This window comes from Salmo salar, chromosome ssa13 (assembly GCF_905237065.1).
Source record: "Salmo salar chromosome ssa13, Ssal_v3.1, whole genome shotgun sequence".
Taxonomy (NCBI): domain Eukaryota; kingdom Metazoa; phylum Chordata; class Actinopteri; order Salmoniformes; family Salmonidae; genus Salmo; species Salmo salar.
The window spans coordinates 84298638-84362658 of record NC_059454.1 but is presented as its reverse complement, the minus strand read 5'-3'; the positions used below and the strand labels follow the sequence as shown (position 1 = coordinate 84362658).

General features: G+C 41.8%; 2 protein-coding genes across 7 annotated transcripts; one reads left to right on the top strand and one right to left on the bottom strand.

Annotated features, from left to right (window-relative positions):
- Nucleotides 1–6515: 6515 nt before the first annotated feature.
- rnf214 (ring finger protein 214) lies at nt 6516–10605 on the top strand. Of its 2 annotated transcripts, XM_014137603.2 has the most exons (16): nt 6516–6635; nt 6748–6810; nt 6943–7108; nt 7199–7258; nt 7450–7590; nt 7712–7845; nt 7997–8065; nt 8200–8296; nt 8459–8547; nt 8655–8736; nt 8868–8963; nt 9069–9400; nt 9547–9664; nt 9764–9934; nt 10042–10143; nt 10414–10605. In XM_014137603.2, the coding sequence occupies exons 2-16, from the start codon at nt 6773–6775 to the stop codon at nt 10474–10476; spliced, it is 1758 nt and encodes a 585-aa protein (XP_013993078.1). In that variant the 5' UTR covers nt 6516–6635; nt 6748–6772; the 3' UTR covers nt 10477–10605. The 2 variants fall into 2 exon arrangements, with proteins under 2 accessions (XP_013993078.1, XP_013993077.1); XM_014137602.2 differs by having other exon boundaries at nt 6555–6810.
- A 12621-nt stretch (nt 10606–23226) lies between these two features.
- Nucleotides 23227–54279, bottom strand: LOC106567833 (platelet-activating factor acetylhydrolase IB subunit alpha2). Of its 5 annotated transcripts, none has more exons than XM_014137605.2 (6): nt 53722–54279; nt 53153–53234; nt 39153–39242; nt 37267–37398; nt 37015–37137; nt 23227–25740 (listed from the first exon to the last, which is right to left on the bottom strand). In XM_014137605.2, exons 2-6 carry the CDS (start codon nt 53231–53233, stop codon nt 25462–25464), a joined length of 705 nt encoding a protein of 234 aa, XP_013993080.1. In that variant the 5' UTR covers nt 53234; nt 53722–54279; the 3' UTR covers nt 23227–25461. The 5 variants fall into 5 exon arrangements, with proteins under 5 accessions (XP_013993080.1, XP_013993079.1, XP_013993081.1 ...); XM_014137604.2 differs by having other exon boundaries at nt 53731–54273; XM_014137606.2 differs by having other exon boundaries at nt 37282–37398; nt 53731–54265.
- Nucleotides 54280–64021: the final 9742 nt, after the last annotated feature.

Below are 64021 nucleotides of genomic sequence, written 5' to 3'. Positions count from 1 at the left end.
CTGACTGGTATGAAAACATACATTTATTTCCAATCACAAATGAAATGTATACCTCCAATCAAAAGATTTAAGTGTCAGGTCAATGATCTTCACATATTTTTGTTCACCATTGAATTTCACCCTGATCAGCATGACTAGGTCTGAAAGCAGTTAATGGTACGAGATAGGGCCAACATGGATGAAAAAGCATTACATTTGTATTTCAATCATGACACATTATATAAGGATGACTACAAACATTTTCACCAATACTCCTGCAATGCTAATTTCAAAGTACCGTAATTTCCGGACTATAAACCGCAACTTTTTTCCCACGCTTTGAACCTCGCGGCTTAAACAATGACGCGGCTAATATATGGATTTTTCCCGCTTTCAACATTTTTTTTTCCAAAAAAACACATTCTGTGACGTGATCAGTTTTTTGGCGGCATGAAGCTTTCATTAGACCAATGAAATTGCTGAACGGGTTAAGGTCAAAAAACTTTTTGGTTTACTGTTTAGATTAAATTGAGCTCTCTCAAACTTCCCATCATTCTGATTAAGGTAGTCATTTTGTCACCCTCATCATGGCAAAGACACGGAGAAATGCATATGATGCAGCTTTCAAGTTGAAGGTAATTGATCTGGCTGTTGGAAAAGGAAATAGAGCTGCTGCATGGGAGCTTGGTCTTAATGAGTCGATGATAAGACGTTAGAAACAGCAGCGTGAGGAATTGACTATGTGCAAAAAGACAACTAAAGCTTACTGCTAATGTTTTATTTTTGTTACAAACCGTGTTTCGTTAAAGCCTATTTATTTTTGTTACAAGCCGTATTTCGTTAAAGCCTATTTATTTTTGTTACAAGCCGTGTTTCGTTAAAGCCTGTGTAAAGTTAATTTGTTTCAATGTACCGGTGGGCACCTGCGGCCTATAGACATGTGCGGCTTATTTATGTTCAAAATAAAATAAAAAATTAATTCAGTGGGTGCGGCTTATATTCAGGTGCGCTCAATAGTCCGGAAATTACGGTATATTATGAAAATATTGGATCATGACCACAATTTGTCTGATATTACTTGAAGCAGGTCCCAAACTACAGCAAACACACTATTCAACTCATATTCACTGTCCCGAAATATTGACGGCCTAATTAGTCCAGTAAAATACACTCATAATTCCAGCTAGTCACTAAATTATGTTGTCATGTTCTAGGTGCAGTCTTAAAAGCCCGCCAAAATCAACTGGTGATAAAGCGAGTGGGAAACACAGTTAGCTAGACTAGCTAGTACAATATGTATCTATAAGCGTCACCCACAAGTCAAAAATGCAGTTATAATGTGGCTAAATAAACAACTCACCTTAATCAGACTAGTCCTCAATATATAGTATGCAGCTGAAATAAATTAGAACAAACTTGCATGAGGCTAAAAAAGCTTGGTGCTGAAATGAGACACTCGCCCATGGAATTACCATGTGGAGCAGGCTAACTGCACAGGTCAGGGGTGAGCTAGTTAGCTAGCATGCTAGCTAGCTATCTAGCAAAGACTTGCAAAAAGTGAAACGCAAGTAACTCTAACATTAGCTGCACACACACACAATCAAAACTGTTAGACTTTTTATGTTACACTGCAGTCTGACAACCATGTATCAAGTATATACATTAAAATAGCTAAATAATATCAGTGAAATAATTGTTTAAAACTCACCTTTGCGTGGAACAAACTAGGATTTTGTTGATCCAACAATGGTGTCAAGAAAAGAGGAAATTTGAACGCAGAAACTGAATTTATGGGTGGGGTTGTGATGGTGTTTACACTTACTGAGTAAAAGTCTACACTAATAGAGTAAAATGTTACACCATAGCAATTAACACCAGTTATCAGCACTGACGCTAGGGGTCATTTGGCACTGCTAGTTGCTAAAACAACTCTATGGGAGTCCATCACTTTTGACACAGTGAATTTAACCCTGGTGATTTTACTGTGTACAGTATGTAAACAATTTACATCTGATTTGTGGTCAAAATATCTACATTCCATGTCAATCATTGTCCACCTATATCCTAAGCGTATACTGTAGGCCTGTCTACCCACAGACAGCGTTTCCAAAGAATAAATTAAGACACATTTTCCCAGAAGAGTTAGAACCTGGGAATGTGAAGTAACATGAGACTGACCCATTTAACAAACCAGAAGTACTCAACTAGGATTCTTAAAGGCATGCTTCTGGATTCAGTATGTGTTTTCTTTTTAATTGAACAAATCACCTTGTTGTAGGCTTAGTAAGAATAGATTTGTGATAGAGATTATGATTTCTCTAGTCTAGTACATGAGATTAGCACTGGAATCAGGTGGCATAAGGAGTTCCTGGCTGTCTATCAATCCCTTCTATGATTGTTATGTTCAGGGTTAGCTGTGTTCACTATGGTTCATTCTTTCTAATCAGAAGTCCGAGAAAAGAAATTGTTGATAGTTTATGCTCTCTAGTGGCTTTGAGGGTTGCTGTCATATACTTAGATAGACATTGCATCACTGTACTGTATCTGTCTCATTATGTTGTCTGTGAGAGCATGGGCAGCACCATTGAGGCTTGCCTGGAAACCCGACGTTGAATTGCGTTGAATTCTACATTGGGCAGAAATTAGCCTTTGAATCAAGAAAGTTTCCTCTCATGAAACAAGCCAGAATGTTGAATATAATTATATTTTAACATACTGTCGTGGTTACGATTAGATGGTCTTGTCCTCTTCAGCCTTTAGATGACCGTTAGCTAGCTAGCTGAACTTAGTTAGCTACTGTACTGTAACGTTAGCTGGCTATAAACTGTACTGTTGTTGTAGCTCCACAGACCTTCTAATATGTGGAAAGAAGGTCCACGACACTCTTCTCTCTTCAGGATGTTTATTGTATTTAAGCAATAAGGCCCAAGGGGGTGTGGTATATCGCCAATATACCACGGCTAAGGGCTGTTCTTAAGCACGAAGCAACGCGGAGTGCCTGGATACAGCCCTTAGCAGTGGTATATTGACCATATATCACAAACCCCCAAGGTGCCTTATTGCTATTAATAACTGGTTACGAATGTAATTAGAGCAATAAAAATAAATGTTTTGTCAAATCCGTGGTATACAGTCTGATATACCATGGCTGTCAGCCAATCAGCATTCAGGGTTCGAACCACCTAGTTTATAAAACACTTCAGTTGTTGTTTATCTCTAATACAGATCACATGTAGGTGTCCATACCGGGGCCATACAAGAGAACTGACAAACCAACAGAAAAAAAATAACATAATTTACAACATAATGACAATTGGAACATACAGTTGTCAGTCATGTAGGGATTAAAGGAGGCGGGACATATTGCTTCTGTGGCAAAACATTATTTACCAGTTGTCTGTACAGATGGTCATTTTGGTGGTAGTGATGTGAGACTATATACACAGGAAAGTATAATTACATTCACTTTTCAAAGCGATGGTAGTGCGTTCAGATTTCTATCACCTGAAGCATGCACACAAGATTAAAAAAACCTGCATGAGACGCATGCATACATGCCGAGATTGTGCACGTATTTATATGGTTCTGCGCTTGCTTCAGGTGATCGAAATCTGAACACACTACCAGCGCTTTGAAAAGTTTTAGGGCAGACCCCAATTATTCGATTTGTTTGCTGTTGGTCGACCGAGATTGTTTTATTTGCAATGCCACTAGAGATTCAGGGTTCAAGTCCAGGCTCTGTCGCAGCCGGCGGCACACAATTGGCCCAGCGTCGTCCGGGTTAGGGGAGGGTTTGGCAGGCAGGGATGTGCTTGTCCCATCGCGCACTAGCGACTCCTGTGGCGTGCCGGGCGCAGTGCACGCTTACGCGGTCGCCAGGTGCACAGTGTTTCCTCTGACACATTGGTGCGGCTGGCTTCCGGGTTAAGTACACATTGTGTCAAGTAGCAGTGCGGCTTGGTTGGGTTGTTTTGGAGGACGCATGGCTCTCGACCTTCGATATGAGTAGGTGTGTCCAAACTTTTGACTGGTACTGTATATTTGCTCCCATCTCAGTGAACTAATCCATTGCGGAGGCCTAGACTAAAATGTGGTCGGAGGCTCCATATGAAGGGTGTGAAGCCTCCAGAGACGTGCAGAGGACAAATCTAGCTCTGTACCACATCGCCATGTGCCTCCCAAATTGTGTAACAATGCAGAGCAGGGTTGCCAGGTCAAACAATTTTTTTTGCCCCATGACCATTCAAAACCCGCCCAAAGGCCTGAAAACGAGCCCAATTTGTTTTTGTCACAGCAAGAGAGGGGTTGCCGTATCTATACAATAAAGCCTTTTTCCATAACGTTATCGAGCCAATTAAGAAGGAATCTCATAGTAACGACGTTAAAGCTAAATTCGAGTTTCCTTAAAATAATAGTTATTGCAAGCTATTACATGGCGCCCTTACTAAACTCGCCAGAGCATTCAATTGATGTCGATTTAACTTGTTTAACAACAAGGCTACAACAACAATAAACTGAAGTTATAGGCTATTTATTAAATTAGCTTGCCAGCTCCAGGTAGGCTACGCAAGTGGCACAAATTGATTTGATATGACTCCAGTGATATCGTTTCAACATATTTATTGTATCAAATGGTAGCCTACAATGGCATATACATTCTAAGGCTACTTGATCGCCAACATAGGCAAATGTATAATACTCCACATTTAGCCTAATGCCAGTGTCATTGAGGACTTAAAAAGAAAAATAACCACGCGAAGGAGTTCCATAATTTCCATTTCAAATTTCCACTCGAAAGCCCCAGAGACGCAAGAAATGAGCATGAATAAAGCACTTCGCTTGATACCGTTTTCTTTAAGCGGTCAACATTAGAATGCAGTTTAAACCACCATGAGCGGATTTATGTAATGCGCTCTAGTGGTGCGCCCAAAGTCGGTTTCCACTGCTTTGTCTACATTATTTATTGATGTGCATCAGTTCTAGAGTATTAATATGTTTAATATAAATGTTTTGGGAAATAGGTGTCTCCATAACGACAATCTAAATAGCCTACCTACAACTGGTAAAAAAGTAGTCAACGTGCGCGCTTGCCGCTCTCTTTTCTTCTCGCTCACGTGACTCAGCCAATAACTGTATAGCTCTCAACACACACACACACACACACACACACACACACACACACACACACACACACACACACACACACACACACACACACACACACACACACACACACACACACACCCCTTCCGGCCCTCCCCACCACTCACCCCCCCAATTTCAATTCAATTTAAGGGGCTTTATTGGCATGGGAAACATATGTTTACATTGCCAAAGCAAGTGAAATATATAATAAACAAAAGTGAAATAAACAATGAAACATTTACAGTAAACATTACACTTGCAAAAGTTCCAAAATAATAAATACATTTCAAATCTCATATTATGTCTATATACAGTGTTGTAATGATGTGCAAATAGTAGCATGAAAGGGAAAAAGTACAAAAGGGAAAATAAATATAAATATAGGTTGTATTTACAATGGTGTTTGTTCTTCACTGGTTGCCCTTTTCTTTTGGCAACAGGTCACAAATCTTTCTGCTGTGATTGCACACTGGTATTTCACACAATAGATATGCGAGTTTATCCAAATTGGATTTGTTTTGAAATTCTTTCTGGGTCTGTGTAATCTGAGGGAAATATGTGTCTCTAATATGGTCATAAATTTGGCAGGAGGTTAGGAAGCCCCCCCATAGTCACTTTACACATTACCCTGACTAACCTGTACCCCCTGTATATAGCCTCGTTATTGTTATGTACATTTATTGTGTTACCTTTTGATTGATTGGATTTTTTAAACTTTAGTTTATTTAATAAATATTTTATTAACTCTATTTCTTGAACTGTATTGTTGGTTAAGGGCTTGTAAGTAAGCATTTCATGATAAGGTCTACAGTACACCTGTTGTATTCAGCGCATGTAACAAATACAATTTTATCTGATTTGCCTTCGGTGACATTTCTCAGTCGTCAAAGATGTCCTTAATTTTGGGTCAGTCACAGTGGTCAGGTATTCTGCCACTACTCTCTGTTTAGGGCCAAATAGCTCTGTTTTTTTGTAAAATCTTTCCAATGTCTCAAGTAATTATCTTTTTGTTTTCTCATGATTTGGTTGGGTCAAATTGGGTTGCTGTCCTGGGGCTCTGTGGGGCCTTTTTTGTGTTTGTGAACAGAGCCCCAGGACCAGCTTGGTTAAGGGGCTCTTCTCCAGATTTATTTCTCTGTGGGTGATGGCTTTGTTAAGGAAGGTTTGGGAATTGCTTCCCTTAAGGTGGTTGTAGAATTTAAGGTCTCTTTTCTGGATTTTGATAATTAGCGGGTATCGGCCTAATTCTTCTCTGCATGCATTATTTTGTGTTTTACGTGAAATGTATATATATTTTTTAGAGAAATGCCTTGGCGGCCGCGGTGCAACTTAGAAATAGTCCAAAACCCCTCGACCAAAACATTTTAACCCGCGACATTGTTTTTTTAAAGTTGTCAAATGACAGGAAAATCGCGAACATGGCAACACTGTTGCGCTGCGTGAGCTTACCCGGAAGTGTATGTCAGCAAACGTGTAATGTTTATAATTTTCTAACGTGGTTTGTCGATGAGGTAACACACAACTCAACATCTTCATTTTCCGTTTTTGATTACTAATAATGCACCTTGTCATTTAAGCTACAGTTTCCCAACACGTTTACCGCTGTTTAATTTCAATTTCTAGTCATAGAAACTAGCTAACTAACGTTATGGACTGGGGATTGGCGCTCGAGGAGGACATGGCGCGGTAAGTCCGGTGACTTATCTTGGGAGCTTTTGTTTGTTATGTGGGGTGGGTGATTACACGCTGTTATATCAGCTGAGTACGCCTACCTAACGAATTATTTTACCCTAGCAACAACAATTCTGACCCCCCCAGCGAAACCTCCGCCACGGGAAACCCTGAGCAGCAATACAACCCCTGGTCCAACCAGTCCAACCCATGGTCAGATCCAGGCTGCACCTCGGGATCTATAGGGGAGCTGGAAAAGCTGGCCTCAGGGGATGGACACCATGGCACTCACTCGAAGAAGCAAGGCGTCCAGGTGGAAAGAGTTTGTATAGGACAGCAGTAATTTCCCAGACAATTGTGGGCATGTGACAGAAAGTCATTGTATGTGTTGTGTCTCTTGCAGACAGATGCCTGGACAGCAGACAAAGATGTTAACACAGATCAGGATTGGGAGTCACTGATGGTAATTTGTTCACTCTGGGGGCATGACTGGGGTATGGTGAATCAGTGTGGTAACTCACACACAACATATATATCTGTACATGTGCATGACACAAGTTAACAACCTCTTTCATTCTTATTCTGTGGTTACATTTTCCCCTCTCTTTCTCCAACATTTCCTCCTTCCCTTCCTATTTCTCTCTCTCTCTCTAGCGGTCAGTGGATGAGTACAGCACTCACCTGGCCCTGCAATATGAGGAGCTGATGAAGCAGCAGCAGGAGGAGGAGGCTGATCATGGCAACCTCGTAGACAGCCTGGTTCAGAAGAAAGATGAGGGAATCCACCAGCAGCAGGTCTGTGTTCAAATGCACATCTCTGTGCTGTAGGCTACGTATAGGCCTACTTGTGTCTTTTCATCAGCTTGAGATGTTGTACATCTTTGGACTAATTAACTGTGAGTGACAATATTTTCAGGTGCTGCTGGACAAAATTGAGTCTCTGCGTGTGAAGCTTCAGCTGAACTGCTGCAAGACCACCCGAAAGAACTTTGCAGTCAAGAAGCAAGACCTCAGCGTGGAGAAAATCAAAATGGAGGAGGAGAGGAACAGGTAGAGATATTGAGAAGAAGGTGAAAAAGGAGAAATTGGGGAAAACCCTTTGAGGTGTGGGACAGACGGTAGGCTAGGTGGTGGCCACCAACAGAACTGTGACAAGATGTCCTGTCGGTCAGCCATGTTCCTCTGTCTGTCCCTCTACCAGACTGTCTCAGGAGCTGAAGGAGACCACCAGGAAGCTGGCTTTGCTGATAGAGGAGCAGAACCAGGAAAAGTAAGACTACTGAGCCACACCTACACTTCATATAACCTAACCATAGACAACATATCATATACATTATGATGCTACACAACACATCTTGTCCACAATATAATGCTATACAACACACCTGCTGTGCTAATCTATAGGCTTATGTGGGAGCGGGAGCTAGCAGACCTGAACACTGAGATGGAGCGGCTACAGAAAGAGTCAGAGGAGGCCACCCAGACAGCTCTACGGGATGAGGTCAGTCTCTGTCCATATTTATCATCTCTACATCAGTCAACCATCACAACCCTATGACACTGAATGTTCATTCTGATTCACCTATCCACATGTCGCCATGGAGTTTGATTTGAAGACAATCGGGGATTAACCCTGATTTGTATTCTGATTTATGTTCAACAGATTGCAGCTCTGGAAATGCAGAGAGATGTGACCATGTCTGAGGTGGACGACTGGCTGAAAGAGGCTGACCAATACATAAACACACTTAGGTACTGTACTGAGCATGACCCTATGACTGAAGCTGGATGTAGCCTACATAGTGTAGCTTCTCCCATAAAGGCTGTGCTTCAGTGATTGGTGTTTCCTCTGTCTGCAGATTTGACCCCTCTCAGCAGCACAAAAGGCTGGAGTGGGAGAATAATGTGGCTGTTGTTCACAGCAGTTTGGCGGGACTGCAGGTGAGGGACAAGAGGGATGGTAGACCACTGCCTTTCACTGGATAAATGTAGGCTTTAAGAACATGCCTAGGGGGGACTTTATTATTCTCTCTCTCTCTCTCTCTCTCTCTCTCTCTCTCTCTCTCTCTCAGAATCAGTTCAAGGAGCACCTTCACCTGCTGCAAAAGGGCCAACTGATGGAAAGCCTCCCTGGAGTCACATTACCACACTTACCCCAAGTCCCCACGGTCTGTGTGTGATACATGTGTGTAGTTGATTCTGACGAAGACAGTCAATGTCAGTGATTTAATGTGGATACTGTATCTGTTGTTAATGGAACCATTCCTCTGCAGGTGGACTTGGTGATGAGTCCGATGATGTACGCTCCACCCCTCCCCCCTTTTCAAAATTTCCAAATGGGCCCTCCTAACGCCGTGGGGATGCCCTTCCAACCCCAGCAGCACCACCCAGCTGCCTTCATAGCCCCAGCCAGATTAACTCCCCCACCTGTCCCCTCCTCTACTCCCCCTGCCTCCGCTCTACCGCTCCACCCAGCCACCCCAACTGTTTCCCTGCCCACCACCGTGGCCTCCGCCCAGCCCCTGCCTTTCAGTAACCCCCCTGCTGCTGGCAAACTGGACAACCTGCTGAAGAGACTGGGGGACATATTTCCACAGTGCAACAGGTGAGCTCAAAGTCTGTAACTTACTCTGAATTTACTAGTCAGTAAAAGATCTTGCAGACTACAATCAATAAATATTGATTCTCGTCTCATTCTTTCCATTTACCTCCCTCTCTTTCTACTTTCCGTCCCTCCCTCTCTCTCTCCAGAACTCAACTCATGTCAGTGCTGCAGCAGATTAAGAATTCCCGTGGCACCATGGCTGGCATGTCTATGGATGAGGTCACACAGCAGGTGGCACAGAGACTGGCACAGAGTGAGAAACCGGTAAAACAATCACACAAACTCACACTGAGACACATACACACTAAGTGTGCACACACACCAACACAGTCTAAACCTTAATCTAACCTTTATCCTCCACAGGCTCCAGGGCCCACCAGGCCTCTTTCTGCTGCCAGGGGCGTTCCTGGTCTTCCAGGCCCAATCCAGCGCCCTCCAGGGCCAATCCAGAGGCCTCCTGGCCCCATCCAGAGACCCACAAATCCCCCTCAGAGACCTGCAGTAACTCAAGTCTTCCAGACAAGGCCTCCACAGGTACAAACCACTACCAACCCGCAGAGGGCACAATTGAGAATTTTAGGCTTGGGTGACTATGTACATAATTAATGTATTTCTGAGGTGCTGCTTCTCTCTCTCTCCAGCCTGTGACTCCCAGTAATCGTAAGCTGTGCTTGATGTGCCAGAACCACGTCGAAGCAGACAGCCAGCACCCCATGAGCTGCGCCCACACTGTTCATAAGGATGTAAGCCCTACACTGAATTAAAAACGTATAGATTACTGAGAACTGTATGGCTCAGTTGGTAGAGCAGAGCTTACAACGCCAGGACTGTGAGTTAAATTCTCAGGGCCACCCATACGTAAAATGTATGCACGCATGACTAAGTCGCTTTGGATAATAGCGTCTGCTAAATGGACACAGATGATAGATGATACTTTGCTATAACCCTAACTATGCTTAAACTAGTTAGGCACTGTTAGCTGATGTAAAGCTGATGATTTGCCTCTGTTTCAGTGCATCAGTGTATGGCTACAGTCCAGCAAGAACAACACCTGTCCCTTCTGCCCAGCCAAGTGAAAGGAGTAGCAAAAAAGACCGAAAGGAGAAGACATGAAGGGAAAGAGGAGCTGAACACTGATGGTGTTCTGTTCAGTGTCACAGAACGGAAGAAGGAGATGGTGGAATATGATTCACATCAACTATATACACAGAGCATACACGGTGACGTATTACTATTCACCTACAGTGCATTCAGAAAGTATTCAGATCCCTTGACTTTTTCAACATTTTGTTACGTTACAGCCTTATGCTAAAATAGATTAAATTAAACAATTTTCCTCATCAATTGACACCCACCATGATGACAAAGTGAAAACAGGTTATTTAAGTATTCAGACCCTTTGCTATGAGACTCGAAATTGAGCTCAGGTGCATCCTGTTTCCATTTATCATCCTTAAAATGTTTCTACAACTTGATTGGAGTCCACCTGTGGTAAATTCAATTGATAGGAAATGATTTGGAAAGGCACACAACTGCCTATACAAGGTCCCACAGTTGACAGTGCATGTCAGAGCAAAAACCAAGCCAGGAGGTTGAAGGAATTGTCCGTAGAGCTCCGAGACAGGATTGTGTTGAGGCACAGACCTGGGGAAGGGTACCAAACAATGTATGGAGCATTGAAGGTCCCCAAGAACACAGTGTCCTCCATCATTCTTAAATGGAAGAAGTTTGGAACCACCAAGACTTCCTAGAGCTGGCCACCTGGCTAAACTGAGCAATCAGGGGAGAGGTGACCAAGAACCCGATGGTCACTGTGAAAGAGCTCCAGATTTGGGAGAACCTTCCAGAAGGGCAACCATCTCTGCAGCACTCCACCAATCAGGCCTTTATGGTAGAGTGACCAGACGGAAGCCACTCCTCAGTAAAAGGCACATGACACCCCGCTTGGAGTTTGACAAAAGGCACCTAAAGGACTCTCAGACCATGAGAAACAAGATTCTCTGGTCTAATGGAACCAAGACTGAACTCTTTGGCCTGTATGCCAAGCCTCACCTCTGGAGGAAACCTGGCAACATCCCTACGGGGAAGCATGGCAGGGACTGGGAGACTAGTCAGGATCGAGGGAAAGATGAACGGTGCAAAGTACAGAGAGATCCTTGATGAAAACCTGCTCCTGAGCGCTCAGGACCTCAGACTGGGGCGAAGGTTCACCTTCCAACAGGACAACGACCCTAAGCACACAGCCAAGACAACACAGGAGTGACTACGGGACAGGTCTCTGAATGTCCTTGAGGGGCCCAGCCAGAGCCCAGACTTGAACGCAATCGAACATCTCTGGAGAGACCTGAAAATAGCTGTGCAGCAACACTCCCCATCTAACCTGACAGAGCTTGAAAGAATGGGAGAAACTCCCAAAACACAGGTGTGCCAAGCTTGTAGCTTCATACCAAGAAGACTCAAGGCTGTAATCGCTGCCGAAGGTGCTTCAACAAAGTACTGAGTAAAGGGTCTGAATACATATGTAAATGTGATATTTCAGTTTATTTAAAAAATGTTGTGCAACAAAAATCTATTTGCTTTTGCTTTGTCATTATGGGGTAGTGTGTAGATTGATGAGAAAACAATTGTATCAATTTTAGAATAAGGTTGTAATGTAACAAAATGTTGAAAAAGTCAAGGGAATAAACAGAAGTCTTTCATATTATGCATCCCTATATTGATACAGCTGACTAAATAATTTAATACCTTTTTAAAGGCTGACCAAAAGTACATCTGTTGTTAACAACGGCAATGATAATCTGGCACCATAACTTATTTTCTGTTTTCACATTACTGTTGTGTGTTAACCCATAGGGATATCATGTTTGTTATGTATGCCTTTTTATTTATTGTAAAATATACTTCTCATACCCTTTGACATAATTATAACAACTTTGACATGTTATTTTGTAAGTGTTGTTTCTAACTTCCATGCATTTGGTATGTTTATTTTTATTTGTCATGATCCTATGTTGACCATTTTATAATTTCTATGGCAAAAAAAATACACTAGAGTTATGTTAAGTGCCTTATTAAAAGTCACACTGAAGTATGACTCATTGAACTTAAAACTGGCCAATTTGAATGAGCAGAATGTTGAAATACTTACAGTTGAAGTTGGAAGTTTACATACATCTTAGCCAAATACATTTAAACTGTTTTTCACAATTCCTGACATTTACTCCTAGTAAAAACTCCCTGTCTTAGGTCAGTTAGGATCACCACTTTATTTTAAGAATGTGAAATGTCAGAATAATAGTAGAGAGAGTGATGTATTTATTTCATCACATTCCCAGTCGGTCAGAAGTTTACACTCAATTAGTATTTGGTAGCATTGCCTTTAAATTGTTTAACTTGGGTCAAACATTTCGGGTAGCCTTCCACAAGCTTCCTACAATGAGTTGGGTGAATTTTGGCCCATTCCTCCTGACGGAACTGGTGCAACTGAGTCAGGTTTGTAGGCCTCCTAGCTCGCACACACTTTTTCAGTTCTGCCCACAAATTTTCTATCGAACTGAGGTCAGGGCTTTGTGATGCCCACTCCAATACCTTGACTTTGTTGTACTTAAGCCATTTTGCCACAACTTTGGAAGTATGCTTGGGGACATTGTCCATTTGCGACCAAGCTTTAACTTCCTGACTGATGTCTTGAGATGTTGCTTCAATATATCCACATAATTTTTCTGCCTCATGATGCCATCTATTTTGTGAAATGCACCAGTCCTTCCTGCAGCAAAGCACCCCCACAACATGATGCTGCCACCCCCGTGCTTCACGGTTGGGATGGTGTTCTTCGTCTGCAAGCATCCCCCTTTTTCCTCCAAACATAACAATGGTCATTATGGCCAAACAGTTATATTTTTGTTTCATCAGACCAGAGGGCATTTCTCCAAAAAGTATGATCTTTGTCCCCATGTGCAGTTGCAAACCGTAGTCTGGCTTTTTCTATGGCGGTTTTGGAGCAGTGGCTTCTTCCTTGCTGAGCGGCCTTTCAGATTATGTCGATATAGGACTTGTTTTACTGTGGATATAAATACTTTAGTACCTGTTTCCTCCAGCATCTTCACATGGTCCTTTGCTGTTGTTATGGGAATGATTTGCACTTTTCGCACCAAAGTACGTTCATCTCTAGGAGACAGAACGCGTCATCTTCCTGAGCGGTATGACTGCTGCGTGGTCCCATGGTGTTTATACTTGTGTACTATTGTTTGTACAGATGAACGTGGTACCTTCAGGCATTTGGAAATTGCTCCCAAGGATGAACCAGACTTGTGGAGGTCTACAATTTATTTTCTGAGGTCTTGGCTGATTTCTTTTGATTTTCCCATGATGTCAAGCAAAGAGGTAGTGAGTTTGAAGGTAGGCCTTGAAATACATCCACAGGTACACCTCTAATTGACTCAAATGATGTCAATTAGCCTATCAGAAGCTTCTAAAGCCATGACATAATTTTATGGAATTTCCCAAGCTGTTTAAAGGCACATTCAATTTAGTGTATGTAAACTTCTGACCCACTGGAATTGTGATACAGTGAATTATAAGTGAAATCTGTCTGTAAACAATTGTTGGAAAAATTACTTGTGTCATGCACAAAGTAGATGTCCTAACTGACTTGCCAAAACTATAGTTTGTTAACAAGAAATTTGTGGAGTGGTTGAAAAATGAGTTTTAATGACTCCAACCTAAGTGTATGTAAACTTCCGACTTCAACTGTATGGAGAAGAGAGATGGCATTAACTATTTGGACTGTTGTATTAACCTGACAATAAACATGTTTAATTACCATCTGTGATAAAAGATGAAGGAAAACCATCACCGCAGTATTTTGGAGACCTTATCCATTTTACTGACAAGACGTCATCTCTGGAGTAGAGAGCAAGATGTTTGGAACTCAGCAAAAGAAGAAACATCCTCTCACTGTCAACTGTTTATTTTCAGCAAACTTAACATGTGTAAATATTTGTATGAACATAAGATTCAACAACTGAGACATAAACTGAACAAGTTCCACAGACATGTGACGAACAGAAATGGAATAATGTGTCCCTGAACAAAGGGGGGGGGGGTCAAAAGTAACAGTCAGTATCTGGTGTGGCCACCAGCTGCATGAAGTACTACATTGCATCTCTTCATGGACTGCATCTGATTTGCCAGTTCTTGCTGTGAGATGTTACCCCACTCTTCCACCAAGGCACCTGCAAGTTCCTGGACATTTTTTTCAACACCTGCTTGGTGGCATCAAGGAACTGGGTGCTGAAGGCATCGCCGTAGGGGGCCAGGGTCTGGGAAGCAGTCTGGGCATACTCATGCAGCTTGTCGAAGCTCTTGGACAGCTTCATCCTGGGGGTACAGAGAGGTGGAGGGTAAAATGAGGGAGAGACCAGAGCAATCCATTGCTATTATGGAAAGAAGGATGAGGGGTTGTAGGGAAGAGAACATGAAGACAGAATAATCTGATAGAAGTTAACTATGAGTGGAGATATTTTTGTCTCTTACTTGTACTCGGCATATTTGGTTCTATCCAAGTGGTCCAGGGATCTTCACATGAGTGACGTACACCATGGCAGCAGCCTTGATGTGCTCGATCTGGGAGGGGAATTGTTCTGCAGGGCTCTGGCCTGGGAGCCTGGTGGGGGAACAACCACATGAGACCTAGGCTAGCTATAGAGTTCAGGCCTCTACACAAAACAATGTACTATGTCATATAACATTAGAGCTAATACTGACCTACTGCCAACAAGAGAGTCAGTGCAAGAGCGACTAACTGTATGGTGAGGGACTGTGAGAGGAGATGAGATAGAAAGGGAGAGGGGGATGGGTCAGATAAAAATATTGAGAAGCAAGCAACTTAACATTCAATGTTTCACACAACCAAAAACATTTGAATCTAACACCAAACATTCATACTCAAACTTTAAGGTACAAAATGCCACTGTTCAACACAATAATAACCTTTAAATTACTTTTGATGAATATGATCCATATTTCAAATGGCAAACATTTATTTCTTACATTTCTTTCCAAGAACCTAGTTTCAATAATAATATCTGCTGTCTTTCAGCAACTTTACGCTTGGTCATTCAATTCCTCCATTTTCCAATGTTGGCTATATCCTATGCTTTCTTTATACGCCCCATACCTCCCTTCGAGAGTCTCAGTGAGGCTGGCTGTGTTACCTGGGGGTGGTGCTGCTCTTTAAGTGAGGCCGATGCACAGCACCAGGCAGCTTTTATAGGTCTCTGAGCAGGTGTGTGTGTGCTGTCTCAGACATGGACCTCCCCCCTTACAACTCAACTGGAGGAGCAAGTTCAAGGGCTAGAAACAAATAGATTTTTTTTTTTTTTTTTACAAAGTACAGTTAGATGAGCAAATAGACAAATATAAGTTTGGACACCTACTTATTCAAGTGTTTTACTATTTTCTACATTGTAGAATAATAGTGAAGACATAAACTATGGAATAACACATGGAATCATGTCGTAACCAAAAAATATATATTTTAGATTCTTCAAAGTAGCCACCTTTGCCTTGATGACAGCATTGCACACTCTTGGAATTCTCTCAACCAGCTTCACCTGGAATGCTTTTCCAACAGTCTTGAAGGAGTTCCCATATATGCTGAGCACTTGTTGGCTGCTTTTCCTTCATTCTGCGGTCCAACTCATCTCAATTGGGTTGAGGTCGGGTGGTTGTGGAAGCCATGTCATCTGATGCAGCACTCCATCTCTCTCCTTCTTGGTCAAATAGCTCTTACACAGCCTGGAGGTGTGTTGGATCGTTGTCCTGTTGAAAAACAAATTATAGTCCCACTAAGCGCAAACCAGATGGGATGGTGTACAGTCGTGGCCAAAAGTTTTGAGAATGACACAAATATTAATTTTCACAAAGTCTGCTGCCTCAGTTTGAATGATGGCAATTTGAATATACTCCAGAATGTTATGAAGAGTGATCAGATGAATTGCAATTAATTGCAAAGTCCCACTTTGCCATGCAAATGAACTGAATCCCCCAAAAACATTTCCACTGCATTTCAGCCATGCCACAAAAGGACCAGCTGACATCATTTCAGTGATTCTCTCGTTAACACAGGTGTGATGGTTGACGAGGACAAGGCTGGAGATCACTCTGTCATGCTGATTGAGTTCGAATAGACTGGAAGCTTCAAAAGGAGGGTGGTGCTTGGAATCATTGTTCTTCCTCTGTCAGCCATGGTTACCTGCAAGGAAACACGTGCCGTCATCATTGCTTTGCACAAAAAGGGCTTCACACGCAAGGATATTGCTGCCAGTAAGATTGCACCTAAATCAACCATTTATCGGATCATCAAGAACTTCAAGGAGAGCGGTTCAATTGTTGTGAAGAAGGCTTCAGGGCGCCCAAGAAAGTCCAGCAAGCACCAGGACCGTCTCCTAAAGTTGATTCAGCTGCGGGATCTGGGCACCACCAGTACAGAGCTAGCTCAAGAATGGCAGCAGGCAGCTGTGAGTGCATCTGCACGCACAGTGAGGCGAAGACTTTTGGAGGATGGCCTGGTGTCAAGAAGTGCAGCAAAGAAGCCACTTCTCTCCAGGAAAAACATCAGTGACAGACTGATATTCTGCAAAAGGTACAGGGATTGGACTGCTGAGGACTGGGGTAAAGTCATTTTCTCTGATGAATCCCCTTTCCAATTGTTTGGGGCATCTGGAAAAAAGCTTGTCCGGAGAAGACAAGGTGAGCGCTACCATCAGTCCTGTGTAATGCCAACAGTAAAGCATCCTGAGACCATTCATGTGTGGGGTTGCTTCTCAGCCAAGGGAGTGGGCTCACTCACAATTTTGCCTAAGAACACAGCCATGAATAAAGAATGGTACCAACACATCCTCCGAGAGCAACTCCTCCCAACCATCCAGGAACAGTTTGGTGACGAACAATGCCTTTTCCAGCATGATGGAGCACCTTGCCATAAGGCAAAAGTGATAACTAAGTGGCTCGGGGAACAAAACATCAATATTTTGGGTCCATGGCCAGGAAACTCCCCAGACCTTAATCCCATTGAGAACTTGTGGTCAATCCTCAAGAGGCGGGTGGACAAACAGAAACCCACAAATTCTGACAAACTCTAAGCATTGATTATGCAAGAATGGGCTGCCATCAGTCAGGATGTGGCCCAAAAGTTAATTGACAGCATGCCATGGCGGATTGCAGAGGTCTTGAAAAAGAAGGGTCAACACTGCAAATATTGACTCTTTGCATCAACTTCATGTAATTGCCAATAAAAGCCTTTGACACTTAAGAAATGCTTGTAATTATACTTCAGTATTCCATAGTAACATCTGACAAAAATATCTAAAGACACTGAGGCAGCAGACTTTTGGAAAATTAATATTTGTGTCATTCTCAAAACTTTTGGCCACGACCGTATAGCTGCAGAATGCTGTGGTAGCCATGATGGTTAAGTGTGCCTTGAATTCTAAATAAATCACTGACAGTGTCACCAGCAAAGCTTCACGGTGAGGACTACACATGCTGAGATCATCCGTTCACCTACTCCATGTCTCACAAAGACACAGCGGCTGGAACCAAAAATCTCATTTTGGACTCATCAGACCAAAGGACAGATTTCCACCGGTCTAATGTCCATTGCTCGTGTTTCTTGGCCAAAGCAAGTCTCTTCTTCTTATTGGTGTTCTTTTAGTTGTTGTTTCTTTGTAGAAATTCGACCATGAAGGCCTGATTCACGCAGTCTCCTCTGAACAGTTAACGTTGAGATGTGTCTGTTACTTGAACTCTGTGAAGCATTTATTTGGGCTGCAATTTCTGAGGCTGGTAAATCTAACGAACTCATCCTCTGCAGCAGAGGTAACTCTGGGTCTTCCTTTCCTGTGGCAGTCCTCATGAGAGCCAGTTTCATCATAGCGCTTGATGGTTTTTGCGACTGTACTTGAAGAAACTTTCAAACTTTCAAAATGTTCCATAATAACTGACCTTCATGTCTTAATAAGGATCGGACCCTTTTTTAAAATGTTCTCCTAAAATGACATACCCAAATCTAACTGCCTGTAGCTCAGGCCCTAAAGCAAGGATATGCATATTCTTGGTACCAAATGTGCCTAATTTGTTTATTAATAACTTTTCATGTTCAAAACTGTGCTCTCCTCAAACAATAGCATGGTATTCTTTCACTGTAATAACTACTGTAAATTGGACAGTGCAGTTAGATTAACAAGAATTTAAGCTTTCTGCCAATATCAGATATGTCTATGTCCCGGGAAATGTTATTGTTACTTACAACCTCATGCTAATCGCATCAGCCTACGTTAGCTCAACCGTCCCACAGGGGACCCCCTAATCCTGAAGAAGTTTTAAAGTAATGATGGACTGTCGTTTCTCTTTGCTTATTTGAGCTGTTCTTGCCATAATATGGACTTGGTCTTTTACCCAACATGGCTATCTTCTGTATACCATCACAACACAACTGATTGGCTCAAATGCATTAAGAAGGAAAGAAATTCCACACATTACATTTTAATAAGGCACACCTGTTATTTGAAATGCATTCCAGGTGACTACCTCATGAAGCTTGTTAAGAGAATGCCAAGAGTGTGCAAAGCTGTCATCAAGGCAAAGGGTAGCTACTTTGAAGAATCTGAAATATAAAAAATATTTTGATTTGTTCAATACTTTTTTGGTTACTACATGATTCCCTATGTGTTATTTCATAGTTTTGATGTCTTTACTATTATTTTACAATGTAGAAAATAGTAAAAATAAAGAAAAACCCTTGAATGAGTAGGTGTGTCCAAACTTTTGACTGGTACTGTACATACATGGGTTACTGGGTTTGCCTGATGTTATGTACTGGAGTTACTATCAATCCTCTGAATGTAAAAGTATTAACATTTTTCTGGAATGGCAGATGACACTTATCTATGTGTTGTTTCTGGCAAGCAAAATCTTAGTACATAAATTGTATACATTAATACTGATATACTTCACGTATGTAACTGGATATATTCAATATCACTAAACATGCCCCAGTGTTGGACGTCATGATAAACAATATTTGTTAGATCCATATACAGCAGGGGTATCAAAAATTTTTGCCCAGGGTGCCACATTCGTTCTTCAACGACGTCCGGAGGGCCGCACTGAATTTATAAAACATTTCCTTGCTGTCAAAATTTGCAAAAAAAGAGTTCTCTATCGTTTAAAAAAAAAATCTCGATGCTCCCTGACTATCTAGCTTTCATTACGTGATTATTAGCGAGCTGGACACAGTCAATGAACTGTATGCATGTAGGTCCATTATAATTTCTACACAGTTTCAATTTGGTTTTAGTCATTTTAAATTATATTGAGTTTGTTTCCCCCAACAACATCAAAAAAGATATATACAGTGCATTTGGAAAGTATTCAGGTCCCTTGACATTTCCCACATTTTGTTACACTACAGCCTTATTCTAAAACATTTTATTTTAATTCCCTCATTAATCTACACACAATGCCCCATAATGACAAAGCGAAAACAGGTTTTTAGACATTTTTGCTAATTCATAAAAAATAAAAAAATAGATGCCTTATTTACATAAGTATTCAGACCCTTTGCTTGGAGACTCAAAATTGAGCTCAGGTGCATCCTGTTTCCATTGATTATCATTGAAATGTTTCTACAACTTGATTGGAGTCCACCTGTGGTATATTCAATCGATAGGTGTGTGCCTTTCCAATTCATGTCCTGTCTATATAAGCTCCCACAGTTGACAGTGCATGTCAGAGCAAAAACCAAGCCATGAGGTCAGAGGAATTGTCCGTAGAGCTCCCAGACAGGATTGTGTGAAGGCACAGTACTGGGGAAGGGTACCAAAACATTTCTGCAGCATTGAATGTCCTCAAGAACACAGTGGCCTCCGTCATTCTTAAATGGAAGAAGTTTGGAACCACCAAGACTCTTCCTAGAACTGTCCGCCCAGCCAAACTGAGTAATCGGGGGAGAAGAGCCTTGGTCAGGGAGGTGACCAAAAACCCGATGGTCATTCTGACAGAGCTCCAGAGTTCCTCTGTGGAGATGGGAGAACCTTCCAGAAGGATAACCATCTCTGCAGCACTCCACCAGTCAGGCCTTTAAGGTAGTGGCCAGACGGAAGCTACTCCTCAGTAAAAGGCACATGAAAGCCCGCTTGGAGTTTGACAAAAGCCACCTAAAGGACTCTCAGACCAAGAGAAACAAGATTCTGTGGTCTGATGAAACGGTGAAGCATGGTGGTGGCAGCATCATGCTGTGGGGAAGTTTTTCAGCGGCAGGGACTGTGAGACTAGTCAGGATCAAGGGAAAGACGAACGGAGAAAAGTACAGAGAGATCCTTGATGAAAACCTGCTCCAGAGCGCTCAGGACCTCAGACTGGGGTGAAGGTTAATGAGAAGGGTGTGCTTGAAAGGATGCACATAACTCTGCAATATTGGGTTGTATTGGGGAGAGTCTCAGTCTTAATTCATTTTCCACACACAGTCGGTGCCTGTATTTAGTTTTCATGCTAGGGAGGGCCGAGAATCCACTCTCACATAGGTACGTGGTTGCAAAGGGCATCAGTGTCTTAACAGCGCGATTTGCCAAGGCAGGATACTCTGAGCGCAGCCCTATCCAGAAATCTGGCAGTGGCTTCTGATTAAATTACATTTTCACAGAACCGCTTGTTACAATTTCAATGAGGCTCTCTTGTTCAGATATCGGTAAGTGGACTGGAGGCAGGGCATGAAAGGGATAACGAATCCAGTTGTTAGTGTCGTCCGTTTCGGGAAAGTACCTGCGTAATTGCACACCCAGCTCACGCAGGTGCTTTGCTATATCACATTTGACATTATCTGTAAGTTTGAGTTCAATGATGGAAAGACTTGTGTGTTGTCCTCGTTATTGCAGACAGTGTCCTGCACATTGAATATAGTTGCAGAGTCCCTGTAATCCTAGATTCAGATCATTCAGGCAGTCACCCAGATAGGCCAGTCGTGTGAGAAACTCGTCATCATGCAAGCAGTCAGACAAGTGATAATTAAATGTAACCTTTATGTAAATAGCAAGTCAACTTTAAGCCCGTCTCTCAATTCAAAAAATGTGTCAATACTTTGCCTCTTGATAACCAGCACGCTGCCCAAGTTAAAGCGTTACATGGTCGCTGCCCATATCATTGCATAATGCAGAAAATACACAAGAGTTCAGGTGCTTTAACAAAGTTAACCATTTTCACTGCAGTGTCCAAAACGTCTTTCAAGCTGTCAGGCATTCCCTTGGCAGCAAGGGCCGTTCGCTGGATGTTGCAGTGTACCCAAGTGGCGTCGGGAGCAACTGCTTGCACGCGCATTACCACTCCACTATGTCTCCCTGTCATGGCTTTTGCGCCATCAGTAGATACCAACACATCTTGACCACCAAAGTCCATTTGATGTCACAAAGCTGTCCAGGACTTAAAAAATATCCTCTCCTGTTGTCCAGAAGAGGATGTCTTCCTTAATTGACCTCCCCATAAACGTAACGGACATCTGCCAGGCCCGCCACATCTGTTGACTCATCCAGCTGTAACGCATAGAATTCACTGGCTTGTATGCAAAGCAGTAATTGTTTCAAAACATCTCCTACCATGTCACTAATGCGTCGTGAAAGTGTTGTTTGATGAAGGCATTGTCTGTGTAATTCTTTTGGCCTTATCCCCCAGCATTGTCCCAGCCATATCCGCGGCAGCAGGAAGAATTAAGTCCTCCACAATAGTATGGGGCTTTCCTGTAATAGCCACTCGGTAGCTCACCATATAAGAAGCTTCTAGCCCCTTCTTATTAATGGTATCTGTTGCTTTTATACGTCTTACTACTCGAAAGTTGTCTTAATTCTCACTCCAAAAAACTCTGGTGGCTTATTTTTCAAATTGGCATGTTTCGTTTCTAAATGTCTGCACAAGAGTGAAGGATTCATAGAGTTGTGAGATAGTACTTTTGCACATATAACACACTGTGGCTGAGGAAAGGCACTACTCCCAATATAAGTGAACCCCAAATCAATGTAGTTCTCATCATATTTGCGCCTATTCGATGGTCCAACGCCCCTGTCTGTTGTTCGGGGCTTTCCCTGGTAAGGGGGCAGTAGCTCTTCGGCTGCATTAGATTCACAACTGTCAGTGTCCATGCTCGCTGGGCTAGCAACAAATGTAGAATTACTGATGCTAGCATTGGATGTGCTCGTGGAAGCAGAACAACTTGTGTCGTCGACAGGTGCAGGTGTAGTACTGGTCGTAGTAGTAGTACTGGTCGTAGTAGTACTACCAGTAGAGCTGATGTGTCTCTGTGGACGCGGCCTTACTTTTCCAAACCATTTATCAATTTTCTAGCAAACGGAATGAGCTGCAGCTACGTTTGGCTACATACGGACCGTTTGTGGAATTCCCGAGGGAGTAACAGTTAATGTGATTGGATGTTAATTATTTGATTAGGCTACCTGTATTTGACATTGTCACTAGACGGTTTAATTTCATTTTTGGCAGTGAAACGAGGCTACTCGGGCGAGAAAAAAAGAAAAAGCACCCAAAATGTATAGCCCTGTTGGAAAATCTAAATGAACTGTTTGAATGTGAATCACATTTTAATTTGGCGTACCCCAGTTTGGGAATAGCCGCTCTAGAGGTTAAATGGGACTCCCGCAAGTTAGTACTGCAGTGACTGAATCACAGATAGGTTATTTTATCATCAAGGTTTGTGATTAGCTAGCCTTTCTTCACACTTACACCTTAAAATCAAGTGAAATGAAGCAACACCACAAATTATGTACATTCATGGTCCTTTATTGGAACACTTAAGCATGTGAGAATAAGCCAAATATAGCGCAGTTTGCACCAAATACAGATACTCACTAACGTTAATTATCTTACAAACACTACCACATCCGCAATACAAGGCCATCTATCCAAGCTTCACATATATGTATTATATACAAATGGGTCACTTCTAAACAGTCATACAACCATAAGCGACACATACTGTACACACTTCTCACCCAAGCCAGTGTTGAAGGTTCTCACACACACACACACACACACACACACACACACACACACACACACACACACACACACACACGAAGAATACGTGTAGAGCTTAAAGGACAATTTAGCTTTTTACAACCAAATACATTTTTTTAAATATATATGGCATGTCCAGACACTTGGTGATTTCACTTGTTTTTGAGAAACTTACCCCAACCAGCGATTCACTTCCTTATCCTCGTTGTACAGTACGGGGGCTCCAAAAAAACGTGAACAAAGGCTCCAAAAACACCCAAATACATCCTTTAAGAAACAGAAAAGCTCTCAGTATAGTGATGCAGGTCTTTAGATGTTGTACACGTGAAACAGACAACTCGAGTGATATCTCTCCGCCCATTCTAGCAGCAGGCTACATGGAGAATGGAACAGCTGGATAGGGGCTTGACGGCTTGAGTTGCACAAAACGGAATATAAAGTTGCACATAAAGTTCAAAAGACCTGCATCACTATAGTGAGAGCGTTTCCGTTTATAAAAGGATGTATTTGGGTGTTTTTGGAGCATTTGTTCAGAGCTCCAGTACTGCACAACGAGGACGAGGAAATTATGGCTGGGGTAAGTTTCTCAAAATCAAGTGAAATCGCAAAAAATAAAAATAAATAAAAAGGGTTTGAACCCTTCTATAAATTTGCCATTTACATCAAAACAGAGATTTGGTTGTAAAAAAAAAAGCTACATTTCCTTAAAGACGGTAGCTAGTAACATGAGAGCAAGAGGACCTCAGAAACCACTTCAGTTCAACTGCACCAGGAAGAGACAAAACAGGGTTGTGACCTGTGGTTGGGTTTTAGTGTAGTAGTAGACTATTAAATCTATGTAATTCTATGTCAGTAGCTTTATCATGATGCTACTGTTTAAGACGTCCTGCGACAATGTCATACGTTAGGAGGCAGGTGGTAGTGCGGACAGGGATGGGTCGGAGTTCTGTATACTACACACAAAGAGACAAAATAGGGACAGAAATGAAGAGTAGGCGAGAGACAGAGTAAGCAGGTATTGGAGTCTGTAGGAGAGAGTGTAGTTTCCTATGTGTAAGAAAGGGAGAGAGAGCCGATTGTGTGTGTGTGTGTGTGTGTGTGTGTGTGTGTGTGTGTGTGTGTGTGTGTGTGTGTGTGGCAGAAGGCAGGTATGGGAGGATAGCTGGACTATCCTCCCACGACACAGATTGAGGGAGGGAGGAGAGAGGATTACAGTTGGTACTCGGATGGCGGTTTAGAGCTTTTAAAGAGCTGTTGGTTTAGACTGAGGCATATGGAGCCAACTCAAACGGATTTCTGAGAGGGAACGTATAGGAGTGTTTATTACTGTGCTGTTAAGCTGTGCCCAAGTAGGAAGCTAATTTACATTTCAATTGGCAAAGCTGACATTTTAGAGTCTACTACAGTGTCTGTGTGTGTGTCTCTCTTCTCTCAGAGTCTATGCATGTTTACCATTAGCCTCTCTATACAGCTTGTGCAGGTGTCCGATCTCTCTCTATCCTCTGTTGCTGCTACAGCGTGTACGATGTCTCTGGAAGTATTGTTGTCTCTCTCTCTTTCACTTCTCCACACCGTCAACTCTGTCTCCCTGCACACATGCACATGAACCCATGCACTCCCCCTCCTCTCCTGCAGTTCCAGTTCCACTCATATGAGTGCCCATTCTCTCTGCTTGGCCCAGCAAGTGACATCTTGATCTGACCCCATCTCAATAGACAGGAGCATGCCTCACCTCTGACTACCCCCCCTCCCCACGTTCCCTGTAGAGGTAGAAGTTGCCACAGATCTTGCCCCTAACAACAGACCTAGGACCAAATCAGATCTAGGATATATCTAGGACCAGATCAGATCTAGGAACAGATCAGATCTAGGACCAGATCCTGGATGAGTGGTTTTAGGCAAATTCCAGCTACTCCCCAGCAGAGTGAATGAGTGAGGCATGCCCCTGGCTGTGTGGGTGTGTGGCCCCTGGGTCGTGGCCCTCAGACCAGCGAGGCCCTCTTTTCCTCAGGCGTCTCCTCCAGTATCTGCAGCAGCAGGTCAATGAGGGGCTTGGCGATGGCCCGGTAGCCCGAGGCTGTCAGGTGCAGGAAGTCAAACATGTCCCGGGTGGAGATGGTTCCGTCAGAGTGCACGAAGCCTGCCCCCACATCAAGGAACTGGGTCTGGCCCAGCCGTGGCAGCCAGGAACGCAGGAAGCTGTTCACCGCCACGTTCTTCTCCCGCAGCGGGTTGGGCCACTCGCCCCGTGCCAACAGACCCTGAGACGGACAGACAGGAGGGGTTAGTTACTACTGGGAGCTAAGGACACATCTGTAAATGCATGCATCCTCATATACATGATCATATCAGACCTGGGTTCAAATACACGTGTATTTAAGTAACTGTTATGTAAAAAAACCAAAAAAATATTCTCTGTGTATTTGAGTATTTTTAAATACACAACCAAAAAAAAAGTACTTTTACTTGAAATTGTATTTGAATTCCATCATTCTGAAGTTGTATTAGGATATTGCATTTTTATTTAATATTTTTGAATTTGTAATGCACAAATTGAATCATTGAATTAATAAATTGAACTTTTTCATTATTTGAAACTGAATTGATTGAATATTGCATTCAATTTTAAAATTCAAAATAAATGTAATTCAATATTTAAATATTCTGTTTCAATATGGTATATATTGCATTCATTGTCTGTGTATCAAGTTAACAAACTATCATTTCAAGTTGATCAAAGTTTAATATATTCAACTTCTCAGATGCATTCAGATCAATGTTAATTTTGGCACTGTTTTTTATTTTTAGATTTAGTCTAGTCTTAGTCATTTTGGCAAAAATATCATTAAATCTTAGTCACATTTTTACCATTTGAATAAGGATTTAGTCTAGTTATTGTCGAAATTAGGAAAACTGTGGGCCATTTTAGTCAACTAAATACCCTTTCATTTTAGTCACATTATGTTTGTATTGCCTCAATAACCTACAGCAAACATTCATATTTTTTATTTATTTACATTTTATTTAACCTATATTTAACTAGACAAGTCAGTTAAAAAAACGTAAGGATCGGCGTCCCGTCGTCGGGACAGTTGTAAATCATTCAGCGAGTTATGTCAAGATTGCAGATTTTAGAGTAACAACAAATGTCGGTACATAGAAGTGTCTTACATTGGCTGAAAGCTTAAATTCTTGTTAATATAACTACACTGTCCAATATACAGTAGCTATTACTGCGAAACAATGCCATGCTATTGTTTGAGGAGAGCTCCTAACAACAAAATAGTTTTTTCACCGCGATAGGTTTGATAAATTCACCTCCGAAGGTGTAATGTGTACTTTCATTCTGGAATCTTGCTCTGATTTATCATCCAAAGGGTCCCAGAGATAACATGAAGTGACGTTTTGTTAGATAAAATCCTTCTTCATATTCTAAAAAGGTCCATATATCACGCACGATCGATTTTGTATTTCCACTCGTTCAATTTGCAAAGAAAGGAATCTGAAAATCTCACCCTAAACGTTGTTTCAACGAGTCAAATCACGTTCGTATCTATTCCTCAGAGATCCTAGAAGGTAACGAGACTTCCCTATTTCATTAGGGGTGTAGTATATCCTACAGAACACCATATTTGGTCAGAGAGCGACGCCTTCATGGCACGCCGATGACACGGGCGGCCATCACTTGAACGACTGTATCTTTGTCAAATAAGCACCAATTGGAGTCAAACAAAGCTAGCTAGATAGCCAATGAGCTGGGCTTTATGGGAGTATCATGTATATGTCCTAAAATGTAGCTTCTAGCCTTGTATGACAGCATGCCTTTTCATTTTGGACAAAAATTATAAGGATATTCAGAGTTATGAAGTTATGAAAACTGGTTGTTTTGCAAATGTTGAACTTCTATAATATGGCTACTAATACTTGGAAAGCTAAATCAAAGTCCAAGTATACAGATTTGACGATATTCTTGCAGAAAAATGGAATATGAATGCGAATGTCTCCTTCACGATTTGCCCAAATGTACTTGGGGACTTCACACTAAAAGGCTTGAGGATCAGTCATACTCCAAGTTATCCATCTGAAACTTTGCACATACACTGCTGCCATCTTGTGGACACTATCAGAATTAGTGTTGGCTATAACTATGACCTTTCGCTTGCATTTCAGAGATGGTGGTTGAAAAACACTTGTTGTTTTTTTCTTTGTATTTTCTTCTACCAGATCTATTGTGTAATATTCTCCTACATTCAATTCACATTTCCACAAACTTCAAATGTTTCCTTTAGAACGGTACGAAGAATATGCATATGCTTGCTTCAGAGCCTGAGCTACAGGCAGTTAGATTTGGGTATGTCATTTAGGCGGAAATTCAAAAAAAAAAAAAGATTTAAGAACAAATTCTTATTTACAGCCCACCCCGGCCAAACCCTAACCCGGACGACGCTGGGCCAATTGTGCGTAACTCAATGGGACTCCCAATCATGGCCAGTTCTGATACAGACTGGAATCGAACCAGGGTCTGTGGTGACGCATCTTGCATTGAGATGCAGTGCCTTAGACTGCTGTGCCACTCGGGAGCCCAAATGGAGGGAGACAGCATGATGCTCCTTCATTGTCTCTGTGAGTCAATTTGCAAGTCCCATATAATGTGATAACGATGAGTTGAAATCCACTTAGCCGATTGTTTTCTGGCACATATATATATTTTTTGCGTGTTTCATATGTAGCCACGGAGTGGTGGCGCATAGGCTTACACTTCAGCTCCACTATAAGTGTTGCTTTGTCAACAGTGTGTTAATATGACATTCTACCTGCAAAACAGAGCACAGTGGAAGAGCATCTTTACTCTATTTTTCCCTACTGAACCATATTCATCGATTATGCATATGTACAACAGCTTTGATCCAGTTCTTAAATTGTTGCTAGCGATTGTACTAAATGATCCTCTAATTACACGTTGCTTTTGTTTTGTTTACATTGACTATGTTTACAATGTAGCTAGCTGGAGTTTCTGCTAGCTAGTAGATTCTTTACTTCAACCAATTCTTGAGCTTGGACGTCGAACGTGACGCAACGCGGGCGCAACACGGGCAGTATCTTTCATTGATTTCAAAGGAAGCATTCCCTCAACGGCTGACGTCTGATGGTAACGCCGGATGAATGATGGCTGTAGCGTAGCAGGGCCGCTACTGTGCTTTGATTGACAAACAGCAAGCTTGACTAGTTTATAAAAAGGTGTTGAACTGACTGAATAAAGTTGATCTCATATATCCTTGCCATTCAGAAATCATTTAATGTAGTTATATATCCATGGTATCACATCGGGACAAGTAAACTAAAGACCTCGATTATATTTTAAGTATTTAGTCCATTAAGACTTGCATGACAGTCATGAGATAATAATGTGTCCCTGAACAAAAGGGGGGGGGTGTCAAAAGTAACAGTCAGTATCTGGTTTGGCCACCAGCTGCATTAAGTACTACAGTGCATCTCCTCATGGACTGCACCAGATTTGCCAGTTCTTATCTATGCTTATCGACAACAAACATTTTGTTGAACCTTTATTTAACTAGGCAAGTCAGTTAAGAACAAATTCTTATTTACAATGACAGCCTAACGGGGAACAGTGGGTTAACTGCCTTGTTCAGGGGCAGCACGACAGATTTTTACCTTGTCAGCTCGGGGATTCGATCTAGCAACCTTTCGGTTACACGCCCAGTGCTCTAACCACTAGGCTACCAGTGTCGAAACTTTTCATTGATACTGAAGGTTGGGGTAAAGTGACTATGCATAAATAATAAACAGCGAGTAGCAGCAGCGTAAAAAAAAAAGTGGGCGGGGGCAGGTCAATGCAAATAGTCCGGGTAGCCATTTGATTAGCTGTTCAGCAGTCTTATGGCTTGGGGTTAGAAGCTGGGGCTAGGTGGGACGCTAGCGTGCCACCTGTGGTGCACTCCATCAACAGCAGGTGCATTTCAAGAGCGGCAAATTTGAATCCAAATAAATGTCAAAATTCAAATTTTTCAAAAATACAACTATGTTACACCATTTGAAAGATAAACATCTCCTTAATCTAACCACGTTTTACGATTTCAAAAAGGTTTTACGGCGAAAGCATAAATTTAGAGTATGTTAGGACAGTACATTTACAAGAGTTGTGTGTAATGTTTTGTCAAGTCAAAGACAGGGTCACCAAAACCATAAAACCAGCTAAAATGATACACTAACCTTTTACAATCTCCATCAGATGACACTCCTAGGACATTATGTTAGACAATGCATGCATTTTTAGTTCTATCAAGTTCATATTTATATACAAAAACAGCGTTTTACTATGGCATTGATGTTGAGGAAATCGTTTCCCTCCAATAACCGGCATTCAAGTCAGCGTCAGAAATTAAATAATTAAAATTAGAAAACATTGGTAAAATATTATATTGTCATTTAAAGAATTATAGATTTACATCTTTTGAACGCAATCAACTTGCCAGATTTAAAAATAACCTTACTGGGAAATCACACTTTGCAATAATCTGAGCACTGTGCCCAGAAAAATACGCGTTGCGATACAGACTAGACGTCATGTTGGGGAGATCTAAAATCGAAAATACTATGTAAATAATCCATTACCTTTGATTCTCTTCATCAGATGTCACTTCCAGGTATCACAGGTCCATAACGAATGTAGTTTTGTTCAAAAAAGCTCATCATTTATGTCCAAAAATCTCCGTCTCGTTAGCACATGATGTAAGCCAGCCGGACTTCTCGTCATGAACGAGGGGAAAAAATATATTTCCGTTCGTTCAAACATGTCAAACGTTGTATAGCATAAATCATTAGGGCCTTTTTAACCAGAACATGAATAATATTCAAGGTGGACGAATGCATAGCCTTTTATAACGTATTGGAACGAGGGTACCCAACATGAAGTAGCGCGCCAGGTGTCTAATGGGACATCACCGTTCCATGGCTCTTGTTCGGTCAGATCTCCCTCCAGAAGACTCAAAACACTTTGTAAAGGCTGGTGACATCTAGTGGAAGCAATAGGAAGTGCCAAAATATTCCTAAACCCCTGTGTTTTTCAATGGGAGAGGTTTAAAGTCAATACAACACATCAGGTATCCACTTCCTGTCAGAAAATGTCTCAGGGTTTTGCCTGCCAAATGAGTTCTGTTATACTCACAGACACCATTCAAACAGTTTTGGAAACTTTAGAGTGTTTTCTATCCATATATAATAAGTATATGCATATTCTAGTTACTGGGTAGGATTAGTAACCAGATTAAATCGGGTACATTTTTTTTATCCAGACGTGCAAATGCTGCCCCCTAGACCCAACAGGTTAAGGAGCCTTTTCGACCTAAACTTGGAGCTCCGGTACTGCTTGCCGTGCGGTAGCAGAGAGAACAGTCTATAATTAGGATGGCCTTCCTCTGACACCACCTGGTATTGAAGTCCAGGAAGCTTGGCCCCAGTGATGTACAGGGCCATACGCACTACCCTCTGTAACGCCTTGCGGTCGAATGCCGAGCAGTTGCCATACCAGGCGATGATGCAACTAGTCAGGAAAGGAAAAGGGGGATACCTAGTCAGTTGTACAACTGAATTCAATCAACTGAAATGTGTCTTCCATTAACCCAACCCCTTTGAATCAGTTGCTCTCGATGGTGCAGCTGTATAACTTTTTGAGGATCTAAAGACCCATGCCAAATCTTTTTAGTCTCCTGAGGGGGAATAGGCATTGTCGTGCCCTCTTCACGACTGTCTTGGTGTGTTTGGACCATGATAGTTTGTTGGTGATGTGGATACCAAGGAACTTGAAGCTCTCAACCTGCTCCACTACACCCCCGTCGAGGAGAATATGGACGTGCTCGACCCTCCTTTTCCTGTAGTCCACGATCATCTCCTTTGTCTTGATGAGGGAGAGGTTGTTGTCCTGGCACCACACTGCTAGGTCTCTGACCTCCTTCCTATAGGCGGTCTCATCGTTGTCGGTGATCAGGCCTACCACCGTTGCAAACTTAATGATGGTGTTGGAGTCGTGTTTGGCCATGCAGTCGTGGGTGAACAGGGAGTACAGGAGGGGACTAAGCACGCACCCCTGAGGGCCCCTGTGTTGAGGATCAGTGTGGCAGATGTGTTGTTGCCTACCATTACCACCTGGGGGTAGCTCGTAAGGAAGTCCAGGATCCAGTTGCAGAGGGAGGTGTTTAGTCCCAGGGACCTTAGCTGAGTGATGAGCTTCGAGGACACTATGGTGAACGCTGAGCTCTAGTCAATGAACAGAATTCTCACGTAGGTGTTCCTTTTGTCCAGGTGGGAAAGGGCAGTGTGGAGTGCAATAGAGATTGCGTCATCTGTGGATATGTTGGGGCGGTATGCGAATTGGAGTGGGTCTAGCACCATTACTGATAAAATTGATGTAATTAATGCATTTAATCACCATTTTCTTTCTGTGGGCTATATTTTTGACTCAGTTTCTAAGCCAACTCACATTAAGTGTAGTTTGCATATTAATGGAGATAATTTGTTGATTGATACTGTAAAAGTTGATCTGGGGTATTCTTTCAGACAATTCTCTGTTAAGGAAGTCCTTGATGCCTTGCTAGTATTAGACATTAATACATCTAAAAGGGGCCGATCATTTGGAACCTGGTCTGCTTAAATGTGCAGCAACCTTCATTGCTGCCTCAGGAATAATTCCTGAAGACTAAAGTATGGTAATCTGCGTATGTGTTGCCACTCCATAAGGGTAGTGATAGTAGTCATCTTGACAATTACCGAACAATTTCTAGGCTTCCTTGTCTAGCGAAGATTATTGAGTCGTTGGTAAATGTGCAGCTTTGTGACTGAGAAATGTATTTTAAATGTAAACCAATCAGGGTTTAAACCATGGAATAGCACTATTACAGCCACCACATTAGTTGTGAATGACCTTGTCAATGCATTGAATGCTAAAATGAATTGTGCTGCTTTGTTTATAGATCTGTCTAAGGCCTATCATACATATTGATCATGGTATTGTTTTGAAGAAACTGTCAAAGTCTCATAAAAGTATCTCAGTTGGGTTACATCTTCACTCCTTGAATGGTTCTGTAATAGAACATGTCCCTGCATACAAATACCCTGGTATTTGGATGGACAATGATCTATAATTTAAGAAGCATACAAATGGTTAAATAAATACAGGGGTCAAAATCAAATAGCTAAATGATCCTTGGTATGACCATGTTAAAACAACTCCATATCTTAGCTTAGTAGAAACCCAGCCCCGGGCCCTTAGACTCCACGGCAGGGATGGGCAACTGGCAGCCCACACCCCTTTGAAGGGTCACAGATCAATTCCCCTCCATTTTTTAGATTGCTAAATTAGTTTAGCAGCCAAATATCTAACCTTGTTATCATGGTCAAATTACCAGCAGTTGATTGATTTTGTTTGTTAGTCTCAGTCATTCAGTGGGGGAAAAAAAAATATTTTTTACAAGTATTATAATTTTAATGGTAGGTTTATTTGAACAGTGAGAGACAGAATAACAACAAAAATATCCAGAAAAACGCATGTCAAAAATGTTATAAATTGATTTGCATTTTAAATGAGGGAAATAAGTATTTGACCCCCTCTCAATCAGAAAGAGTTATGGCTCCCAGGTGTCTTTTATACAGGTAATGAGCTGAGATTAGGAGCACACTCTTAAAGGGAGTGCTCCTAACCACAGCTTGTTACCTGTAAAAAAAAGACACCTGTCCACAGAAGCAGTCAATCAATCAGATTCCAAACTCTCCACCATGGCCAAGACCAAAGAAGTCTCCAAGGATGTCAGGGACAAGATTGTAGACCTACACAAGGCTGGAATGGGCTACAAGACCATCACCAAGCAGCTTGGTGAGAAGGTGACAACATTTGGTGCATTTGGGGCTCCATGCAAGATCTCACCTTGTGGGGTTGCAATGATCATGAGAACAGTGAGGAATCAGCCCATAACTACACGGGAGGATCTTGTCAATGATCTCAAGGTAGCTGGGACCATAGTCACAAAGAAAACAATTGGTAACACACTACACCGTGAAGGACTGAAATCCTGCAGCGACCGCAAGGTCCCCCTGCTCAAGAATACATATTCAATCCCGTCTGAAGTTTGCCAATGAACATCTGAATGATTCAAGGACAACTGGTGAAAGTGTTGTGGTCAGATGAGACCAAAATGGAGCTCTTTGGCATCAACTCAACTCGCCGTGTTTGGAGGAGGAGGAATGCTGCCTATGACCCCAAGAACACCATCTCCACCGTCAAACATGGAGGTGGAAACATTATGCTTTGGGGGTGTTTTTCTGCTTAGGGGACAGGACAACTTCACCGCATCAAAGGGACGATGGACGGGGCCATGTACCGTCAAATCTTGGATGAGAACATCCTTCCCTCAGCCAGGGCATTGAAAATGGGTCGTGGATGGATATTCTAGCATGACAATGACCCAAAACACACGGCCAAGGCAACAAAGGAGTGGCTCAAGAAGAAGCACATTAAGGTCCTGGAGTGGCCTAGCCAGTCTCCAGACCTTAATCCCATAGAAAATCTGTGGAGGGAGCTGAAGGTTCGAGTTGCCAAACGTCAGCCTCGAAACCTTAATGACTTGGAGAAGATCTGCAAAGAGGAATGGGACAAAATCCCTCCTGAGATGTGTGCAAACTTGGTGGCCAACTACAAGAAACGTCTGACCTCTGACCTCTGCCAACAATGGTTTTGCCACCAAGTACTAAGTCATGTTTTGCAGAGGGGTCAAATACTTATTTCCCTCACTAAAATGCAAATCATTTAATAACATTTTTGACATGCGTTTTCTGGATTTTTTTGTTGTTATTTTGTCTCTCACTGTTCAAATAAACCTACCATTAAGATTATAGACTGATCATTTCTTTGTAAGTGGGCAAACGTACAAAATCAGCAGGGGATCAAATACTTCTTTCCCCCACTGTATATCATATTAAAAACTGCAAATCCATCCACCCTATGGCAAAATGTGTAGAATTGAAATAAAATAACTGTAAAACATCTCATTTTCCTTTCCGCCCCATAGCAAAATAAGTAGAATGGCATTACATTAGTTATACAATTGCTAAATCATCCCTGCTCTAGGAGGTTAACATGTAATGACCCAGAGCATCTGTTCTGTTTAGAGATCCATTTCATAATATGAAAAAAAGTGTCCATCACACAACTAGTTTGATTTAAAATTGTATCTTTAATTTGTATATCAAGATCATTTGAGCTATTTACTTAACTTTTCTGTTTTAATAAAATATATAATAATAAAAAATAAAAAACATAATGGTGTGTCACGCCCTGACCTTAGAGAGCCGTTTTATTTCTCTATTTGGTTAGGTCAGGGTGTGATGTGGGTTGGGCATTCTATGTTGTTTATTTCTTTGTTTTTGGCCGAGTATGGTTCCTAATCAGAGGCAGCTGTCTAGCGTTGTCTCTGATTGGGAATCATACTTAGGCAGCCCTTTTCCCACCTGTGTTTGTGGGATCTTGTTTTTGTGTAGCTGCCTGTGAGCAGCCTCAGAACGTCACGTTTCGTTTTTCTTCTGTTTTGGTGAGTTTCATCTTCATTAAAAGATGTGGAATTCCATGCACGCTGCGCCTTGGTTTATTTATGATCGGGAGTTTGAAGATAGTGAACGTGACATGGTGCCAATTCATATCTTGCAGGAAAATACATTAATCTCAAGAGAAGACAGGTTTAATGTTCTCATGATCATATAGGTCTTTGCCTAGACAATATCCAAAATGACTAACAATACACTGAATTCATACATTTTCAGTAACTGTAAACACAATTTCTGTTTTTGAATGGAATCAAGGCATTAGAATGTACCAAAGGCCACCAAAACACAGATTGTTGGCAAAAAAATGTCTTCACTCACTATTTTTTCTACGGTGCATCCGGAAAGTATTCAGACCCCTTGACTTTTTCCACATTTTGTTAGGTTACAGTCTTATCCTAAAATGTATTAAATAAATGTTTTCCCTCATCAATCTACACACAATACCCCATAATGACGAAGTGAAAACAGGTTTGTAGAAACTTTTGAAAATGTATACAAAAATAAAAACAGATATACCTTATTTACATAAGAATTCAGACCCTTTGCTATGAGACTCAAAATTGAGCTCAGGTGCATCCAGTTTCCATTGATCATCATTGAGATGTTGCTACAACTTGATTGGAGTCCACCTGTGGTAAATTCAATTGATTGGACATGATTTGCAAAGGCACACACCTGTCTATATAAGGACCCACAGTTGACTATGCATGTCAGAGCAAAAACCAAGCCATGACGTTGAAGGAATTGTCCGTAGAGCTCAGAGACAGGGTTGAACTCTTTGGTCTGAATGCCAAGCATCATGTCTGGAGGAAACCTGGCACCATCCCTAAGGTGAAGCATGGTGGTGGCAGTAACATGCTGTGGGGATGTTTTTCAGTGGCAGGGACTGGGAGACTAGTCAGGATCGAGGGATAGATGAACGGAGCAAAGTACAGAGAGATCCTTGATGAAAACCTGCTCCTGAGCGCTCAGGACCTCAGACTGAGGCGAAGAATCACCTTCCAACAGGACAACGACCCTAAGCACACAGCCAAGACAACGCAGGAGTGGCTTCGAGACAAGTCTCTGAATGTTCTACAGTGGCCCAGCCACTTGAACCCGATCGAACATCTCTGGAGAGACCTGAAAATAGCTGTGCAGCGATGTTCCCCAACTAACTTGACAGAGCTTGAAAGGATCTGCAGAGAATGGGAGAAACTCCCCAAAAACAGGTGTGCCAAGCGTGTAGCGTCATACTCATGGCTGTAATCGCTGACAAAGGTGCTTCAAAGTACTGAGTTAAAGGGTCTGAATACTTATAAATGTACTATTTCAGTTTTTAAAATGTATTTATACATTTGTATCAGGTATTGTGTGTAGATTGATGAGGAAAAAAATACATGAATACATTTTAGAATAAGGCTGTAACGTAACAATGTGGAAAAAGCCAAGGGGTCTGAATACTTTCTGAATGCACTGTATTTGGCTGGCTACTCCATGTGCATGTGTAAAACACTGTATTCACTCAATTCAGTTTCAAATCATGAAATCAACGATTCAATTAAAAAAATATTACATCCCAATTCAATATCCTAACACAAATTCAAAATGATGGAATTCAAATACAATCTCTGTTGGCAATGAAATCACTCCATATTTTAAAATACTTTCAAAGTGTATTTCCAAATACATTAAAATATTCAACTACTTAATTTAAATAAAATTTATCTGAATACTTACTTTGTATGTACAGTATGTGAAAGTAATTGAGATATTTGAAATAGTATCGGAACCCAGGTCTGGCTCATATAGTACAGTATTGACACCGAGGCGATAAAGCAAACCAAATTTCCAAAGGGACAATTACACTTTCTGAATGCAAACCCTGTATGAGATTGCATAATGGTACACTCCACTGTACACAAATAACACAAACTTTCACTTACCAGAACAACAACCTTAGTCTTAGGAAGACGGGAGGTGAGCAGTTGTGCAATGGCAAGGATTCCCCCTGCAACTTGCTCTGCCGAATGCTCATGATTGTTGGTTCCTACCCACACCACCGTCACCTGGAGGGGAGCAACGAGGTATTGATTAGTTTAATCAGATGTCATAGTTCTGATCTGGATGAAAAGCACTCCAGGACCACAACTGTCCACCTGTGCTGTGCCCTTTCCTCTCTCAGAGCCTGTGCTGACCTGTTTGAGTCTCACCTTAGGCCCAATGTTATCCAGTTCTCCATTCTGCAGCCTCCACAGCACATTACAGGTGGTGTCTCCCCCGATGCCAAAGTTGAGCGCGTGCAGAGGAGAGAAGAGCTCCCGCCAGATCTGTAGAGTGATGTAGCAGGTTGAGATCCAGGACAAGGATTAGTGTAAAATACCAGTGTCATAGCAAAAGGTAAACAACTAACACATGCACATAGGTCCACACACACAGAGTACTATAACTGATATAATGCACAGCAACATGTATCACACACACACACACACACACACACACACACACACACACACACACACACACACACACACACACACACACACACACACACACACACACACACACACACACACACACACACACACACCAGGGTTTCCGTTGTGGTGCTGGACAGTTGACCTGCAGCATTCTAATTTAACAGACATTTAAGAAATTTACCGGACCCATATGCATTGGGTGCATAACCGGATTAGGGTATCCACCCACAGTGCTCAGAATGACAGAAATCACATTTAGTTCATGGTAATTAATCTTAACAGAACATAAAACTCAAGGATGCAATGGCGTCCGTCCTTCTTACCGAATGCACAATTTGAAGATGTCCATATTTACTTTTCCGAACAGCAAAATCACTAGCCTATGCCAATCTACTATGCCCAATAGTAGAAAAGTTGACCAATTCTATTGGTCAGCTTGTCGTTCTGTGCAAGAAATAAATAGCCTATTCCAAACACACACTGGGAAAGTTGTGGGATGATAGATCCCAAATTCATACAACCTGTAGGCCTAGGCAACAGTCAAAAAAATGTAAACGCAATGAGGATCATGCAACAGATCAGAATGTTTAGTTTCAAATGTTGGTAAACTATTATTTCTTCACATTATAAGCGCAGAAATGCGCACATGGCAGTAGGCTACAAGATCAAATCCCTGAGCTGACAAGGTACAAATCTGTCGTTCTGCCCCTGAACAAGGCAGTTAACTCACTGTTCCTAGGCCGTCATTGAAAATAAGAATTTGTTCTTAACCGACTTGCCTAGTTAAATAAAGGTAAAAAAAAAAAAAAAAGATGCAAGAACTAGCATGAGTTGCTAATATGACTAGGATTGTGCATTTGGCTACTGGACAATGAAAGAAATTGGATTTCAAATCAACTAGAAGATGAGAGAAATAGGCTACTGGTTTCAATGGCATATGGAAGTCTATAAATAACTGCCTGCACGTTTGGTTGGATTTTGGCTAAGCTACTTTGAAGCAAGGTAAGACATGCCTCATTATATGCAGTAAAACATTCAGGTTTCAAATAATTAGGTATGCATTTTCAAAATGGATACGCCTACTGACTCCAGCTCATTGCAAAGTGGTGTGTGACCTGCTGAGGCTTGCCTAGTTGCTTATGCACTTGAATGGCAAATGGGAAACTCGCTTTAATTACCAGTTGAGAAATAAAAATAGTAGCTCTTTTTAATCTTGGCCATCGTTTTTAACATGCGATTGCATTAAGAATTGTAGGTCAATGATTGGGCAGGCTTCACTCCAGTAGCAACCAACAGCTAGCTGTTTGATGAGCTGTAGCAGCAGCTCTCACGCTACATTGACTGGGATCAATCAATGAATAGGCTAAAATGTGTTATTTTGCAATGGAATATTTTTATTCTCGCGGACAATTGGCCAGCACCAAATTGTATTTATCGCCTTTTCATTTATATTTTTGGGGGGGCAAAAGCCAGCTGTTACCAGCTAATGGAAACCCTGACACACACACACACACACACACACACACACACACACACACACACACACACACACACACACACACACACAAAGTATGTTGTATACACAGGCATCTGTCCTCTCTCACCTCGTACTGCTGCATTAGCTGTACCATGGAGTCTCCAATAAACAGCACCTCTGGCTCTGCATCCTTACACTCCTGAACAAACCGCGTGTGCTGCAGAAACACAACACGTCATCCCCAGGCAGACACTCTACAGCCAAAAAGTTCTACAGCTGCCCCATCGAGAGCATCTTGACTGGCTGCACCACCACTTGGTAAACTCTGCTACCGTCTGGAAATTGGTACCGAAGCATCGGCATAACAAACTTATTATGGATACTCTTCCTGGGGTCCAGCAAAATTAAGGCAGTTTATACAATTTTAAAAACATTACAATACATTCAGATTTCGCAACACAGGGTGTGCCCTCAGGCCCATACTCTCCCCCTACCACATATCTCCAGTAGTAAATTAATGTGTATGTATAGTGCGTATGTTATCGTGTGTGTGTGGGTGTGTATGCATGTGTCTGTGCCAATGTTTGTGTTGCAGGCATGAGTTACTTGATGTGGAATAGAGTTCCATGTAGTCATGGCTCTATGTTGTACTGTGTGCCTCCCATAGTCTGTTCTGGACTTGGGAACTGTGAAGAGACCTCTTGTGGCATGACTTGTGGGGTATGCATGGGTGTCCGAGCTGTGTGCCAGTAGTTTAGACAGCTCGGTGCATTCAACATGTCAATACCTCTGGTAGACCCCCCAGTCACGTCACCTGGTGCTTGTTTACAAGCACACGTGTGCACAACTGCTGTGCAGCATGCTCCATGTGATGTTTATCAGCTAGATATCTTATAATATCTTATAACCATTATATATATATGCTTGATTTCAGAAGACGCTAACCAGTAAATTAGCAAACTAATATATAAATAAATAACTGTCTAAAATGTGCTAAATGCTCTGCGATTTAGATTTAGTTTGCTAATTTACTGGTTAGTGTCTTCTGAAATCAAGCGTTCCCTTGGTAACAGCAGAGAATCTCCTTCTGGATCAAGAGCCTTGCTGCCTAATATTTGTTTTATGCGTGCAACAAACTGTGAGAAGCATTTGAGTTACTTGTATAGTTTAGGTCAGACACTGTATGAAATGTTTGCAATGTGCTCGTTAGCATTTAGTTTGCATTCTCTATGGGATTTGACATATATTTGGATTACAGAGTATGAGTGGGCTTTGAAAACAGCAGCCCTTGTGTTCAGTGCCAGTATTACCGAATATTCCGGTATGGCACAAGGTCGGTATGAAGGTATGACAATCTGGATATCTCCCAAGCCTAAAAGGCGCTGCATGTGATACGGCCTCAGCAGAAGTTAGGGCATTTATACTTCTTGCGCTTCGTGGAGCAAGGCAGAGGTGTTGAGCAGAGCTGTTGTCAAGGAAGTGAGTGTGTTTATACAGGACCTCCCGCCCCCACCTACCATCAAACAATCATGTCAATGTGGAGCCCTCCGCATTGTTACAAAATTTGGGAGGCGCACGGTGATGCGTTACGGCTCAATTTGGCCTCTGCATGCCTCCAGAGGCGCCTCAATACGGAGCCTCCGACCACATTTTGGATTAAGCAGGAATTGGCTTTTACACACAGACAACTAGAGGTCTTCACGGGTTCAAAAAGTTGAACCCCTTCTGAAATGGACCTGGGGCTGCCCCACCCAGACCCGATATGCATAAATAATTGTTTTATATATAGAGACCCGCTTCGACCGGACCAGAGAAAAACTAGACCTATTTCGTATAGACCTGGTCGGATCCAGATCCGGTCGGAGTGAGGGAAGCTGCAGAAAAGTCATTTTTTAAGCTACCCGAGCTGATAAAGCGCAAGGAGGAGAGAGGTGCCACTCTAGCAGCCGGGGGAGGGGCCGTACTGTGAATGAGTGACAGGGAGGGAGAGACAGGAACCGACCAAGTAGACTCGTGCTATAGTAGACTAATAGCTGCCATAGCTAAGTTATTTATCATAAAATATGTTAACGTAGTACCCGTCTTGACTGAGTCAAACCGGGAGAAGCTAGTTACGCTAGCTAATGTTAGCTAGCTAGGCTAATTGAGGCTGCAGTGCATGCGCTTTCCCGTCCTACAGTTACAAATAACTCCATTCAGAATATTAGTAGCAGCCTACCAGTTGGCTCTTGGTCGTTGTACCCGATCCTTCTCCTTTCACTTTTAATTCCATCTTCCATTGTTTAGATATCTCCTAACTTTTGCCAAACAGGAGCTCTATGACTGTAACCTATTGCCGCTTTGATGACTTATGATTGGCCGCCCAACAAGAACAACTTACACACGCCACCCTCCACTATCGTGAAAAGCAAGAGCAGCAACATAAACGTCTCTCGCTCTCAAAATTACACATATCCGAGACCCATGACAATCATATCAGAACCGACCGAGACCTGCAACATTATTTAGAATTCGGGTACAGGATCGGGTATTCGCGTACAGGTGGATCCGTGAAGATCTCTACCGACAACTCAAACACACGTGGGTGATTCTCACGAACTTGGTACATTTTGAAAATTCAAAGGAAAAACACTATTTTGTAATCGATAAAATACCATCTCAAATGATTATCTATGTTAAATTAATTAACTGTTCAGATTTCAAATATTTTTTACACATTTTCTAAGACCATGCACAAAATAAATCTCATCACCGTAACTCATGTAAAGTTTGAAAAAAACCCATGGCAAGGTGAAAATTTAGCAAATTTTTTAATTGCCTAAGATTTAAAAAAAGGTCATTTTGATTTAAGTATATTTTCATTTTAATCAGTTCTCATTACCGTAACATGTGACATGTTCATAACCTGGATTTTTATAAATTATTTCTGTTTTAAACTATTATTAATATTTCAAAAGTACATACACATAAAGAGCTAAATGTAATTTAAATGTTATGGACATCTCAAATATTTTTAATTCTGTAATATTATTCTAGGAATATTTTATCATTGAGGGTGCATTTCGGTAATGAGATCCATGTTACGGTAGATGAGACCGAATTACGGTAATGAACAAACGGTACTTCATCATGAGCAAAAAATATAATTTTGAACCATATTAACCATCTGAAGCATTAAGAACAAATTAATAATTAACTACACACCACTGCCCAGCTCTACTCGCCCCCCTCCCAGTACTTCACATTCTTTCTGTGTTCTTTAGGAGTTAAGTCTGCCACAGACTTAAGTCCATTTCTCTTTTGTTTTTGGTACCTGTGAAATATAGAAATTAATCAAATTAAATGTCATGATAGCCCCTCTCTAGCCACTCCTTTCCTATTCCTTGTGTAATAAACAGCTAAACTCCATTAGTATGCAATTACAATGCAATAACATGATTACAGTGTTACTAGTGTAGGCTAACTACAGTGTTATAACCAGTGCCTAAAATAATGCTAATCACAAATGCTAATCACTATCTAAACTCAGCAAAAAAAGTCCTCTCACTGTCAACTGCGTTTATTTTCAGCAAACTTAACATGTGTAAATATTTGTATGAACATAAGATTCAACAACAGACGTAAACTGAACAAGTTCCACAGACGTGACGAACAGAAATGGAATAATGTGTCCCTGAACAAAGGGGGGGTTCAAAATCAAAAGTAAGTCAGTATCTGGTGTGGCTACCAGCTGCAGTAAGTACGGCAGTGCATCTCCTCCTCATGGACTGCACCAGATTTGCCAGTTCTTGCTGTGAGATGTTAGCCCACTCTTTCACCAAGGCACCTGCAAGTTCCCGGACATTTCTGGGGGGGGGGGGAATGGCTCTAGCCCTCACCCTCCGATCCAACAGGTCCCAGACGTGCTCAATGGGATTGAGATATGGGCTCTTCGCTGGCCATGGCAGAACATTGACATTCCTGTCTTGCAGGAAATCACGCACAGAACGAGCAGTATGGCTGGTGGCATTGTCATGCTGGAGGGTCATGTCAGGATGACCCTCCACGAGGGAGGAGGATGTCTTCCCTGTAACGCACAGTGTTGAGATTGCCTGCAATGACAACAAGCTCAGTCCGATGATGCTGTGACACACCGCCCCAGACCATGACGGGACCCTCCACCTCCAAATCGATCCCGCTCCAGAGCACAGGCCTCAGTGCAACGCTCATTCCTTCGACGATGAACGCGAATCCGACCATCACCCCTGGTCAGACAAAACCACGACTCATCAGTGAAGAGCACTTTTTGCCAGTACTCTCTGGTCCAACAAAGGTGGGTTTGTGCCCATAGGCGATGTTGTTGCCGGTGATGTCTGGTGAGGACCTGCCTTACAACAAGCCCTCAGTCCAGCCTCTCTCAGCCTATTGCGGACAGTCTGAGCACTGATGGAGGGATTGTGCGTTCCTGATGTAACTCGGGCAGTTGTTGTTGCCATCCTGTACCTGTCCTGCAGGTGCGATGTTCGGATGTACCGATCCTGTGCAGGTGTTGTTACACGTGGTCTGCCACTGCGAGGACGATCAACTGTCCATCCTGTCTCCCTGTAGCGCTGTCTTAGGCGTCTCACAATACGGACATTGCAATTTATTGCCCTGGCCACATCTGCAGTCCTCATGCCTCCTTGCAGCATGCCTAAGCCACGTTCACGCAGATGAGCAAGGACCCTGGGCATATTTATTTTTGTATTTTTCAGAGTCAGTAGAAAGGCCTCTTTAGTGTCCTAAGTTTTCATAACTGTGACCTTAATTGCCTACTGTCTGTAAGCTGTTTGTGTCTTAACGACCGTTCCACAGGTGCATGTTCATTAATTGTTTATGGTTCATTGAACAAGCCCTTTACAATGAAGATCTGTGAAGTTATTTGGATTTTTACGAATTATCTTTGAAAGACAGAGTCCTGAAAAAGGGCCGTTTCTTTTTTTGCTGAGTTTAGTTAGCTGGCTAGCTAAATGCACCAGCTAGGGCAAAGCAAACATTAGCTCTAATACAGTTTGCTACCAGTGGTGGTGTAGATCAGCATGTTGTTTGTGCAACGCACCCGGCACAGCCAGAAGAGGACTGGCCACCCCTCAGAGCCTGGTTCCTCTCTAGGGTTCTGGTCTTTCTGAGTTTTTCCTAGCCACCGTGCTTCTACATCTGCATTGCTTGCTGTTTGGGGTTTTAGGCTGGGTTTCTGTACAGCACTTTGTGACATCGGATGATGTAAAAAGGGCTTTATAAATAAATGTGATTGATTAATGTTCTGAATCTTTGTCTAAATGCTATTCAAATACGATTAGGGTCCCGTGGGAGACACCAACCAACACTTTGATTCATACCCTGTCATAACCACTACCTGGCTTTTCCATTTGCTGTTTGAATAATCATTCTATGATCCAAAACATTTGGGTGAACTGTTAGAATCTATAGCGCAAGTTAAAATCGCAATATTTGTTTTTGCCCATATCACGCAAGCCTACTTACAACCTGGTAACTTTACCAGTATATGCAAACATTTGGTGGCACAGAAAGAAAGGAAATGTATATCTTCTTCAGGAGATGTACTTCAAAAGTAAGTAGGTACTGTAGGCTATATCTTAAAAATCTATTTTTCTGCTACTTCTAAATTGAATGTGGTGCTCCTAACTTTTCTACCAATGAAAAACAGTGCTACCAATTATAATTTTTTATTAGAGCCCTGGTTAAAACACAGATCTAAAATCAATGTCAAGTGCACTGTTAGCAAACCTTTCTGTAAGGACAAGTGAGTCATCAATAACCCTCATCTGCAACCTCTCTTTCCTTTCTTCTGTACTCCTCAAGCAGCTCTGGATTTCTGTACAGTTGCTCTTTATGCTTCTCCACCCTAGCTTTTGAAGCTTTCTTTCCTTATCTGCCAGTCTTAATAAAAATAAGTTTAGATTAATCAGATTGTTCTGTTTATTATTAAACAACCCCGAAAGGAGCATTACACTCAAACATGTTAAGTTTGTCAGATGTTTACATACCTCAAAAGTCTTATGGGGATAGTTCACCCAAATTAAAAAATTACACTGGTAAATTGGTTTCCTTACCCTGTAAGCATTTGATGGACAAGGTAAGATAGCAAACTATGCTTTGGTTTTGTTTAGCATTTATAGCACAAAACCATTGCAACTGGATATCCCCGACATAAGCATTTTCACACTCCATATCCAAATCATCCCAAAGTGTAAAAAAAAACATTGCATAGCTCAATAAAAGTTACTTTAAGATATGGAAATGAAATGCGAAAAATTCTAATATCATGGATATTAACTTACATTGGTTTTGTGCTATAAATGCTACAAAGTTGGAGACAGTGATCAGGTAAACAAAATACAAGCATAGATTGCTGTCTTATCTCGTTCATAGACCGCTTACAGAGTAGGGAAACTAATATGCCATTTTGTAATTTGTGTGGACTATCCCTTTAAGTCCACATCCCAGGCCATTCACTGTGTAAATACACCCATTATGCAAAAAAATATAAAATAAATTAATGAAAAAGATAGGCACCAAATAAGATCTGGAAATGATGGTGTTGAGGCATACAACTGGCTCTACACAATCAATGGCATGGGATGTGTATTTATCTTGTGAAAAGCATGAGCTGGCGCACATCCCCAAAAAGTTAGTAGAGGTGCTGACGAACAGTGAGTAAACTGTAGGCTATAAAAATAGAGTTGCACACTCTCTATATACAGCGCATTCGGAAAATATTCAGACCCCATGATTTTTTCCCACATTGTTACATTACAGCCTTATTCTAAAATTGATTAAATATTTTTACACCCCCTCAATCTACACACAATACCCCATAATGAGCAAATACAGGTTTAGACATTTTTGCAAATTTATAAAAAAAAAAAAAAAAAGAAATGTCACATTTACATAAGTATTCAGACCCTTTACTCAGTACTTTGTTTAAGCACCTTAGGCAGTGATTACAGCCTCGAGTCTTCTTGGGTATGACACTACAAGCTTGGCACACCTGTATTTGGGGAGTTCTCCCAGTCCTCTCTGCAGATCCTTTCAAGCTATGTCAGGTTGGATGGGGAGCGTCGCTGCACAGCTATTTTCAGGTCTCTCCAGAGATGTTAGATCGAGTTCAAGTCCGGTCTTTGGCTGGGCCACTCAAGGACATTGAGACTTGTTTCGAAGCCACTCCTGCATTGTCTTGGCTGTGTGCTTAGGGTCGTTGTTCAGTTGGAAGGTGAACCTTCGCCCCAGTCTGAGGTCCTGAGTGCTCTGGAGCAGGTTTTCGTCAAGGATCTCGATCCTGACTAGTCTCCCAGTCCCTGCCGCTGAAAAACATCCACACATCATGATGCTGCCACTAAGCTTCAACATGGGGATGGTGCCAGGTTTCCTCCAGACGTGACGCTTGGCATTCAGGCCAAAGAGTTCAATCTTGGTTTCATCAGATCAGAGAATCTAGTTTCTCATGGTCTAAGAGTCCAGCTCTAGGAAGAGTCTTGGTGGTTTCAAACTTCCATTTAAGAATGATGGAGGCCACTGTGTTCTTGGGGACCTTCAATGCAGCAGACATTTGATGTTACCCTTCCCCAGATCTGTGCCTCGACACAATCCTGTCTCTGAGCTCTACAGACAATTCCTTCGACCACATACCCAAGAAGACTCAAGGCTTTTTGCTCTGACATGTGGGACCTTATATAGATAGGTGTGTGCATTTCCAAGTCGTGTCCAATTAATTGAATTTACCACAGGTGGACTTCAATCAAGTTGTAGAAACATCTCAAGGATGATCAATGGAAATAGGACGTACCTGAGCTCAATTTCGAGTCTCATAGCAAAGGGTTTGAATACTTACGCAAATAAGGTATTTCTGTTTATTATTTTTAAGACAATTGCAAACATTTCTAAAAACCTGTTTTTGCTTTGTCATTATGGGGCATTGTGTGTAGATGGATGGGGAAAAAAATACTCCATCCATTTTAGAATAAGGCTGTGACATAACAAAATGTGGAAAAAGGGAAGGGTCTGAACTTTCCCAATGCACTGCAAGCTCCCAGTAATGTAATGTATTGGGTAAACCACCAGTTCCGGCATCATCTTCTATTCATAATGAGAATTAATGTTGGAATTTGAGTGTAATGTCCCCTTAACACAATTTATATCAAAGTTTGTCAGTTGCTTTCAGACCTCAAAAGTAGGGTAATCTCAAGAAGAGTCTAAATCGCATGCCAACAATTAGAACATCATACTATATGTCTCAAAATGGTTTGTATTGCTTTTATTCGGAACCCCATTAGCTGTTGAAGAAGCAGCAGCTATTCTTCCTGGGGTCCACCCAAAACATGACAAATACAGAACACTAATGGACAGGAACACACATTTTAACTAACACTAGGACTAAAGAACAATATGACTATTTTAAAAAGTAATAAGAACTAAAAAATAAAGAAAAATAAATTAATAATACTACAAATAATGTGTGGGTGTCTCATTGTTCCTTGAGGTGATTTCTTTTTTTCTTCTTAAAAAAAAAAAAAATAGAAATTGTATTGCTTGCCTGAGTTGGAAGAGAAGTCCATGTAGTCATTGCTCTATACAGTACTGTGCGTCTCCCAGCCTCTGTTCCGAACTGAGAAGAGACCCCGATTGCGTCTTATAGGATATGTATAGGTTTTGAGCTGTGTGTTAACTGGCTGAAGAAACAATTCTGTATTTTCAGCTTGTCAATACTTCTTACAAAGACCAGCAGTGACGCAGTCAATCTCTCCTCCACTCTGAACCAGGAGAGTCTGACCTGCATGTTATTGACATTGGCCCTCCATGTACATTTGAGGGCCAGACGTGTTGCTCTGTTCTGGGCCAGCTGCAGCATTCTCTGTCCTTTTTTGCCACACATGACCATACAACTGGGCAATAGTCAAGAAGCAACAAAACCAGAGCTTGCAGGACTTTTTGGTTGCATGTGATGTTAAAAAAGCAGATCATCTCTTTATCACAGACAAACCTCTCCACATCTTTACAACAATATAATCAATATGCTTTGACCATGAAAGTTTACAATCTAATATAACAACAAGAAGTTTAGTCTTCAGTGGAAAAGATAACCACCACAAATCAGGAAATTATTTGGTGCTCAACTTTTCCATTCATTTTGGATTGTTTGCATACAGCTGAGCTGAATCTACAAAACAGATGGTCTAGGATGGGGACATTTGTTGACCGAAGACCACTTTTGAGTTCTGAAAACATCAGACAAAATTTAGATTTTTAAGTGTAATGTGCCTTTAAAAAACAAAGTGTTTCCCCTATATTTTATTTTTTGCAGTGGTGGGACATGAAATGGTCATGGAAGGGGCAGGGGTAGTGGTTGGTCAGATTATTTTCCTCCAGGTTTCCCCTCTTAAAAATCACTTTTCTAAAAGAAAAACAACAAAATCGAATGTGCTAACAATGCTTAAACCACACCAGGAGACCATTTTTTCGGTCTGGGAAAAATCTGCACCCCAAAAAATCTATTCATGCTCTTTCTAATCTATTATATGGTAAATAGTTAAATCAATAATATTGCTCAAAGTATTACACAGTTATTGTAATGGTCATCTAAAATGCCTAAATGGGGTGTAAGAGGACAATTATCAAATTTAAACATAATAAAAGAGACCAGCTTACCTTATAGCCATCTTTGATCTTCCCTTCTTAGTAATGCATTATGGGTCAAAATAAATACACAAAAACACTGTACTTTGTACAGGAACATTAAGAAATACTAAGGTAATGTGAAACACGTGCTCAGACATGTTTTGTCTAAAATATGACTAGTTTGTAATGGGAATACCTAGAAATGATAACTGTCTTTGAATATGTAGCACTTTAAACAATATTTCATAGGTTTTAATTAAATATATGTTAGTTATTTTGGTAACACTTTACTTGACACCCAGCGTAAAAACACACACACACATATATATATATATATATACATACATATATACACACACACACACACACACACCTGTGACATATATTGTGTTATGTTATGGCTGGTTATGACATAAGCGTGTCAAAACCCACGTTGATTCACATTTATTTTTTCCCTGCCAAGAACTTTCCTTTGAAAGTTTTTTAAGTCCTTTGTTGTTGTTGTAATGAATTCCTTACATTTTTTTCCATCATATTTTAAATAACTTGTAGAAAATACACTTTATGATGAATATCATAAGGCATTATGACCATTCTGTGTCACTTACGACTAAGAAAATACACTTTATAACACAGTCAAGAAGCATTACGACCATCATAATCTTATAAACTAGATAGGCCTATCAGCTACATGCCCTTATGTCAGTCATCAGTCCTGCCGCTGAAATCTGTTCCTACATTCATCCCAGTCATCAGAAACAGAGCACTGGGGTAGGTGCATGTCTGACATCAATGTGTGCACAATTGCCATGACCATTTAATATGGTCAATTTCTGAAAATGTAATATAACATAAACATACTGTTGACAAGTAGGCTATGGTGTAATGGAATGTTTTGCCTTGTGTAGGTTTTGACATTTATAAAAGGTGTCATAGTCAGCCACAAAATAATGCAACATATATCACCACAGGTCTAAATATATGTGTAATGACAGTTATGTCAGCTGTTATGACATATGACATGGTTATTACCGTGTCATAACGTGTTATGACGCTGTGTGTCAAGTAAAGCGTTACCGTTATTTTTTAGCAATTAAACGCATGTAAAGTCCTTGGACCCGAATGTATTACGGTAATGAGATTATTATTGACATTTTTTACACTTAAGATTTAAGCCCAAAACAGATTAAAGAGCCAGAAACCAAGCATAGTGAGCCTTAAAATGAAAGTAAATGATTTACGAGTCCCTTTAGAAAGTATTCACACCCCCAGCCTGAATTGAACATTTATTAAATTGAGATTTGTCGTCACTGGCCTACACACAATACCCCATAATGTCAAAGTTGAATGTTTTTTTTCTTGTTTTTTTTTACAAATTAATACAATTTGAAAAGCTTAAATGTCTTGAGTCAATAATTATTCAACCCCTTTGTAATGGCAAGCCTAAATAAGAGTAAAAATGTGCTTAACAAGTCACATAATAAATTGCATGGACTGTTGAACATGATTTTTGAAGGACTGGCTCATATCTGTACCCCACACATACAATTATCTGTAAGGTCCCTCAGTCGAGCAGTGAATTTCAAAAACAGATTGAACCACAAAGACCAGGGAGGTTTTCCAATGCCTCGCAAAGAAGGTAACCTATTGGTAGATGGGTAAAAAATAAAACAAGGCACTAAAGTAAACCTGCAAAAAATGTGGTAAAGCAAGTAACTTTTTGTCCCGAATACAAAGTGTTATGTTTGGGGAAAATCCAATACAACACACTACTGTTCACCGGACGTGCTTGTTGCACCCTCGACAACTACTATGATTATTATTATTTGACCATGCTGGTCATTTATGAACATTTTAACATCTTGACCATGTTCTGTTATAATATCCACCCTGCACAGCCAGAAGAGGACTGGCCACCCCTCATAGCCTGGTTCCTCTCTAGGTTTCTTCCTAGGTTTTTGGCCTTTCTAGGGAGTTTTTCCTAGGGAGTTTTTCCTAGCCACCGTGCTTCTTTCACATGCTTTGCTTGCTGTTTGGGGATTTAGGCTGGGTTTCTGTACAGCACTTTGAGATATCAGCTGATGTACGAAGGGCTATATAAAAATAAATTTGATTTGATTGATTTGATTACCACTCTCCAAATGTTCAAGCAGAGTGGTGGCTGCATCATGTTATGGGTATGCTTGTAATCGTTAAGGACTGGGTAGTTTTTCAGGATAAAAATAAATGGAATGGAGTTAAGCACAGGCAAACTCCTAGAGGAAAACCTGGTTCAGTCTGCTTTCCACTAGACACTGGGAGATGAATTCACCTTTCAGGAGGACAATAACCTAAAACACAAGGCTAAATTTACACTGGAGCTGCTTACCAAGAAGACAGTGAATGTTCCTGAGTGGCCGAGTTACAGTTTTGACTTAAATCTGCTTGAAAAATCTATGGCAAGACTTGAGAAATGGTTGTTTAGCAATGATCAACAACCAATTTGACAGAGCATGTAACATTTTGAAAAGAATAAATGGGCAAATGTTGTACAATCTAGGTGTGCAAAGCTCTTAGCTCTTATATCGACTCAGGTGAATACTTATGTAAATGAGATACTGTATTTCTGCATTTAATTTTCAATAAATTTGCTAGCATTTCTAAAAACTGGTTTTCACTTCGCCATTATGGGGAATTGTGTGTAGATGGATGAGGGGAAAAAAGTATTTAATAAAATGTTGAATTTAGGCCTTTCTGAAGGCACTGTATCTGAATTCATCACAGACATGGTTTAATGAGAATGAACCACACACACTTTGACACTCATCATATGCTGCTCCTATTCAGTTCTTTATTTTAATCGTATTATTATCTATCCTGATGCCTAGTCACTTTACCCTGCCTTGATGTACATATATACCTCATACCTCGGCACATTGATCTGGTACTGCTACTCCCTGTATATAGCTCCGTTCTTGTGCATTTTATTCCTCGTGTTACTAGTACTCCCTGTATATACACACTACATGACCAAAAGTATATGGATACCTGCTCATCCAACATCTCATTCCAAAATCATGGGCATTGGAGTTGGTCCACTATTGTAGGAAGGCTTTCCAGTAGATGTTGGAACATTGCTGCGGGGACTTGCTTCCATTCAGCCACAAGAGCATTGGGCTATTAGGCCTAGCTCGCAGTCTGCCTTCCAATTCATCCCAAAGGTGTTCGATGGGGTTGAGGTCAGGGCTCTGTACAGGCCAGTCAAGTTCTTCCACACCAATCTCGACAAACCATTTCTGTATGGACCTCGCTTTGTAAGCACAGAAACATCTAGAATGTCATTGTATGCTTTAGCGGTAAGATTTCCCTTCCCTGGAACTAAGGGGCCTAGCCCGAACCATGAAGAAACAGCCCCAAACCATTATTCCTCTTCCACTAAACTTTACAGTTGGCACTATGCATTGGGGCAGGTAGCATTCTCCTGGCATCCGCCAAACCCAGATCCGTCCGTCGGACTGCCAGATGGTGAAGCGTGGTTCATCAGTCCAGAGAACACGTTTTCACTGCTCCAGAGTCCAATGGTGGCAAGATTTACATCACTCCAGCCGGTGCTTGGCATTGCGCATGGTGATCTTAGGCTTGTGTGCGGCTGCTCGGCCATGAAAACCCATTTCATGAAGCTCCAGACGAACAGTTCTTGTGCTGACGTTGCTTCCAGAGAATGTTGGGATCTCGGTAGTGAGTGTGGCAACCGAGGACAGACGATTTTTACGCACTATGCGCTTCAGCACTCGGCAGTCCCGTTCTGTGAGCTTGTGTAGCCTACCACTTCACGGCTGAGCCATTGTTGCTCCTATACATTTTTACTTCACAATAACAGCACATGCAGTTGACCGGGGCAGTTCTAGTTGAGCAGAAATTTGAAAACTGACTTGTTGGAAAGGTGGCATCCTATGACGGTGCCACGTTCAGTCACTGAGCTCTTCAGTAAGGACGTTCTACTGCCAATGTTTGTCTATGGAGATTGCATGGTTGTGTGCTCGATTTTAAACACCTGTCTGCAACAGGTGTGGCTACAATGGCCAAATCCACTAATTTGAAGTGGTATCCACATACTTTTGTATATATAGTGTAGCTCCATTCTTGGGTATTTTATTCCTTGTGTTACTATATTTCTTTTCATTATTATTTTTTTAACTCTGCATCGTTGGGAAGGGCTAGTAAGCAAGCATTTCACAGTTAAGTCTACACCTGTTGTATTTGGCGCATGTAACAACTACAATTTGATTTGTTACATACTGGTGGAGATGGAGATTGAATTTAAGATGGACATGATTCTGTGTTCCATCCATGTTAGGTTCTCTCTATGTTTTCTACACACACACATGTATTACCATGAATCAGTGACCTTAGGTTTCAGAGTCAGAGTCCTTCGGGTCAGTCACTGACAGGACAGTATGGTGTAGTTAGACAGAGGCAGTAGGGTCGACTAACCTGGGACATCCAGCGGTCGTCTCCCTGTATATCCTCCACTGCCTGGGCCACTGCTGCTGGGTTCATCTCATCGCCACTCATCCTATCACACACATCACAGAGGAATTAACGTTACAACACACACACAATAAAAATAATATGTCCATTAATATGTCCTGGAGAATAACACCTGGTAGGTTTTTATTGACAGAAAGTTGTTGAGGCTAGCTTCTAGCTTTCAGTTTGTGCAGAGTGGGTGGTGAGAGACAACATTGCTTGCTGGGAGGCCTCACAGACAGCCAGGGGTGCGATGGTCGGGAGAATCTAATGTCAACACTGAGGCGAGGGCAATGAAGCGAAAGCGCTGGAATTTCGCACACATCGTATCTACTGATAACAACAACCCACTGTCCTTGGCGCTAGCAGTTCAGCAAGCTTAATTTGAGTTTGAATGATGAAATTATGAAAGGGCCATGCTAGACGACCAAAGAAGCAGCGTTAATAACTGCGGACTGTCGCTGTTGTCTCTCCCGACCAACACACAAGGCAAGCCCGCGAGTCAGTCAGCCCGTGAAACCGCCGTACCCTACCCCTTGTACCTGGAAGCTTCCGATGATGGCTAGTTCTTGTCAATATAACCAGAATATTTCCTCGCGCACGGAGGCTGCACGGCTCCGATGTTTTGCATCCAATGATGATAGTGCGTCGGTGCAGATTCTGATCTCGCGCTTGGATGCTAGCAAGCTAACGTTAGCTGGCTAGCAACTCACCCTAATAAATTAGCTCCTCGTTTCCTGTCAATAAAGAACTACGATATAGCTTCTCTGTTACTCTAACAATCAACTATCTGCAAAATAAATGTCTCAGAGATTGCTCTAAATGTGAAACTTATCGGTCGAGTCGACCCAACCTCCCGCTCTTCAGCATCCGACGTTTCCTTTTTTTGCTCCCTCTCTTTCTCTCTCCAGCAGGGTTGCCAGGTCAAGCTAAAATTTCTAGCCCAATTACGACAGAAAATGTGCACAAAAGACCTGAAACTAGCCACATTTTTTTTCACAGCAAGAGATGAGTAACCATATTTATACAAATAAAACTTTTCCTCATAAGTTATCGAGCCAATTAAGAAGGAATATCAGAATAACTTCTAACGACTTCTCACAACGAAAATTCGTGTTTCCTCAAAATATTAATTATTGCAAGCTATAACATGACGTAATAAAGGAATTTGAATATGTGGCAAGATAAAAGATAGTTCACCCTTATTAAGCTCGCTAGATCATTTAGGGGGTATGGTATATGGCCAACGCAGACGTTAGCCATGGGATATTGGCCATATACCGCAAACACCGGGATTCCTTATTGCTATAATAAACTGGTTACCAAAGTAATTCCAACAGTAAAAAGTAATGTTTTGTCATACCTGTGCTATATGTTCTGATATACTACGGCTTTCAGCCAATCAGCATTCAGGGCTCGAACCAGGTTTATAATTAAGCAATATGGCCTGAAGGTGGTATGGTATATGACAAACGCTAAGGGGAGGGGCTCGAACCACCCAGTCAGGGCTCGAACCACCCAGTTTATAATTGTAAATAAATCCCCTTTGCGCATGTATTTGTATTTATTATGGATCCCATTTAGCTGGTGTCAAGGCAGCAGCTACTCTTCCTGGGGTCCGACAAAATTAAGGCAATTTTAAAAACATTACAATACATTCATAACAGATTTTACACTTAGGCCCCTATTCCACTACCACATTATCTACAACACAAAATCTATGTGTACGTGTGGGTATAGTGCGTATGTTATCGTGTGTGTATGCATGTGTCTGTGCCTATGTTTGTGTTGTTTCACAGTCCCCGCTGTTCCATAAGGTGTATTTTTATCTGTTTTTTAAATCTGATTATACTGCTTGCATGAGTTACCTGATGTGGAACAGAGTTCCATGTAGTTATGATTCTATGTAGTACTGTGCACCTCCCATCATCTGTTCTGGACTTGGGGACTGTGAATAGACCTCTGGTGGCATGTCTTGTGGGGCATGCATGGGTGTCTGATCTGTGTGCTGGTGTGGCAGGTAGCCTAGTGGTTAGAGTGTTGAACTAGTAACCGAAAAGTTGCAAGATCGAATCCCCAAGCTGACAAGGTAAAAATCTGTTGTTCTGCCCCTGAACAAGGCAGTTGTTTCTAGGGAGTCACTGAAAATAAGAATTTGTTCTTAACTGACTTGCCTGGTGCTTTAAACATGAGAGTACCTCTCACAAATACAAGTAGTGACGAAGTCAATCTCTCCTCCACTTTGAGACAGGAGAGATTGACATGCATATTTTTAATGTTTGCTCACTGGTACATCCAAGGGCCAGCTGTGCTACCCTGTTCTGAGCCAATTGCAATTTTCCTAAGTCCCACTTTGTGGCACCTGACCACACGATTGAACAGTAGTCCAGGTGCGACAAAACTAGAGCCTGTAAGATCTGCCTTGTTGATAATGCTCTTTGTTAAGTGTTTCAGTCATTTCAGTCGCTGTAATAGCTGACGTGTATATTTTTGAGTCATCCGTATACATAGAAACTCTGGCTTTACTCAAAGCCAGGGGCATGTCGTTAGTAAAGATTGAAAAAAGGATGGGACCTAGACTGCTGCCCTGGGGAATTCCTGATTCTACCTGGATTTTGTGGGAGAGGCTTCCCTAAAATAACACCCTCTGTGTTCTGTTAGGCAGGTAACTCTTTTTCCACAATATAACAAGGGGTGTAAAGCCATAACACATTTGTTTTTCCAGCAGCAGACTATGATCGATAATGTCAAAAGCCACACTGAAGTCTAACAAACCCCCCCCACAAATGTTTTATCATCAATTTCTCTCAGCCAATCATCAGTCATTTGTGTAAGTGCTGTGCTTGTTGATTGTCCTACCCTATAAACGTGCTGAAAGTCTGTTGTCAATTTGTTTACTGTAAAATAGCATTGTATCTGGTCAAACACAATTTTTTCAAAAACTTTACTAAGCGTTGGTAACAGGCTGATTGGTCGACTATTTGAGCCAGTAAAGGGGGCTTTACTTAGGTGACTTTTGCTTCCCTCCAAGCCTGAGGGCACACACTTTCTAGAATGCTTACTTTGAAAATATGGGAAATAGGAGTGTCAATATCGTCCGCTATTATTCTCAGTGATTTTCCATCCAAGTTGTCAGACCCCGTTGGCTTGTCATTGTTGATAGACAACAATCATTTTTTCACCTCTTCCACACTCACTATACGGAATTCAAAATTACAATACTTGTCTTTCATAATTTGGTCAGATATACTTGGATGTGTAGTGTCAGCGTATGTTGCTGGCATGTCATGCCTACGTTTGCTAATCTTGCCAATGAAAAAATTATTAAAGAAGTTAGCAATATCAGTCGGTTTTGTGATGAATGAGTCATCTGATTCAATGAATGATGGAACTGAATTAGCCTTTTTTCCCAAAATTTCATTGAAGGTGCTTCAAATCTTTTTACTATCGTTCTTTATATAATTTATCTTTGTTTGATAGTGTAGTATATTTTTTTTATTCAGTTTAGTCACATGATTTCTCAATTTGCAGTACATTTGCCAATTGGTTTTGCAGCCAGACTTATTTGCCATTCCTTTTGCCTCATCCATCTCAACCATACCATTTTTCAATTCCTCATCAACCAATGGGGATTTAACAGTTTTTACAGTCATATTCTTAATGCGTGTATGCTTATTAGTAACTGGAATAAGCAATTTCATAAATGTGTCAAGTGCAAGGTCTGTTTCCTCCTCATTACACACCACAGACCAACAAATATTATTTTCATCGACAACATAAGAATCCCTACAAAACGTATTGTATGACCTCTACACTTTATTAGGCCCATCCTTTGGAACTTTGATTTTACTAGATATGGCTACTATATTGTGATCACCACATCCGATGGATCTGGATACTGCTGTCAAGCACATTTCAGCAGCATCAGTAAAGATGTGATCAATACATGTTGATGATTTCATTACTGTGCTGTTTGTAACTACCCTGGTAGGTTGACTGATAACCTGAACCAGGTTGCAGGCACTGGTTATAGTATGAAGCTTTTTCTTGAGTGGGCAGCTTGTTAGGCATGTGAATAACTGTAGAAAAATCCGACAGGAGAGTTTGAGTGATGAAAGTTGGACAGAGGATCTCGAAATCTATTAGCAAGAAACACTTGGATGAACATACAGTGGGGGGAAAAAGTATTTGATCCCCTGCTGATTTTGTACGTTTGCCCACTTACAAAGAAATGATCAGTCTATAATTTTAATAGTAGGTTTATTTGAACAGTGAGAGACAGAATAACAACCAAAAAAATCCAGAAAAACGCATGTCAAAAATGTTATAAAATGATTTGCATTTCAATGAGGGAAATAAGTATTTGACCCCTCTGCAAAACATGACTTAATACTTGGTGGCAAAACCCTTGTTGGCAATCACAGAGGTCAGACGTTTACTTGTAGTTGGCCACCAGGTTTGCACATATCTCAGGAGGGATTTTGTCCCACTCCTCTTTGCAGATCTTCTCCAAGTCATTAAGGTTTCGAGGCTGACGTTTGGCAACTCGAACCTTCAGCTCCCTCCACAGATTTTCTATGGGATTAAGGTCTGGAGACTGGCTAGGCCACTCCAGGACCTTAATGTGCTTCTTCTTGAGCCACTCCTTTGTTGCCTTGGCCATGTGTTTTGGATCATTGTCATGCTGGAATACCCATCCACGACCCATTTTCAATGCCCTGGCTGAGGGAAGGAGGTTCTCACCCAAGATTTGACAGTACATGGCCCCGTCCATCGTCCCTTTGATGCGGTGAAGTTGTTCTGTCCCCTTAGCAGAAAAACTCCCCCAAAGCATGATGTTTCCACCTCCATGTTAGACGGTGGAGATGGTGTTCTTGGGGTCATTGTCACGGATATGTAGGGCAGGAGGAAGGAGCAGAGTCAAATGCAGGATACGATTGTTCGGTAGGCCGAAGTTTATTGACACCCAACACACTAGGTGTATCAAAAGCACAGGGATCGCACAAAACCCCAAAAGGGAAACAGGTATTCCAATAAAGAGGAAAAAATACGCACGGGGCGCAGCCCGGCTAGAATCAATACTCCAATATAAAAACGCTGGAGAAAAAACACAACGTACAACCCCACTGCCCGCTGACAAACAAATAATCCCGCACAAAACACAACCCCAAAGGAACAAACTAAATACCCCCCCACTAATGACAGAAAAGGAAACAGGTGCGGACCTAGACAGACAAAACACAACGAACACAGAAACATAGATCGGTGGCAGCTAGTAGACCGGCGACGACGACCGCCGAGCGCCGCCCGGCCGAGGAGGGCCACCATTTTCTGTGGATACTGTGACAGTCATAGGCAGCATTCCTCCTCCTCCAAAAACGGCGAATTGAGTTGATGTCAAAGAGCTCCATTTTGGTCTCATCTGACCATAACACTTTCACCAGATGTCCTCTAAGTCATTCAGATGTTCATTGGCAAACTTCAGACGGACATGTATATGTATTCTTGAGCAGGGGGACCTTGCGGGCGCTGCAAGATTTCAGTCCTTCACGGTGTAGTGTGTTACCAATTGTTTTCTTGGTGACTATGGTCCCAGCTGCCTTGAGATCATTGACAAGATCCTCCCGTGTAGTTCTGGGCTGATTCCTCACCGTTCTCATGATCATTGCAACTCCACGAGGTGAGATCTTGCATGGAGCCCCAGGCTGAGGGATATTGACAGTTCTTTTGTGTTTCTTCCATTTGCGAATACTCACACCAAATGTTGTCACCTTCTCACCAAGCTGCTTGGCGATGGTCTTGTAGCCCATTCCAGCCTTGTGTAGGACTACAATCTTGTCACTGACATCCTTGGAGAGCTCTTTGGTCTTGGCCATGGTGGAGAGTTTGGAATCTGATTGATTGATTGCTTCTGTGGACTGGTGTCTTTTTTACAGGTAACAAGCTGCAGTTAGGAGCACTCCCTTTAAGAGTGTGCTCCTAATCTCAGCTCGTTACCTGTATAAAAGACACCTGGGAGCCATAAATCTTTCTGATTGAGAGGGGGTCAAATACTTATTTCCCTCATTAAAATGCAAATCAATTTATAACATTTTTGACATGCGTTCTTCTGGATATTTTTGTTGTTATTCTGTCTCTCACTGTTCAAATAAACCTACCATTACAATTATAGACCGATCCTTTCTTTGTCACTGGGCAAACGTACAAAATCAGCAGGGGATCAAATACTTTTTCCCCCACTGTAAAAAACGAATGTTAGGCTATTTTCTGGCAATTGTGCTGTTATTATGTTCCAAATGTTAAAACTACAAATGGCCCATTTACGAGATTGACTCATCATTTCAATAGGCTTTGGCTACATGCAAAAATTTTGGTTTATGATTTTAATTCAATTTTGCCATGGTTTGCTTAAAAGCAGGTAGCCAATAGCCCCTAATAGGCCTACATTTCATTTCAGATAGTCTACAGTAGCCTAGACAAGATGTAGGCAAGATGTAAACTGAACGACTTAGCAGCTTGCTTAGTTCAAATTGACAGACTAATTTATACAATATGAATAGCGATGCGATTAAGAGGTAAGAAGTGGTTGTGTTTCCCAGTAGCCTTCTAGAATAGGCTACTGAGGATGGGGTCATCATTTCAATCACTGAATAAAATATTAATACTGTGTACAGTACCAGTCAAAAGTTTGGACACACCTACTCATTCAAGGGTTTTTCTTTATTTTTACTATTTTCTACATTGTAGATTTACAGTGAAGACATCAAAACTATGAAATATCACATATGGAATCATGTAGTAACCAAAACAGTGTTAAACAAATCAAAATATATTTGAGATTTGAGATTCTTCAAAGTAGCCACCCTTTGCCTTGATGACAGCTTTGCACACTCTTGGCATTCTTTCAGCCAACTTCATGAGGAATGCTTTTCCAACAGTCTTGAAGGAGTTCCCACATTTGCTGACCACTTGTTGCCTGCTTTTCATTCACTCTGCAGTCAAACTCATCCCAAACCATCTCAATTGGGTTGAGGTTGGGTGATTGTGGAGGCCAGGTCATCTGATGCAGCACTCCATCACTCTCCTTCCTGGTCAAATAGCCCTTACACAGACCGGAGGTGTGTTTTGGGTCATTGTCCTGTTGAAAAACAAATGATAGTCCCACTAAGCGCAAACCAGATGGGATGACGTATCGCTGCAAAGTTCTGTGGTAGCCATGCTGGTTAAATGTGCCTTGAATTCTAAATAAATCACTGACAGTGTCACCAGCAAAGCATCCCCACACCATCACACCTCCTCCATGCTTCGCGATGGGAACCACACATGCGGATCAGTTCACCTACTCTGCGTCTCACAAAGATGGCGGTTGGAACCAAAAATCTCAATTTGGACTCATCACACCAAAGGACAGATTTCCACTGGTCTAATGTCCATTGCTCGTGTTTCTTGGCCCAAGCAAGTCCCTTCTTCTTATTGGTGTCCTTTAGTAGTGGTTTATTTGCAGCAATTCGACCACGAAGGCCTAATTCACACAGTCTCCTCTGAACAGTTGATGTTGAGATGTGTCTGTTACTTGAACTCTGTGAACTATTTATTTGGGCTGCAATTTCTGAGGCTGGTAACTCTAATGAACTTATCCTCTGCAGCAGAGGTAACTCTGGGTCTTCCTTTCCTGTGGCAGTCCTCATGAGAGCCAGTTTCATCATAGCTCTTGATGTTTTTTATGACTGCACTTGAGAAACTTTTCCGGATTGACTGACCTTCATGTCTTAAAGTACCTTGTCACAACACAACTGATTGGCTCAAACGCATTAAGAAGGAAAGAAATTCCACAGATTAACATTTAACAAGGTACACTTGTTACTTGAAATGCATTCCAGGTGACTAACTCATAAAGCTGGTTGAGAGAATACCAAGAGTGTGCAAAGCTATCATCAAGGCAAAGGGTTGCTACTTTGAAGAATCTCAAATATAAAATATATTTTGATTTGTTGAACACTTATTTTCCTACTACATGATTCCATACGTGTTATTTCATAGTTTTGATGTCTTCACTATTATTTTATAATGTAGAAAATAGTAAAAATAAAGAAAAACCCTTGAATGAGTAGGTGTGTCCAAACTTTTGACTGGTACTGTATATAACTGAATATGCTAGTCAACAACAACCATTGTTGATTTTTTTGTATTTGTTTTACCTGTAGCCTAATCTGACTACTGTTATCATCAATCTAATACATTCTAACAACTGATCGGCAATTGCAATAGAGCTTTGAGAATTTCCAATTGAATTTCCTAAACATGGCCGTTATTAATTGCACAATAACACAAGGCTACTACAACAATAAACTTATAGGCTATTTATTACATTGGTTTGCCAGCTCCAGGTAGGCTACACAAGTGGTACAAATTGATTTGCAATAACTCCAGTGATATCGTAATTTCAACATCTTTATTGTATCAAATGGCAGTCTACAATGGCATATATAGTGCATTCGGAAAGTATTCAGACCCCTTGATTTTTTCCACATTTTGTTTCATTACAGCCTTATTCTAAAATTGATTCAATGTTTTTTACCTCATCAGTCTACACACAATATCCCATGACAAAGTGAATACCGCTTTTTAGAAATGTTTGCAAATTTATATATATATTTTTTAAACAGAAATACCTTATTTACATAAGCATTCAGACCCTTTGCTATGAGACTTGAAATTGAGCTCAGGTGCATCCTTTTTCCATTGATCATTGACGGATCACCACCTCAAGCTGAACCTCAGCAAGGCGGAGCTGCTCTTCCTCCGGGGGAAGGACTGCCCGTTCCATGATCTCGCCATCACGGTTGACAACTCCCTTGTGTCCTCCTCCCAGAGTGCTAAGAACCTTGGCGTGATCCTGGACAACACCCTGTCGTTCTCCACTAACATCAAGGCGGTGACCCGATCCTGTAGGTTCATGCTCTACAACATTCGCAGAGTATGACCCTGCCTCACACAGGAAGCGGCGCAGGTCCTAATCCAGGCACTTGTCATCTCCCGTCTGGATTACTGCAACTCGCTGTTGGCTGGGCTCCCTGCCTGTGCCATTAAACCCCTACAACTCATCCAGAACGCCGCAGCCCGTCTGGTGTTCAACCTTCCCAAGTTCTCTCACGTCACCCCGCTCCTCCGCTCTCTCCACTGGCTTCCAGTTGAAGCTCGCATCCGCTACAAGACCATGGTGCTTGCCTCACGGAGCTGTGAAGGGAACGGCACCTCCATACCTTCAGGCTCTGATCAGGCCCTACACCCAAACAAGGGCACTGCGTTCATCCACCTCTGGCCTGCTGGCCCCCCTACCTCTGAGGAAGCACAGTTCCCGCTCAGCCCAGTCAAAACTGTTCGCTGCTCTGGCACCCCAATGGTGGAACAAGCTCCCTCACGACGCCAGGACAGCGGAGTCAATCACCACCTTCCGAAGACACCTGAAACCCCACCTCTTTAAGGAATACCTAGGATAGGATAAAGTAATCCTTCTAACCCCCCCCCCACTTAAAATATTTAGATGCACTATTGTAAAGTGGTTGTTCCACTGGATATCATAAGGTGAATGCACCAATTTGTAAGTCGCTCTGGATAAGAGCGTCTGCTAAATGACTTAAATGTAAATGTAAATGTAATCATTCTTGAGATGTTTCTACAACTTGATTGGAACCCACTTGTCGTAAATTCAATTGATTGGACATGATTTGGAAAGGCACACATCGGTCTACATAAGGTCCCACATTTGACAGTGCATGTCAGAGCAGAAACCAAGCCATGAGGTTGAAGGAATTGTCCGTAAAGCTCCAAGACAGGATTGTGTCGAGGCACTTCTCGGGAAGGGTACCAAAAACATTCTGCAGCATTGAAGGTCCCCAGAACACAGTGGCCTCCATCATTCTACATTGGAAGAAGTTTGGAACCACCAAGACTGTTCCTAGAGCTGGCCGCCTGGCCAAACTGAGCAATCGGGGGAGAAGGGCCTTGGTCAGGGAGGTGACCAAGAACCCGATGGTCACTCTGACAGAGCTCTAGAGTTCCTCAGTGGAGATGGCAGAACCTTCCAGAAGGACAACCATCTCTGTAGCCCTCCATCAATCAGGCCATTATGGTAGAGTGGCCAGACAGAAGCCACTCCACAGTAAACAGCACATGACAGCCCGCTTGGAGTTTGCCAAAAGGCACCTAAAGGATTCTCTGGTCTGAGGAAACCAAGATTGAAATCTTTGGCAGGAATGCCAAGCATCACGTCTGGAAGAAACCTACGGTGAACCATGGTGGTGGCAGCATCATGCTGTGGGGTTGTTTTTCAGCGATAAGGACTGGGAGACTAGTCAGGATCTAGGGAAGGATGAACAGAGCAAAGAGAGATCCTTAATGAAAACCTGTTCCAGAGGGCTCAGGACCTCAGACTTGGGTGAAGGTTCACCTTCCAACAGGACAACGACCCTAAGCACACAGCCAAGACAACGCAGGAGTGGCATCGGGACAAGTCTCTGAATGTCCTTGAGTGGCCCAGCCAGAGCCTGGACTTGAACCAAATCGAACATCTCTGGAGAGACCTGAAAATAGCTGCGCACCATCCAACCCGACAGAGCTTGAGAGGATCTGCAGAGAAGAATGGGAGAAACTCCCCAAATACAGGTGTATCAAGCTTGCAGCATCATAACCAAGAAGACTCGAGGCTGTAATCGCTGCCAAAGGTGCTTCAACATAGTACTGAGTAAAGGGTCTGAATACTTATGTAAATGTGACTGATTTCTTTTTTTCTTCCCCCCCCAAAAAAAACAAACTGTTTTTGCTTTGTCATCA

Excerpts from the sequence above, each read along its gene's own strand:
- rnf214 (XM_014137603.2), top strand. The coding sequence starts at position 6,773 with ATGGACTGGGGATTGGCGCTCGAGGAGGACATGGCGCG. Across the intron at positions 6,811-6,942 it reads CTCGAGGAGGACATGGCGCG|CGAAACCTCCGCCACGGGAA; the intron begins GTAAGTCCGGTG and ends TGACCCCCCCAG. Across the intron at positions 8,964-9,068 it reads ACTTACCCCAAGTCCCCACG|GTGGACTTGGTGATGAGTCC; the intron begins GTCTGTGTGTGA and ends ATTCCTCTGCAG.
- LOC106567833 (XM_014137605.2), bottom strand. The coding sequence starts at position 53,233 with ATGAGTGGCGATGAGATGAACCCAGCAGCAGTGGCCCAGGCAGTGGAG. Across the intron at positions 39,243-53,152 it reads ACGACCGCTGGATGTCCCAG|CACACGCGGTTTGTTCAGGA; the intron begins GTTAGTCGACCC and ends GTGTTTCTGCAG. Across the intron at positions 37,138-37,266 it reads CTAAGGTGAGACTCAAACAG|GTGACGGTGGTGTGGGTAGG; the intron begins GTCAGCACAGGC and ends GCTCCCCTCCAG.